The sequence below is a fragment of the Mytilus edulis genome, chromosome 12, assembly GCF_963676685.1.
Source record: "Mytilus edulis chromosome 12, xbMytEdul2.2, whole genome shotgun sequence".
In the NCBI taxonomy this organism is placed as follows: Eukaryota; Metazoa; Mollusca; class Bivalvia; order Mytilida; family Mytilidae; genus Mytilus; species Mytilus edulis.
This window is the reverse complement of record NC_092355.1, coordinates 25,452,157-25,506,206: the sequence shown is the minus strand read 5'-3', so window position 1 is coordinate 25,506,206 and position 54,050 is coordinate 25,452,157. Positions and strand designations below refer to the sequence as shown.

General features: G+C 33.2%; 4 protein-coding genes across 5 annotated transcripts; 2 read left to right on the top strand and 2 right to left on the bottom strand.

The window, feature by feature from the left end:
- Positions 1-21,194: 21,194 nt before the first annotated feature.
- LOC139498113 (uncharacterized) lies at positions 21,195-24,137 on the top strand. The gene is made up of 2 exons (XM_071286450.1): positions 21,195-21,231; positions 22,609-24,137. Exon 2 carries the CDS (start codon positions 22,613-22,615, stop codon positions 23,966-23,968), a length of 1,356 nt encoding a protein of 451 aa, XP_071142551.1. The 5' UTR covers positions 21,195-21,231; positions 22,609-22,612; the 3' UTR covers positions 23,969-24,137.
- Positions 24,138-29,317: 5,180 nt separating this feature from the next.
- Positions 29,318-32,220, top strand: LOC139499408 (uncharacterized). The gene is made up of 2 exons (XM_071288086.1): positions 29,318-29,382; positions 30,719-32,220. Exon 2 carries the CDS (start codon positions 30,723-30,725, stop codon positions 31,782-31,784), a length of 1,062 nt encoding a protein of 353 aa, XP_071144187.1. The 5' UTR covers positions 29,318-29,382; positions 30,719-30,722; the 3' UTR covers positions 31,785-32,220.
- Positions 32,221-34,547: 2,327 nt separating this feature from the next.
- Positions 34,548-38,186, bottom strand: LOC139498112 (uncharacterized). 2 transcript variants are annotated; one of them, XM_071286447.1, is made up of 3 exons: positions 38,041-38,186; positions 36,639-37,030; positions 34,548-35,227 (listed from the first exon to the last, which is right to left on the bottom strand). In XM_071286447.1, exons 1-3 carry the CDS (start codon positions 38,169-38,171, stop codon positions 35,034-35,036), a joined length of 717 nt encoding a protein of 238 aa, XP_071142548.1. In that variant the 5' UTR covers positions 38,172-38,186; the 3' UTR covers positions 34,548-35,033. The 2 variants fall into 2 exon arrangements, with proteins under 2 accessions (XP_071142548.1, XP_071142549.1); XM_071286448.1 differs by having other exon boundaries at positions 36,756-37,030.
- Positions 38,187-43,570: 5,384 nt separating this feature from the next.
- LOC139497535 (uncharacterized) lies at positions 43,571-53,385 on the bottom strand. Its single transcript, XM_071285763.1, has 10 exons — positions 53,366-53,385; positions 52,304-52,341; positions 51,329-51,464; positions 48,338-48,505; positions 47,667-47,811; positions 46,969-47,085; positions 46,027-46,078; positions 45,407-45,556; positions 44,428-44,646; positions 43,571-43,590 (listed from the first exon to the last, which is right to left on the bottom strand). Exons 1-10 carry the CDS (start codon positions 53,383-53,385, stop codon positions 43,571-43,573), a joined length of 1,065 nt encoding a protein of 354 aa, XP_071141864.1.
- Positions 53,386-54,050: the final 665 nt, after the last annotated feature.

Below are 54,050 nucleotides of genomic sequence, written 5' to 3'. Positions count from 1 at the left end.
TGGATGGAGAGTGTCTCATTGGCACTCACACCACATCTTCCTATATCTATATATAATACTTAAATAAATCTCAGAAACAGTCCATGTAAACTTATTGCCATGATCCATTTCATATAAGTAAACTAATTCTTAAAGGTTCTCTAATATTATTTCAACATTCAAATCAATTGGTACAAAAATTAGTTGTGTTTAAATGAACTAAAATACATCTAAAAAGGAATGTTTCGGAGTTTGATGTGATCTGCATTTTCGCTGAACTAAAACTAAAACTACTGTAATTTGTTTAGGAGCCAGCTAAAAATGAAAGTCTTAATATTTTAGTCCAGTCAATTTCTCCATTTTTTCTCATGGTCTTCATTAGAAGACTATAGCTATATTTTCTTAGTAGAAATAATGTATCTATACAGTTCAAGACTACAAAGGCCTCAATATAATAGTTTACGTTGCCAGAGAATAGTTGTTAAATTAAATCTTGGGATAGAAAGCTTCCCCCTCCCCTAGAAAATTGGTATATAAGGTATCTTTTTATATTTTTTAAATTCTCTGAATTAAATCAAAATGTATTCTTTTACAAGCCATATGCAATTATTTCGATGATTTTGCAAATTTCCTAGTCAAAATCGGGAATTGTTTTAATTCTCTGATCAATACAATGATTATACATACAAATACAAAAATCCTGCAACTTCATATCTTCGCTAGCCAAGGTTTACGGTGGAGAGGAGGGGAGTGGATCGTAACCCTTGGCTAGCGAAGATTTTTCAAAATCCCTAATTTTACAAATTCTCTGTAGCATTGCTGCCTAGTAAATAATTTTATTTTCTTAATCAAATTGAGGTGCCATTTTATTTTAATTTGAATGATAGAAATATGACGTTTGATAAAATTCTATCGTAATTCTTTTTTAAGTAGTGGTTTAAAAGGAAGGGTGGAATCGACAGCAGATTATCTAATGAACTTATCATTTTTTTTTAGATAGTAATAAAATTAAGAATGCAAATGTGAAATGTGTAAAAGAGACAACCCGATCGAAGAGTAAAAAAAAAACCGACGGGTGCCCCATAAAGAATATTTTTGTGAAAAGACGATTACGGAAATATCCCTAAATTCGAACGTACACGGATAAATGTGATGTTAAATTGAACTATTATTTTTTTTTTAGATCTCAGCCAATCTCCGCCGTTGAATCATAAGTCTCTAAAATATGATTCGTGATTAAGGAAAATCTAAATTCGGCACTTTTTTTTCCCTCCCTTCTGACACTTCAGCGGAAACGAATTAACAGGGTCTAATGGTCATAAGTTACACATGAAGCTAAATTATTGATATGATACAATAATTGAGAATGTACATGTATTTTTAATTTTTGTTTAAAGAATCAATTCAAAAGTCGAAACAAAAATAAACTTTATATCTTTCTGAATCACAGCCATGAATAAGAGTTTATAATAAATTGTTACAGACTTACATTTAATTGTCCAGCTGCGCCATCGAATTATTACAACTACTTGTGACCTGGTCTCCTTGTGACTGGTACTGTGGCACAAAACGATTAAAATAACAAATGTCATTATAGTATTTGTCATAAAGTTAGTTGATAGGCTAAATATTGTGTTTTGTACAAATTTGTTTCAATTGTAATTATTTTTTGGGTCGTAATATTTAAAACAAAAAAGATGGAAAAAATACAAGAACGTGCCTTGAGGTTCATATATGAAGATTTTGATAGTGATTATGAAACTCTGTTGTTAAAATCTGGTTTACCTTCTTTAAAAATAAGACGCCTAAGAATGATGGCAATAGAAACTTTTAAAATATTACATAAAGAATCACCGGTGTATCTCCATGATATCATTAATCAGTGGCGGATGCAGGTATTTTCGAAAGGGGGGGTGCTAGCCCAGGGCAAAGGGGGGGTGCAGGGGGGGTGCAAACATATGTCCCGATTCAAATGCATTGATCGGCCAAAATAAAGGGGGGGTGCGGACCCCCGGAACCCCCCCTCTGGATCCGCCACTGTTAATTTTAAAAATGTATCTTATACTTTTAGAAAACAACAAACTGTTGAAATTCCACAGGTGAGAACCACACATTTTGGCCTTCATTCATTAAGATATGCTGGAGCTACACTATGGAATGAGTTGCCTGACACGATCCGTACACAGACAAACCTAAACCAGTTTAAAAGTATGATCAACAACTGGAATGGCAACTCATGCAGGTGTGGCTCCTGCAGAGCTTAATACCTTTATTTTATTTTGTGTTAAATGTTTGTTCCATGTAGCTTATAGAAATTAGTTTGCTTTATTTATTTCATTCTGCTTTGCATGTGCTTATGTTTCAGTTTTAGTGCTTTGCTTGCATGTGCTATGCTTTTTATTTATGAACTTTTTACTAGCAATATAGCTATCATAATTTGTATGTCTCATATGTGTGTTTTATGTATCTTAATATGTGTGTTGTTATTGTTATTAATGTCGGCAAAAAGCTCTACAGAGCTTATGTTTGTATTTAATATAACCCGACTTGAAATAAAATTTCTTATCTTATCTTATCTCTTATCTTATCTTAAAACAATGGTTGTTGTATTGTTGTCTCTTTGGCACATTCCCCATTTCCATTCTCAATTTTATTATGTAATACTGATTTCTCTTTTTTTTTTGTGAGGTTTTATCAATTTTTGAATTCTTAACTATTAGTTCTTTTCTTCATATTTTTTTTTTTGACATATCAACGATATAAGGATGAGGATTAGAAACGGGGAAATGCGAGGCTGTGCCGAGCATTTTCCCCGTTTCGGGCCGAAAGTCAAGTCAATGCACTATTATTGTCTTTATACTGCAATCTAAAAAAAAACATTTTCAATTGTTGTTTAGTGTGTTAATGTTATTTATTTGATTTAAATATTGGGAAAAATCCTCCTTTAAAAAGGCCTCATATCACACAGGCGGAGAAATATACAACACGATGAAATGTACATCATTACCTTTTGAAAACCGTTATCAGTGGTGAACAAATTCGTTTGTTTACAGACTAAAATATCAACAATAAACATAAAACATAATGATTTATAGGTTGCAAACAAAAAATATTAATAAGTGAAATATATTTTCCCAAAAATTGTAAAAGAAACACGTTTGAGACGTTAAACGCATCGTTGTTTACATTGGAAACAAGAACAGGTTGAAGAGGTCGAAAGAATAATTAAATATAATTTCGACAATTTCTATTTAAATATTCAGGAGGAAAAGTGATATCAGGTCAGTGACTGTATATGACATAGAAATATACAGTCAACGCATTTTGACTGCTCAAATAGAACGAGTGCAGTATAAATTAGTCTTACTAGGTGCATGATTTTCTTAGATGCTATTGGCTTTGAACTAGCTGTCAATAACTGCGAGTGATCTAAGATATGTTCTTAGTTCAAAATTAGATTTTGTGGTTGCCAATGAGAAAACTATCCACCAAAGTTAAAATGAAATGGATGTAACCTAAATTTAAATTAAAAGAAATAGAAAAAAAATGTAATGATAAAAGCAAGTCTCCTTTTTGTTGTCGGGATATATAAATACCCTGCTACGTGCGCGGTTTTTATTTTTACATTATATGTATTTATGCTTTGTAACGATCTGATGAGTTGCGCCCTTTTCAAACAATTTTTATAGTTTGTTTTTATATTATGCTAATACACCAGTGTCTCTGGTACGGTGAGGATTCCTGTCTCACAAACTAGTTAACCCAGCCACCACATTCTGTATGTGTATGTCTCAAGTCGGGAGCCTGTAATTCAGCGGCCACCTATTCTGTATGTGTATGTATGTCTCAAGTCAGGAGCCTGTAATTCAGCGGTAGTTGTTTGTTGATGTATATTACATTTGTTCTTCGTGCATAAATTGTACATAAGGCTGGCCAGGCCGTTAGTTTTCCCGTTTGAATTGTTTTACATTTGACACAGTCATTTCGGGACCTTATTGACGACAGTGCGGTTAGAGTTTTTGTCATTGTGGACGGCCGTATGGTGACATACAGTTGTTTTGATTATATGTCATTTTGGTCAGATGTGGAGATTTGTCTCATTGGCAATCTTGTCTCATCTTCTTATAATTTAATTTTGGATGTAACGCGTCTTCTGATTAGCTGACGTTATTTTGTTATGAGCCCATAGACATAATTTAGTCATGTGACCGTGACGTCATCAACGTTTTTTCATGGTTTAAAATGGTTTAAAATGGAGTTTAAAATTAAATTATAAGAAATGACTGTAATATGTTTTCTGTCTATTCGAAATAACATAAAAAATTATTCAGTGTGCACCAAATTTTTTATATATTTCCTCATTTTTTTAGTTTATGGAAAACAAAAGAGAAAAGACCTTTAGTACAATTATAAAATAGATCCAAATAGAGGAAAACAAACAATACAAGTACAAGAAGAATAAAAGACAACACGAAAAATTGTACTTCACAGACATGTATATTTTGATTGCACTTTTCATATTCCTTATGTTTGACAGCAATTCCTAAAATTTAAAATATGCTAAACGAATTTTAATTTTGAATATTTTTAATTAGTTTTTTTCTTTGATCAATCACAATTATAAACAATTTGATATGTGTTCGTAAATGCCACTTAAATGTCACATTGAAACATGTACTTCAACCAGGTGTACATACTCTAAACTAAACAAAGGTATTGGAGAAAAGATAATTGAATATAAAACACTTCAATATGATTGATTATTTTTAAATCAAAATAAAGTAATGATACCTTGTCGATTAGTTTATCATGCTTCCCTTGTATATTTGTTATTTTATAGGTCCTGTGATCTCTCTTACGTCTAAAAGTGCCATTCTTAATTTTATGATGACTTAGGATGTTGTTAACATAGCCCGGTAATTTAGATACGATCCGATCCTTTAAATAAACGATGTAATTTAAAAATATTTGAATATTGGTTTAAATGTTGATTTTGTTTTCAATAAATTAAAACTATACCAAAAAAGTATTATACCCATATGTAGTTTCAAGTTATTACAAGCTGTCGATACTTATATTTCGGCATTGCACACTGACAAGTTCATGTCTGTATCTGACTGTTTTAAATGACGTTTTTTACATTAAATCCGTTGGATGTTGGATGCGTATTGATTGATATTTTAGTCTTAGATTCATATGTTTTTAATAAGTTGTTATAGTGTTTGTATTAGCTGTCTACTTAGAAGAAGAGGGACGAAAGATACCATATTATGAGATAAAAAAATCCGGTAAATAGTCTAATTCGGTAGGTCACATTATGAAAAAGAAGGGGACTGTAGTTACGACGTAAGGAACATATCCGATATCATTTGTGAAACGGTTATTCCATAACGGTCAACCAACTCGTGATGTCGTCCGTAAAATTTACGAAGAGATGATTTTAACTTCACCATTTGGAACTCTTGATTTAATAGCTTCCTTGTGAGCAGCAACCCTCTATCAAGAAAATCATGATAGGAAATGCAAGCACGGGAATATCGTATCAGTTGGGAGATATATACACCGTATGCAGGTGCTGCTGGAATGTTGCTACTTAGAAATGGAAAGTTCACAATTGGAAAGCTGAAATCATCTCTTTTGTCGTAAAGTTTTGTTTTCAATTGACCCTCATTGTCAATTTCTAGATGTAAGTCAAGATATGAGGCCGACTTAACTGTATCTGTTGCACCCTTTATCTCTAGTTCAATCGGACAGATGCATTCGACATAGTCACCAAATTTTGAATTATTTAGTGAAAGAACATCATCTATATAGCGGAAAGTAGAGTTAAAGAATATTGCTATCTTCTTATCTTTCAAGGGGCACAATTTGTTCCCATTGGAATGCCAATAGTCTGTTGAAAAACACTTCCGAACGTAATACATATGTTGTCAATCAAGAAATCAAGCATCTTGATAATGTCAGTTTCAGAGAATTTTTTGTTTGAATCAGAGTGATCCTTTACAAAGTAGGATTTATCCCTTCTTAAGACAAGACTTGTATCTTCGTTGTCCATTCTTTTTTATGAAACAAAGCAATACCAACTCTTTCAATTTGTCTTTTAGTTTGGAATGTGAAATACTTGTATAAAGTGTAGAAAAGTCAAATGTTTTAATACTATTACAAGATGAAAGAGAGTTAGATTGTATGTACTCTAAAAGATCTTTGGAATTTTAAAGTATCCACATCTGATTCACGCCACCTCTAGAATAGGCAGTTTCACAATAACTATGAGGCCCGTCTTTGATTGCTGATAACATAGATGTTAATAATTTAAAAAGGGGTTTCGTGGAGCAATTGGAAGACCCAGCTATATACCGTTGTTGGTAAGGACACTTATGCAGTTTAGGTATCCAATACAGTGATGGAAGATCCAGTTCATCATCTATGGTTGCAAGTCCAAAGCAACATAGAACAGACCTATGATCATCCAGGATTTCCTCTTTGGTAAGTGTCGTGAGGGTATATGTTGGGTTTCCAAGTGAATTGTCAATACCTAATTCGTTTATCCAGCAGTTACTGTAATGAGTTTTACACACAAAAACGATGTTGTTTGGGGCTTTATCTGCGGGGACAACAACATATTTGTCATGGATGTAGGATAAGTGTTTTGCAACATTAAGGTCTTTAAAGATTGACGTAGCATGAGCATTGATAGACCCATTCAGCTTTTTAATTCTGATTTGTATCAACGACCTCACTGCCTTAATCCATTCGGAAAGAGTGTCTACGTCTTCCTTCTCACGCTTAGCCCATTTCCTGGCATAATCCTCGACTGAATCCATCAAAATTTTAAAGTTGTATTTCCAATTTATGGATTTCGGCTCACGATATTTTGGACCTTTTGATAACACATTTCGTAGGGAAGTGTTATTAATAATGTTGAGGTCACCGGTAATAACGTGGCCAGCCGGAATATATGTGAATTGGGAACTAGCACAAGTGCAATCAGGAGGTTTAGACTTGAAGTCCTTGAGATCCTGCAAAACGTGTTTGTAATTGAAAATTCTAGTTTCAATAGGTTTGGTATAGGTATAAGAAATGATTGGTACAGACTGGTCTTTGAAATAAAGAGGTATTTTCGATTGAACTAATGTATGATGAAGGATATTGCCTAAGTTGACGCCATCGAGACCTTTGTTGGCAAAGGAAAGATTAAGGAAAGATCTTTTCTCTTTTTCATCTTAGTAGACCTGTAACTTTTTTTTGTTGTTGTTAGGGACGAGGGATGGATAAATACACAGTCCCGTCCGGTCTGTGCTTTTGTTTGGTGTTTTTCTGCTTTGTATCAATCTATTGTGTTGAGCCTTTTAATCAAGTGATTTTTATAGATTGGTCTTATGTTGTACTGCTGTATCACAGTCCTAGGTTAGGGGAGGGTTGAGCGCTCACAAACATGTTTAACCCCGCCACATTCTATATATGTTCCCTCCTTAGTAAGGAGCATGCAGTTTAATGGTTGTCGTTGCTTCAATTTAATTTGTCATATTTGTTTTTTGTGAACTGTTTTGTTATAAGTTAATTAGTTCTCTCATTTGAATTGTTTAACATTTTTTCATGTCGGGGCCTTTTATGGCGGACTATGCGGTATGTGGATTTCTAATTATTGAATACTGTACGTTTGCCTATAATTGAATACATTCACTTCACTTGAACTTTGGTAGATAGTTGTCTCATTGACAATCAAACCGCATGTCCCTAATTTTTATATAAAAATTCCAAGTCAGGAGCCTGTAATTCAGTGGTTGTCGTTTGTTTATGTGTTACGTATTTGTTTTTTGTTCATTTTTTGTTTTGAATGGTTTTACATTGTCATTTTGTGGCCTTTTATAGCTGACTATGCGGTATGGGCTTTGCTCATTGTTGAATGCAGTACGGCGACCTATAATTGTTAATTTCTGTGTCATTTTGGTCTCATTGGCAATCATATCACATCTTCTTTTTTATAGTCTAAGAGGCTGCAGATAAAAAATTTCGTGCATCTTTCTGGACCGTTATTTTCGAAGATCTCTGATAACATGACAATAGCCCAAAATGCTTATGGCTCTTTTTGGAATTTAATATTCATAACACAATAAATTAATCATTGTACATATATTTGAATAAAATCCATTTAAAGTTGCAAACTGGTAGATTTTCGTTTTCTGCTTTTTGGTCAGGTTGTTGTCTCTTTGACACATTCCCCATTTCCATTCTAAAATTTATTTAAGTTAATATTCTCTTGAAATGACAAATGTAACCTCCGAAATTAAGTTCTTCTATGTAAGAAATCGTCTAGATTGTATCAACATTTTTTACATCTTTTATAGCTTTTGAAACTTTTTATTTCACTAAATATCTCACATCTCATTCTATTGACGCATGTATTTATTGTTTGAATTATCTCCCTTTAAACGTTTTAAATATACTTTTAAAAAACTATTAAACAAATTAATCACCGTTTTCGCACTTTAATGCTAAGATGTACTAGACAATCTCTTCTTTATACTTCGACATTTCACATATATCTCACAGCAAAGTATCGCATGTCTAAGCATGCAACTTTTATTTTATATAAAGAACACCATCTATAACTTTCTGGTATTATGTATACAAGTACGGTATATATATATTTTAGTGGCAGCATGTAAAATGCTTTAATAACTTAGCCATCGACGGATATTTTGAACGAGTCAATTATAGATAAAACAATGTGTGAGCATAAGAAAAAGAAGAAACAACAGACAATTTAGATAACCTGATCGACAAAACGTTAAAAAATAGTGGCACGGTTTTACATAAAACTCTGATCAATATAACTTTTTTATTTTGGCATTTAGGTCCTCTGTAACCCCTCTAATGGGCATTGCGGCACACATTGTTTATATCCATTCTGTTCAACTATCAAACAGATTTTAAATGGTGTATACAGTTTTCTGTAATTAAGGGCTTACGGGTCGTAGCAGTCCATTCTGTTATACAAAATAAGCTATTTTTTTATGTTCACGTGTATTTCGATATTTAGTTCCTTCGTTACTACTCTAATATGCATTGCGGAACATATTGACTATAAACCTTGTGTTCCTCTATTTATAAGCTTTCGAATGAGGTTAAAGGTATATCTGTTATTAGGGGCTGTAGGGTCTCAGGAGTCCATTTCATTTTTCAAAATATCTCCCTTCCATTATTCAAATTTGGCAATTTCTATTTTTCGAGGTTAATTTTGGCATATAATCCGTAACATCTCTAATGGTTATTGTGGCATTTATTGTTTATAACCATTTTGTTCCACTATCAATAGACTTTCAAATGGTGCAAACATCTCCCTTTACTCTCTGTTGGATAGTTGTCTTACTGGTTTTCGTAGGTTTATTTGTTACATATTTGTTTTTCGTTCATTTTTTGTACATAAATAAGGCCGTTATTTTTCACGTTTTTGTTGTTTTACATTTGTCGGGGCCTCTTATAGCTGACTATGCGGTATGGGCTTTGCTAATTGTGGAAGTCCGTACGGTGACCTATAGTTGTGAATGTCTGTGTCATTTTGGTCTCTTGTGGAGAGTTGTCTTATTGGCAATTATACCACATCTTCTTTTTATATATATATACCACGTCTACTTATTTTATGTAACTAGTTCTTCGTTTGAAGTTACATGCGATCTCGTTATTCAATTACTCACGTTTGTTACTTGTTTTTGAACCAAATTTATTTGACTTTTCTTACTCTATTCTATAATGTGCTATTGTCATACAAAACCCTTAAATAAGTCTTAGAGTCAATTCTTTTAAACGAAGAATAGAGTATTATAATGTGATTTTAAAAGAAAAATATGTAAATAAATATTCAAATAGTATCGAAAATATAACATCTTTATTTAAAACGAAACAAAGGACGTTTATCATCTTAATATATTAATATAACATAAAAATTCAATATTTGTGTCAAAATATTGACAAGAAAAATGTATTGGAAAAACAAAACTATTGTGGCTACGTAAAACAGCTTATTCTAAAAATAACCATTTAAACCGACCCTTAACCTTTTGATGACGACAATTGACTAGTACGTCAAAGCTATCCTTGGCCTCTAGTTCCATCGTTTTGATTCTATTTATACAATCTCTTAAAAGATCACAGAACATGATTTCAATTCAAGGAACAGTAAAAAGGCTAATGTCCCAGATTTTGGTAAAATTTGCATACATTTTTTTCTCGATCGTTGAGCTATTGTGATAATGACTAGAAATCGAAAATAATATTTCTGTTATATTTGTTATACCTTAAAACATTAGTATAGTTGATTTATTTGAAAATGGGTGAACATTTGTATAGAAAGCACATTAAATCGGCGAAAAACGTTTAACATTTGTTTTGAATCATATTCAAATTCAAAGATTTTTCTTAAAAACTTGTATTTTGATGATAAATAAAATTCCGTTTTTCTGATATGAAAAAGTCATATGGTCACTGATCTGGATTATAACACTTCATTGGTCACTGATCTGGATTATAACATTTCATTGGTCACTGATCTGGATTTCATGGAATAAAATTGTATAACATCTCACCTGTCAAGGGAACAAATTATAAAGAGAGCAATTTAAAATCGTTAGCCGAGGAACTACATATTATATACAATATCATTGGTTAAGGTGGATCATCGAAGTGTATTTCCTCAGATATGATTTTCTTACACTTTACCAAAATAAATTATCATGCTTTATTTTCAATTCTTTTTAAAGGTGAAGATCAGTGCGCTATTTTTTACACTTCAAGTTGTGCAAAATGGCCTAAATGTACATAGATTTAGTGTTCTTGAAAAAAAAGACTTACTTGAATTTATAAAGAAATCAATGTGATAGACTTTTGAAAAAAATATCAGAAGATATTAAGTTTTATAAAATGCTTTAAGAAAATTAAAAAAAAAAGTGTATAACCGAACTTATTATCTTGCTTCAAGTAATGAATGGAAATTTCACTATTAGGGAGCTACCATTTGATTTTTATGGGGGGGGCTAGGATGAAAAATTTTGTCCTGCATTTTTTTTAGTTGAAATCTCTGTCCTGCCTTTTTATTTTGCACTCTATTCGGTCCTGCCTTTTTTGTTTTTAGTTTATCCTGACTTTTTTTTAACTAAATTGTCATCCTGACTTTTTTTTTTGCAAGTGTCTCATCCTGCCTTATTTTTACTAAAAATTCCTGTCCTGCCTATTTTTTCAGATTTCATCCTAGCCCCCCCCCCCCCCCCCCCCTAAAAATCAAATGATAGCTCCCTTATTCTAGTATGAAATTTATTGTAGTTTTTATGAGCATTGTCTGCCTCTTTTTTAAGATCTTTAAATGACACAATATGAAAAATTAAAATGAAAACCGTTTTCTTTCGAGGTTAAGTTTGGACAGTGCAGTAATCAACATACATTGTAGAACAAAATTTCAAACAACACAGAAAAATTGGTGCAAAACAGCATGCATTTGAGGTTAATCTAAGGGTCATGTTGACATATTTTATAATCTAGAAATCCCAATTCACTATTGAATGGACATTTTACAATTATTCGGTGTACATGTACACTTGACAGCATTTGCGTTTCAGCTCAAATTGTGGTAGAAAGAGTACTGCTAGACACCCGACATATTACCCTCTACTTTTAGGGTGGTGCATCATGTTGCTCAGTTTTTAGTTTTCTGTGTACTGTATTGTTTGTCTATACGTCGTTTTACCTTGATGTTGTCTGTTTCTCTTCGCCGTGGGACTGCCATACAAATGAGAGGTTTGGCTAGCTATAAAACCAGGTTCAATCCACCGTTTTCTACACAAGGATATTCCTGTACGAAGTCTGAAATATGACAGTTGTTTTCCATTTTTATGCCCCACCTACGATAGTAGAGGGGCATTATGTTTTCTGGTCTGTGCGTCCGTTCGTCCTTCCGTTCGTCCGTCCGTCTGTTCGTTTGTCCGTCTGTCCCGCTTCAGGTTAAAGTTTTTGGTCAAGGTAGTTTTTGATGAAGTTGAAGTCCAATCAACTTGAAACTTAGTACACATGTTCCTTATGATATGATCGTTCTAATTTTAAAGCCAAATTAAACTTTTGAGCCCAATTTCACGGTCCACTGAACATAGAAAATGAAAGTTCATGTTTCAGGTTAAAGTTTTTGGTCAAGGTAGTTTTTGATGAAGTTGAAGTCCAATCAACTTGAAACTTAGTACACATGTTCCCTATGATATTATCTTTCTAATTTTAATGTCTAATTATATTTTTTATCCAATTTCGTGGTCCATTGAACATGGAAAATGATAGTGCGAGTGGGGCATCCGTGTACTTTGGACACATTCTTTTTTTTTTATGTATTTGATGTGTTTGAGGTTTAATTTGATTTTGCCACTTAATAATGGACATTCCGTTTTGAATTTTCCCTGGGAGTTTGGTTTTAATGATTTTTTTTTATGTTTTATCTGATTATTTACATCGTTCGTTTGTTGCTATTTCATTAACGATCTATATTCTGACTTTTTTGGTGTATATTTAAGCATAATTTATTTATCAGTATTATAGTTTAATATTTGACTTGTTATGTGAAATCTTTGTAATCGGGTCAAATTTTTAATTGTTTGCTAGACCCCCAGTATCAAATATTGACGCATTATTTCTTGTCATGTGATGATGGTTATGAAACTTATATTTTTTCTCCGGGAGAAAGCTCAAGATTGAGTCTACTTAATGAACTACTATTGTAAGTCCGAGATTAGTATACTCTGGCGTACAACGGCTGTAATCTCGGACTATGCTGTGTATAACTAAGAAATATAAAACGCTGATGCGTACAGCACGTGATTTAGAACAAATCCAAAATGTAAATATTTTATAACAATGTTGTCTAAAATAAATAGTGTTTTGAAAAGGCAATGTTCCGTACCCTGTTGGTTTAAAGCGTCGTTATATAAACATTGTATATCAACATTTCGTCTCTTAAGAAGATATAACGTATAAAGATATTCAGAAAATAATAATTACAAACTAACATAAAATTCTTAATATTATCCTAAAGTTAAACACCCTCCCCTTTAGAGGATTAAAGTCGAAGACTAGAAAATATTTTTCTATCGGTTTAATTAACGTTAAATACAATCAAGCTGGGATCTTTCTGAACCATTTTAGTAGTAGATGACAATCTGGAGCCTATTAAACTGAAACAGAGGCGGATTTGAGGGGACAGGGTGCCCGGGCCCTTTTTTGTGGGAACTATTTGGTTGATTATATATTAGGGAATCACTGAAGCATGAAGTGGGCCCCCTTTCAGGCAGTCAGTGATCCCACCCCTTTTTTCAATTTCTGGATTCGCCACTGAAAATCATTTTTTGAAATACGCTACTTTCTAAAGTCTATTTGAAAAAGGCGTCTTCCGGAAGTCTATGAGAGAAAGGCGACTTTCGAAGTGATCTCAGGTCTCCGGACGGGTAAGCAGATCCTGTTCCGTAAATCACACACTGGATCATCATGACTACTAACATTACATGCAAACTTAAACTTAATAAGGGAGCTACCATTTCCTTTTAATGTGGGTTCGGGGGGTGGGGTGGGGCTATGGGGAAATTTGAAAAAAGGAGGCAGGACAGGAGTTTTGAGTAAAAAAAGGCAGGATGAGGAACTTGGCAAAACAGGCAGGATGACAAGTTATGTAAATAAAAAGTCAGGATAAACTAATTGAAAAATGCAGGCCCTAATACAGTGGGAAAAAGATAAGGACAGACATTTTTTTTATTTTCTAAAATACCGAACTCTATAAAATAATACACCGCTGTCTATTAGTATACATTATACAATTTATTTGTCACTTAATTTGTCACCTGTATAATTTTTGTATATTTGATAAACAAACTAATTTATTTTAAAACTAAATATTTTAAATATCGTATTAAAAACTTTGAGTAAGTGAATAATTATCCTTTATGAAAATATATTGGTACTGAATTAACAATACGATATAATGACCCATGTCTACGTCACACCACATGCGACACTGATAGTTTGGATGACCACATGTAACATTGACCTTTTCTTCGATGACGAAATATTATATTTCAACCATACAGATTTGTTATCTTTTTTTAATAAAGCTTATGATAGTTAACTACAATGCTACAAGAAAGCATACACGGAATAAATCACTGAGTCTTTTAGTCAATAGCACATAAACATGTAGCAATGTCAAAAGCATTAGGGGACCAATTTGTCTTTTGTGGGGGGAATAGCACACTCTGAATTTCTGCAATTTTTATTAAAGTCCGTATGTACGTAACCAGTACTGACGAAATAAAATATGAGATTAGGATATATGGATGATTGATTTGCCAAGACAACTACATGTATATACTAGAGTTTAAATGAAGTGGATATGTACTGATTGTCAGGTTGTCTGCATGTTGATATTGTAAAATATCAGCTGCTAGTCACCATATGAAGCTTTTTGTCGATTGAGCGTATAGCGAACGGAATAAAAAAAAAACTTCAAATTGTTACGAGCCTCGTAACAATATGAAGGCTTTTTGAACTCGTTCGCTACGCTCACTCGACAAAAAACTTCATATTGTGACTTGTATCTAATATTTTATAATCTCAATATAATCGATTTATAGGCTGTATTTGCGTCTTTGAAGTGTTTTCTTTTTTTCACAAGCAAACCTGAAGATGACTTGATAAGTTCGACAAAGCCGTGATATGCAATTTTATTGAAAGCTGTGCAGAGTTATAAAGACAGTGGGACGGCCGATAACATCAGTTATATATCACCGTATACGGACATCAACAATGAGAAAAAAAAACAAAAGTTTTAAACCACCAATTCATAGCCGAAATTGCTTTCTACGTTATAATCTGCAGTTTCAAGCTTCAAATAAAGTGGAAGTTATTTCGTGTCAAAACTATACATTGACCTGACTTGTGCTGAAAGCACACCTTTAATTACATATTAGAGTGTACTGGTTTCCAAAAGTTTCATAATATAAAAACATGTACTTCAGATCTGAACATCAGGGTAAGTGTGCCCTGAATCTGGATAGCGATGTTACAGCACAACATGTAATTAATCTGTAAAAAATCCGTTACAATTTACCTGAATCAAATAATCCGTTACAATTTACCTGAATCAAATAATCCGTTACAATTTAACTGAATCAAACAATCCGTTACAATTTACCTGAATCAAATAATGCATAACAATTTTCCTGAATCAAATAAACCGTTACAATTTACCGGACTCAAATAATCCGTTACAATTTACCTGACTCAAATAATCGATATGATGCACAAAATCAACTCATTTGTCTCAACTCGGCCGATTCCGTACCCTCATCTAAAGAAGGAGAGTAGCGGATTCTACCGAGGATTGCCGAATGAAAATCAACTTAGATAAAAACAATAGACAGAGGCACTTAAATGATAGCTAGTCATTTCGTACCACAACCATTCCGTACTGAAAATTACCATTTCTTACCACAACTATTTCGTACCACAACCATTTCGTACTGAAAATTACCATTTCTTACCATAACCATTTCGTACTGAAAATTACCATTTCTTACCATATGTTTTTCTTTCTTTTTGTATCATGACTATGACCCATAAGGAACAAATTGGTACCATATGGAGAGAGAAAAAGACACAGGAGTACTCGCAGTTACTGAAATCTAGTTCAAAGCAACAACAAACAAATACTAATAAATAATTCATATTGTCTGTGACGAAAAATCTGAAGCTAGTTTTTTTTTTGCCCTATTGCAATTGATATTTTCAAGTGCCAGATCTTTATTTAGTTAAGTTGAAAATTAAAGTTCGTGCTAGCAAAAGACGAAAATATACGTGAATGCGATAATTACCATAACACTACTCAAATATATTGACAAACATACTAAAAGTATTGACACTCATACTAAAAGTATTGACAATCATACAGTATTGAAAAATACAAATGTATACTAAAAGTATTGACAATCATTCCGTATTGACAAGCATACCTAAAGTATTGAAAAGTAACTATACTAAACGTACTAAAAGAAGAAGGTCAAAGTACGATCTTCAACACGGAGCCTTGGTTTACGAACAGCAAGCTAGAAAAACCTGGTTTGTCATTCTCGTGCCTGATGCAGAAGGGGTTGATACATATTGTAAGTTGTAAGATAACACGACGGCAAGAGGTACCAAAGGACAATGCTTAATGCCATGACACAGTTTTCATAGTACCAAAACATTTAAATATAAAATATGGGAATAACTTTGATATATATCATATAAATTATATCAAATATAAGACCAAGGTCGTCAAACGTTCTCTATCAGCGGGGGAGTTTAAGTTATATAAATGTAGAATAATTCTTACTAAATTTGTTTACTTTTCATTTATCCTTTCAAGGTACAATGCTTTAACTAAAGTAACATCATACAATTTTTAGCATAAATATTGTGTTTAATGTTAAATAGTTATTAACTTGTATTAAACATAGTGCTAACAATATCAGTTCAACAACTCTCAAACAATATTTATACATTAGACCTCATCATGATAGATGTATTGACATTTCCAGTTTATGCCGGATTTGAATAGGTTAAGAATTGTGACTCGGACAAACAAACGTCTCATATAAATTATAATCTATACTATTAAACGAGAAGACCTAATTTTTGGTGTCGCTTCTCTTCTTTCCACAATAAATTAATCAACACGACTCTGTGTCCTATATGTAGAGTGCATAGTCGCATTTGTCATCCATTCATATGATTATTCAGATTGAGTTATTTTGGGAGAAAAACGAGAAAAAAGGCATCCGGATATTGTCCCGTCATTGGACGAAATTTTAAGTCAGATTATACTTCCGGTTTGCGTTTTTCTGTATACTTTGAACAAACAAATAGTACGAATAAAGTGTATTTGAATTCTGTTCAGAGTTTATTAAACGGAGAGGGTCTGTATACTATGCCATTTGATCACCATGGATCGATTACTAAACTAAGAATTGAAAGTAAATACACTTTATTTATATAGTAAATATATAGATAAGCGCTAAAATTATTCATGTGAACTTTTGATACCTTTTCTGAAATTCTCCATTCATTAAATATTTTACAAAATTCATTGATAACAAAAAAAAAGATGTGGTATGATTGCCATGTTGAGACAACTCTCCACAAGAGACCAAAATGACACAGAAATTTACGACTATAGGTCACCGTACGGCCTTCAACAACGAGCAAAGCCCATACCACATACTCAGCTTTAAAAGGCCCCGAAATGACGATGTAAAAAAATTCAAACGAGAAAACTAGCGGCCTTATTTATGTACAAAAAAAGGAACGAAAAACAAATATGTAACACACAAACAAACGACTAACACTGTCACTGAACTACAGGCTCCTTACTTAAATGTTCATAACATACTAAATGTATGTTCATATTGAAATTGATAGAAAACCAAAAATTGGGAATTTTGGAAATGAAGGAGGAGGTATAAAACTTCTAACAACACTTTACATACTTTTAACTCCGCTCTGAATGCCCGCGATTTCGCGGGTGTGTTCTAGTATATATTTGAAACTTACATATATACGATTTGTCTAGCAAACATATTTTTATGTGAAGTAGTTTGAGAAAAAAATTATGATTTTATATAACTAGACAGTATTATTCCTATGTGGTATGAAAATTCAGAAATTTTTGAGATGCAGTTTTCTTTTGATTTTGTAAAAAATGCGAAAGTCGACTGAGTCTGAATTCTTAATTCTGATTATGAGAAAGTATCTTTATCGATACCTAGTCTAAATGTTAGCCGTATGTTATTGACAATGATAGACCAGAAAAGATTTCACAGTCATTAATTATTTCCACCCTTTTTGTGTTTAGGGAGCTACCATTTGATTTTGTGGGGGGGGGGCTAGGATGAAAAATTTTGTCCTGCTTTTTTTTTTAGTTGTAATCTTTGTCCTGCCTTTTTATTTTTTACTCTATTCGGTCCTGCCTTTTTTTTTTACTAGACGTTTATTCTGACTTTTTTTACACAAATTGTCATCCTGCCTTTTTTTTTTACTCAAAACTCCTGTCCTGCCTATTTTTTTCAAATTTCATCCCCCCCCCCCCCCCCCCCCCCCCCCCCCCCATAATGTTTATTGTGTAAATGTATGTATTTGTCGGTTATAAAAAATTGTGACATGCCAAATTTTAAAGCTTTGAATTTGAAATTGAATTTATACTCTTTTGAGTCCCCCTTACATATATATAGTTTGTTTCCATAGTTACACCAGAGTCATATACATGTATGTGTATATATCTCTCTGGTTACATGTATTTATATTTTCACATGTTACTAGTGTTTTGTTGCTATTATAGTATATTTAAAATATTATGATTTTAAAGTACATTTTGTACATTATTGATATAAAATCTATACTCTATAAAGAGATTGTGATTTAAGCATATACGCAAGGGTATATATTTGATTAACTTTAGGGATAGCAAAACGATTTTCTACATATCTATTTTATGCCTGCTTTTAACTATGACGACCCTTTTTATGTTATCGAACATTCATGAATTGTTTATTACTTTTAACTACAACACTTTGAATATCGAACCGGATACTACATGTAAATGTAGCAATCGAATGTACATGTATACCGAATATCGAAAATCGAATTAACTCCTAGCGACAGAATGAATTCTGAATATCGACAATCAACCCGGGCGGTCAAGTGGCGTAGATTGCATGTATGCTCAGATGCTCAAGCATTACGACTTTTCGTAAAAATTCTACTTCGTAGCGCGTCGTCGGCTACGGCAAGCGCAGATGATAATCATGATGAAACGCAGACAAGTTTGGTCTGAAATTGAGCCAAGCGGAACTACCATGTATGACATAACAATGCTACTAGTTTTAAAAAAATCTGAAACATCATATCCTGATATCGTTTCTTGTGGCACGATAGACGACGTGATAAAAAAATCTATTTGTAATGGAGTGTTATCATTCTTTGGGTTTTAAATACCCTTTTCCATCTAGGTGCAAATATTAATTTTATTTTCAATAAAAATGGGAGTTCCAATGTCCCCCGCATTGGACATATTTTATCTATCCAAGATACAAGGGCAAAACCTAAACTAAGTTTTTATTTATATCTCGAGAGAAATAAAAGCTTCAGAACAAATACAATGGGATTTACATTATAATATATGTTTCCAAGGGGCATAATTGGTTAAAAATATTTGATCAGGATTTTTACTCGCATGTGTGAAAGACATTGCTGCATGATGATATAAGTTTCACAAAAATCTGGCAAGAATTATACACATGACAGCGCTAACAAGACCGGACGGATGGACGCCATGTATATACATATCCCCTCGCGGCAATGAGTTAGGACAAGTAATCAAAAACCCCATTGGGAGGCTCAAATTCCGGGAAAGGGGGGATTTTTACGAGATAGGTCATGCTGAGCTAACTGCAGACGAAAAAATGTCGCCGAATTATCGTCTGGGAAGCTTGCAATTAAACAAAGTTTGTTTTTTTTCAGAAAAAAGTTTATCTACATGGCTGTGTAAGTTTTAAAATAAAAACTAGTCATTTAGTTATATAAAAAAAGAATATTGCATCAATTTTGTTTAATTTGAAGTTTCATTTAACAGTAAATTGTTTATTAATAGTCTAAATTGTTTAAACTCGATTAGATACTTTCAAAGTAAATATTTTATAAAAAAAAATACAGTTAATCAAAATAGCTGAAAAAATAAACTAATGAAATTGTTAACATCTGAAGTTTAATACAGCTAATAATCAGATAAATAAAACATTAAGCGCAAATTAATTCATCTTTTGCGAATGAATATAAGTTTTCATATATCAGTAATTGTACATGTATGTTTCATATCAATACTAGTATTATGAAATTGCAGCAGAAAAAAAAATTCGATGGGGAAAAGGATTTTTGGATAAAAAAAACACAAATACCCCCCCAAAAATTAACACAGATATGAATAATTAAACAAATGATCCAGTTCATAATGATATGTAGGTTACGTTTTAGTTTTCTCTGCTCTTTCAATCTATTTCCCAGGCTTTCACAAGTGTTTGATTTTATGAAGTAAGTTGATAGTCCTCGTTTATTGGTAATATGAGTTCTACATGTTCACCTTGTGTTTGAACGACTACATAGATTTAATTGTTGGTGGATTTTGGTTTGAAAATAGTGAAAATGACCCATTTTAATGTTTGAATTACGAATGTCAACAATAAAATCTGTTCATCAAACACCATTTTCTATGTATACATGTACTTGTATAAAGCTTTTCAAGGTCATCAAAAGTGCAATTGTATTTACCGACAAAATTGGTGATTTACGTATTTTAATAGAGGGGGTAGGGAGAGCTAGGATGATATTTGGAAAAAGGAAGGACGGGAGTCTTGAGTAAATATAAAGGCAGGAAGAGCAAATTTGCCAAAAAAAAAAGGCAGGATGAGCAACTTTGCCAAAAAAAAAAGCAAGATGACATTTTATGCACAAAAAATGGATAAACTAATACAAAAAGCAGGACCGAATAGAGTGGGAGAGGCAGGACAGAGATTACAAATAAAACAGTGCAGGACAATATTTCTTCCAAGCGCCCCCACTCCCCCTCCCCTGCCATACATAATCAAATGGTAGTTCCTTCGAAAAAATACTGTCTATATATAAATCTAGGGACCGAACATTAATCTTAAGAGCTTTTTTTCTCACGAGACAAACGAGATAACTTCTTTTTCAAAATCGAACTGTCGTATTACCTTTTTTCCATAATTTTCAATTGAAGCAAACTATTTAATTTTTCACTGCCCTTCTTAATTATTTTTTTTATTGAAAATAAAGAAAATTATTAGAAAATAAAGATAACTCTTCATAAAAAGATAAATGAATTAGTCGGTGCCTAAGTCGCGATGACGACATCAATTGTAATTTAAATTGTAGTACGTACTTTCCAACACTTATTCAATTGTTAACATTTATTTTTGACTTTTATTTGCATTTCAGCTTTTTTTCTTATTTGATCGTACGATTGTAAAACGAGCCTGTTTCTATTGGTCCACAGTTTTCGGAATTGTCTTATTGTGTAAACAAAACGTGACTGGCGTATTAGGGTAGCGTGTATATAAGTAAAACTTGTTCAGAAACAGTCATCATTCCACAAGTAACGAACACTAGCAGAACACTAAAAAGGTAAGTTATATATATATGGAGTGACTTAGTTATTAAATATTTTACTTAGCTGCTTTGCCTGTACCAAGTCAGGAATATGACAGTTGTTATCAATTCGTTTGATGTTTTTGAGTTTACATTTTTTTTTTCTATTTGATTATTGCCTTTTCGTTTTGAATTTTCTCGAAGTTCGGTACTTTTGTGATTTTACTTTTTGAATTTCAAGTACTTCATAATTTTTTTCTCGTGTTTAAAAAAAATGTTTATGAAAAAAGAGTAACGTATGAATTTATTAAGAATGTCTTTTATTAACTCAAAACTTGATTTTTAACAGAAATGCTAATTTTGCTATACGAGCACTGGTAAAGCATGTTCCAATATTATGGTTGAAATTGGTAATGATTTTTAATTTTGATTTGGCCTATATGATTTCATATGTCGAGAATTAATGAAGATGTTTAAATTTTATAATGATTTTTTCGTTTTATTGTGTTCACAATTGCAAAAAAAAATTGTTTTTAAATTATAGTAGGGCAAATAAACACTGTACATAGGTAAATATAAATGTTTTTTTTTATGTTTTTAAGAAAGACACACAGTTTGTAACGAATTCCCGCAGAAAAAATATTCTTGATTTAATTTTAAAAATGAAAAGAATATATAGGAAATGCCCAAAAAATCAAGTGCAATTTAAAAAAAAAATCATCTTATTGCATTTTCAGTTGATCATAGGTCCGCCTATTTCATAGAATTTATTGTTGAATTTGTTACAATACTTTTTTCACAGTCAATAGCGTTATTGATATTATAGAACTTTTGTGGTTTTTTTCCGGCACAAATCATTTAATAATTTTAAGTTTATTCTCCAAGCACTAATTTTTTATTGGTTATATATAGGACGTTAAATTTCGCGATATATATGAGCCATGTTTAAGTAGTAGTAATTCGCTTACATGTCATTTTCATATTTTCAACAATTTCAATGTGTACAAATGAAGCTGTGATCCTTTGGATTTCAGTTCGATTGACCTCATCTTAAACAAATGATGGTAAAACAAAATCCATAGAAACTTGTCTTTTCTTATGCTTCCGGAAATGGCATTCACCTTATTGAGTTCATATTCTTAAAACAAACCGATAGAAGATACAAACAGGATCAAAACAAAAAATAACCAACAACATAATCATTGCAAAAAATGAGAAACGACGGACGACAAACAAAAATTGTATTTCATGAAAACATAAATAAATGAAATGTTTTTAATAGCAACTAAACCCGAGACGGTTTTATTTAAATTAAAAAAATAACAGTTGAGAAACCCAAACAGATTTTTAAGCTTATTTATGAAAACAACATATAGATATTAATTCAAACTTTATATTCCTTTCTATTTGTAGCATAATGAAGTTGCTACTGTTAGCCGTTGCCATATTTGGCATTATCAACGCCAGAACTCTTAAACAGAGATATCTTTCAAAGGACGACGAATGGTTTGAGCCACTCAAAGAATTAGCCACCGAAGTCATTGTCGATACATTCGATATTGAAGGAGTTAAAGATAAAGTTGAATCAACCGTCGACACCTGCATGCAAACAGCTGATGTTACAGATTGTCTGGAAGGAGAGGTTGATGCTGTGTCCGATGCTCTTGGGGGAGATGTATCGAAAGAGGACAGAGATGACGCCAGAGTCAAGGTCGCTGCTCTCGCTGACTTCTTAAAGGCTGTTTATGACACATGCAAAGATGTTGAGGATGAGGAAATCGGAAAATGTGCTTTTGAAGAAGGAAAGCGATTCTGTGCTGCATCTGATTTCGATAAGAAGAAATGTATGGGCGGTGTAATGTTTGTACTTAAAAAAGCTGGGGAAATTGCTAACCGAAAAGAAGACAAAAGAGGCGTATCAAAGGATGATGATTGGTTCGGGCCCCTAAGTGCTCTCGGAACCGAGGTAATTGTCGACACCTTCGATTTGGGAGGAGTGAAAGACATAGTTAAACAAACCGTTGAAGATTGCATGCAGAAAGATGACGTAACAGCCTGTTTAGAAGGAGAGGTCGATGCTGTTTCTGATGCTCTTGGTAAGGATGTACCACAAGAGGCTAGAGATGACGCAAAGATCAAGGTCGCTGCTCTCTCAGACTTTCTAGGAGCTGTTTATACGACGTGCAAAGATGTCCCAGTAGAAGATCTCGGAAAATGCGCCTTTGAAGAAGGAGAGCGATTTTGTGACGCTTCCGACTTTGATAAAAAGGAATGCATGGGAGGCGTTATGTTTGTTCTTGGAAAGGCAAAGAAAATGGCCGAGGAACAAAAGAATAGCGACAAGAGAGGACTTTCAAAAGACGATGAATGGTTTGAGCCACTCAAAGCATTAGCCACTGAAGTCATTGTCGAAACATTCGATATTGAAGGAGTTAAAGATAAAGTGGAATCAACCGTCGACGAATGCATGCAAAAAGATGATGTCACAGATTGTCTGGAAGGAGAGGTTGATGCTGTTTCTGATGCTCTTGGTAAGGCTGTCCCAAAAGAAGCTAGAGATGACGCCAGAATTAAGGTCGCTGCTCTCGCCGACTTCTTAAAGGCTGTTTATGACACATGCAAGGATGTTGAAGGGGATGAGGAAATAGGAAAATGTGCTTTTGAAGAAGGAAAGCGATTCTGTGCTGCTTCTGATTTCGATAAGAAAGATTGTATGCACGGTGTAATGTTTGTACTTAAAAAGGCTGGGGAAATTGCTGCCAGAAAAGACTAAAGACAGAAGGAAAAGATAAACAAAAGAGCCGAAAAGGGACACAATGAAAAAACGTTAATTGAATTAACATTCTGAACTTAGCTATATATGTTTACAATGTGAAATTATGATACTCGTTATTTAAAATATAGTATTTTTTATTGTATTACATTACACTTATTTTTTACCATTTTAGCATTTTTTTAATCAGGGATAACTAAGTAAAAATCAAAAAGGGGTGGTGCATTATCAGTCTAGAAAAAGAAAGGCGAAACATACCAAACGAGATATCCAAAGTCGAAAACAAACTGACAATGCCATGGTTAAAAAAGAAAAAAAACAAATAGACAAACACCGGTACCAGTACACAAAACAAAATAAAAACCCAAAGACTGAGCATCATGAACCCCATATAAAGTCGGAAGGGATCACAGATGTTCCGGTAGGGTACGCGGATCCTGTTCCACGTATGAGAACCGTCGTGTTGATGCAAGTACAAACCCTGTAAGCAATTCTACAATTGGGGATAATTAAATATTTAAACAAAAAAGGGGTGCAAAATTATTAGTTTTGAGTTAAACAGAGGCGAATGATATTTAAGTCGAAAACAAACTGTCAATGCATGCAATGGCAAAAAACGAAAAAACACTTCACAAAACACAGCAAATAAAACTAAAAACTAAACAACGAGAACACCATTAAAATCCGGGGGTTATATCAGGTGATCTGGAAGAATAAGTAGCTGTGTTTACAGAAATACTGAACTCCGAGGAAAATTCAAACAGAAATCTCTAATCAAATGTCAAAATCAAAAACTCAAACACAGCAAACGAATGGATAGCAACTATCATGTTCCTGACTTGGTACAGACATTTTCTCATGAAGCAAATGGTGGATTACACCTGGTTTTATAGCTAGCTAATCTTCTGACTTGTTTGAGAAAGATTTGAAATATACAGTGTTGAAAGAAGAGAGACAAAGATACTAAATTAACAGCACAGTTATAAAATAATTCGCCACCATGGTCTATCAAAGTGTAAACAAAGGGAAATAATCTAACGGACCAATCACCCAAGTATTTGTGCAATTTAAATCTAATAGTTATCAAAGGTACCAGGATTATAATCTAATACGCCAGACGCGCGTTTCGTCAACATAATACTCATCAGTGACGCTCAGATCAAAATAGGTATAAAGTCAAATAAGTACAAAGTTGAAGAGCAATGAGGTCCCGAAATTCCAAAACAGTTGTGCCAAATATGGGTAAGGTAATCTATACCTGGGATAAGAAAATCCTTAGTTTTTCCAAAAAATCAAAGTTTTGTAACAGGAAATTTATAAAAATGACCATATAATTGATATTCATGTCAACACAGAAGTGCTGACTACTGGGCTGGTGATACCCTCGGGGACGAAATATCTCGGAGATGTTAAAACAGAATTCGCATGTATTAGGTTCATTGTACTCTCAACAAACAGGATCTTCGATTAGTATCTTCTGTTTTAAAATAATTGTTGCTTAGCCGTGGTGTCAAACATAGACAAACAGATGCCCTGTGACTACTACTTTTTCTGCAGGAGGGTAAACACAGACAAACAGATGCCCTGTGACTACTACTTTTTCTGCAGGAGGGTTTAGAGGGGGTTTACAGAACTATTTTAGAAAATGGGAAAAATGCATGTTCTTTTTATCTCTTGCAGCATAACTTGTTTAGTGTTAAATACAAACATTTTACCACACAGATCGAATATGTTTGGTTTTCATGCTAGCAATCATTTTTTCTAAATACTTTCTTTATAATATGGTCCCTTATATAGTGTAAATTGTATACTTTATTTCTATGAGATAACGTGGTTACTTTACCAGACGACATCTTACTCAATAACTAATTGCTAAAACATGTTCTACCTTTTCAGACCTAAAAGCTAAATTGTGGGAAGCAGTCCCGATAACCAGTAGACCCCAAATAAGAATACAACACTAATAAAAATAATTTGTTTGTTGATTGATTTGGAATGCGATAGTTTTGAAATTATTGGTTGATTTTGCATTGATTGGGAATAGGTTGGTATTTTAATAGTTCGATATCGTTCAAAAACAAACATCTATAAAAAGTAAAATATAAATACAATTATAAACATAAATCAGGCATATACATATATTCATATATAAATTACCAATATCTATTGAAGTCAACATAACAAAAGACGAAATACATGTTCAAGTGTTGCATTACACTAAGTATATAGCACCTTCTGGTAATAAATGTAAAATATTATTTAATAATTGTTAAAACCAGTTTCTCCGCCATAGTTTCTCCGATCTTTTCAACATTTATTTTCTCATTTTTTCTATCCGTTTTTGATTTTTCTTGTTTTCCTTTTTGATCTTTTTTAATACTTTTCGTTCTTCCTTTGACATCAATGTCTTGTTTTGCTTTACATATTGAAACTTGGATGGTGCTCCAAGCAATGGGTTGTTACCTGAAATCATATTATATATAAAGGCGTAACTTGTACTGTTTACAATGAATGTTTAAATATGTAGATCACAGGTAAATAAACTCATCATAGATACCAGGACTAAATTTTGCATATACGACAGACGCGCGTTTCGTCTTCAAAAGACTCATCAGTTACGCTCGAATCCAAAAAAGTTAAAAAGGCCAAATAAAGTACGAAGTTGAAGAGCATTGAGGTCCAAAATTCCTAAAAGTTTTGCCAAATCCAGCTAAAGTAATCTATGCCTGAGGTAGAAAAGCCTTAGTATTTCAAAAAGTCTAAATTTTGTAAACAGTTAATTTATAAATATAACCATATCAATGATGATTCATGTCAGCACAAAAAGTGCTGACTACTGGGCTGGTGATATAATGGGATATTTAAACAAAAGGCGACGAATATATAAAATAAACTGTAAATTTTACAGCCAATTACCAAATTGGCTTAGCTTTTTTTTCATATTGATAAAGACAAATTATAAGCTTATACGTTTTTTGTCATTTAACAATATAATTGGTAATTTCTGTGTCATTTTGGTCTTTTGTGGAGAATTTTCTTATTGGCAATCATACCACATCTTCTTTTTTATAAGACAATCATAATACACAACTCATTGTTGCAAAGCAAGTAACATCACTTATGTCTGTGGACTACAAGTACCAAACTCCCACATGGTGTCAAGGGATAATAGACTCAACTGTTTAAACTCAATTAGATACTTTAAAAATAAATATTTCATAAAAAAATACAGTTAATCAAAATAGATGAAAAAGAAACTGTTGAAATAGTCTGATACAGCTAATAACCAGGTAAATAAAACAACAAGAGCAAAATGTTTTCATCTATTGCTAATGCATATACGTTTCATGTATCAGTAATTGTCCATGTATGTTTCATATCAATAATAGTATTATGAAATTGCAGCAGACGTTTTTTCGATAAGGGAAAGGTTTTTTGGGTAAAAAACAAAATTGACAACCTAAATGTGATTTTCACACAGATACATGTATGTATAATATACCAATTATGCACACGGATATGTAGGTTTTATTCTAGTTTTATCTGCTCTTTCAATCTATTACAATGACTTTAACTAGTGTTAAGCTTAATAAATTAGGGGGACTTTATTCCGCGGTACTTGTCATCTTTGCAAAGATTTAAGCGGCGTTTTGCATTTGCGCCGATCTGCATTTCATTTGCGCACATTTTTCTTTCATTTGTGCCGATTTTTGTTTTCATTTGTGCCGATTTTTTACAGGTAAATTACAGGTTAATTACAGGTGAATAGACATAAGAAGATGTGGTATGAGTGCAAATGAGACAACTCTCCATCCAAGTCATGTTATTTTTCATTTACATTATAGAACTCTTCCGTTAGCCAGTTGTACACTATATTCACATACTTTAAAATCTTAAATTGTCAATAACGAAGTCCATCTTTTCTTTGTCTGGCTTACGTACTTATGTGTATGTCCGTCGATGGTTTAAGAATTGACTCCTCGGCTCGTTTTAGTGTGCAATATGTCAATCGTGTTACGGAAAAGTTCAAGAACAATATGAATGAATCAAAATTACCTTAAACCTAAATATGTTTATAACCAAATTTTACCAATTAATCCATATACCTTCACGGTATAGTACATGTACAAGTATTAACTTACCTGCCAATTAGGGGCAAATATAAAATCGGCGAAAATGAAAAAAATGAAATCGGCGCAAATGAAAGAATGAAAATTTTAAAAATCGTCGCCAATGTCATACGCCCGATTTAAGTCCTCGTTTATTAGTGATATTTATTTTATAGTTCTATATTGTAGCATAATGTTGTGTTTGAATGACAAACTACAAAGATTTAAAATTTGATGGATTGTGGTTGAAAATTGTGAAAATGACCTATTTTAATGTTTGAATTACGAATGTCAACATTAAAATCTGTTGATCAAACATCATTGTCTATGAATACATGTACATGGATAAAACATTTCAAGGTCACCGTAAGTGCAATTGTATTTACCGACAAAATTGGTGATTTAGGTATTTTTATAGAGGGGAAGAGCTAGGACGAAATTTGGGAAAAGAGGCAGGACAGGAGTTTTGAGTAAATATACAGGCAGGAAGAGCAACTTTGCAAAAACAAAAAAAAGGACGAGCAACTTTGCAAAAAAAAACAAAACAGGACGAGCAACTTTGCAAAAAAAAAAGCAGGATGACATTTTATGCACAAAAAAATGGATAAACTAAAACAAAAGGCAGGACCGAATAGAGTTGTGGAGGCAGGACAGAGATTACAACTAAAACAGTGCAGGACAAGATTTCTTCCCAGCCCCCCCCCCCCCCCCCCTTCCCTTTTCTCCCCTGCCATACATAATCAAATGGTAGTTCCTTCGAAAAAATACTGTCTATATAATCTAGGGACCGGCCATTCATCTTTAGAGCTTATTTTCTCACGAGACAAACGGGATAACTTCTTTTCAAAATCGAACTGTCGTATAACCTTTTTCCCATAATTTTCAATTGAAGCTAACTATTTAATTTTTCACTTCCCTTCTTAAAACTTTTTTTTATCACGGTATTAAAAATAAAGAAAATTATTAGAAAAAAATGATAATTCTTCATAAAAAGATAAATGAATTAGTCGGTGCCTAAGTCGCGATGACGACATCAATTGTAATTTAAATTGTAGTACGTACTTTCAAACACCTATTCAATTGTTAACATTTATTTTTGACTTTTATTTGCATTTCGGCTTTTTTTCTTATTTGATCGTACGATTGTAAAACGAGCCTGTTTCTATTGGTCCACAGTTTTCGGAATTTTCTTATTGTGTAAACAAACCGTGACTGGCGTATTAGGGAAGCGTGTATATAAGTAAACCTTGTTCAGAAACAGTCATCATTCCATAAGTAACGAACACTAGCAGAACACTAAAAAAGGTAAGTTATATATATATGGAGTGACTTGGTTATTAACTATTTAACTTGGCTGCTTTGCCTGTACTAAGTCAGGAATATGACAGTTGTTGTCAATTCGTTGGATGTTTTTGAGTTTACGTTTCGGTACTTTTGTGATTTTACTTTTTGCATTTCAAGTATTTCATAATTTTTTCTCGTGTTTAAAAAAATTGTTTATGAAAAAAGAGTAACGTATTAATTTATTAAGAACGTCTTTTATTAACTCATACCTTGATTTTTAACAGAAATGCTAATTTTACTATACGAGCACTGATAAAGCATGTTCCAATATTATGGTTGAAATTGGTAAAAAGTTTAATTTTGATTTGGCCTATATGATTTCATATGTCGAGAATTCATGAAGATGTTTAATTTCATAATGATTTTTTCGTTTTATTGTGTTCACAATTGCAAAAAAAAATGTTTTTAAATTATAGTAGGGCAAATAAACACTGTACATTGGTAAATAAATATAAATGCTTTTTTTTAAAATATTTTTAAGAAAGACACACAGTTTGTAACGAATTCCCGCAGAAAAAAATATGCTTGATTTAGTTTTAGAAATTAAAAAGAATATATAGGAAATGTCCATGAAATCCAGTGCAATTTAAAAGAAAAAATAACCATCTTATTGCATTTTCAGTTGTTAATACGCCCTCCTATTTCATAGAATTTATTGTTGAATATGTTATAATAATTTTTTCACAGTCAATAGCGTTATTGATATTATAGAACTTTTGTGCTTTGTTCCGTCACAAATCATTTGATAATTTTAAGTTTATTCTCCAAGCACTAATTTTTTATTGGTCATATATAGGACGTTAAATTTTGCGATATATATTAGCCATGTTTAAGTAGTAGTAATTCGCTTACATGTCAGTTTCATATTTTCAACAATTTCAATGTGTACAAATGAAGCTGTGATCCTTTGGATTTCAGTTCGATTGACCTCATCTTAAACAAATGATGGTTAAACAAAATCCATAGAAACTTGTCTTTTCTTATGCTTCCGGAAACGTCCTTCACCTTATTGAGTTCACATTTTTAAAACAAACCTATAGAAGATACAAACAGGATCAAAGCAAAGAATAACCAACAACATAATCATTGCAAAAAATGAGAAACGACGGACGACAAACAAAAATTGTATTTCATAAAAACATAAATAAATGAAATGTTTTTAATAGCAACTACACTTAAGACGGTTTTATTTAAATTAAAAAAATAACGGTTAAGAAACCCAAATACATATTTAAGCTTATTTATGAAAACAACATATAGATATTAATTCAAACTTTATATTCCTTTCTATTTGTAGCATAATGAAGTTGCTACTGTTAGCCGTTGCCATATTTGGCATTATCAACGCCAGAACTCTTAAACAGAGATATCTTTCAAAGGACGACGAATGGTTTGAGCCACTCAAAGCATTAGCCACCGAAGTCATTGTCGATACATTCGATATTGAAGGAGTTAAAGATAAAGTTGAATCAACCGTCGATACCTGTATGCAAACAGCTGATGTTACAGATTGTCTGGAAGGAGAGGTTGATGCTGTATCCGATGCTCTTGGAGGAGATGTTTCAAAAGAGGACAGAGATAACGCCAGAGTTAAGGTCGCTGCTCTCGCCGACTTCTTAAAGGCTGTTTATGACACATGCAAAGATGTTGAGGATGAGGAAATCGGAAAATGTGCTTTTGAAGAAGGAAAGCGATTCTGTGCTGCATCTGATTTCGATAAGAAGAAATGTATGGGCGGTGTAATGTTTGTACTAAAAAAAGCTGGCGAAATTGCTAACCGAAAAGAAGACAAAAGAGGCGTGTCAAAGGATGATGATTGGTTCGGGCCCCTGAGTGCTCTCGGAACCGAGGTTATTGTCGACACCTTCGATTTGGGAGCAGTGAAAGACAAAGTTAAACAAACCGTTGAAGATTGTATGCAGAAAGATGACGTAACAGCCTGTTTAGAAGGAGAGGTTGATGCTGTTTCTGATGCTCTTGGAAAAGATGTCACAAAAGAAGCTAGAGATGACGCCAAGGTCAAGGTCGCTGCTCTCTCAGACTTTCTAGGAGCTGTTTATACGACATGCAAAGATGTCCCAGAAGAAGATCTCGGAAAATGCGCCTTTGAAGAAGGAGAGCGATTTTGTGACGCTTCTGACTTTGATAAAAAGGAATGCATGGGAGGCGTTATGTTTGTTCTTGGAAAGGCAAAGAAAATGGCCGAGGAACAAAAGAATAGCGACAAGAGAGGACTTTCAAAAGACGATGAATGGTTTGAGCCACTTAAAGCATTAGCCACTGAAGTCATTGTCGAAACATTCGATATTGAAGGAGTTAAAGATAGTGGAATCAACCGTCGACGAATGCATGCAAAAAGATGATGTCACAGATTGTCTGGAAGGAGAGGTTGATGCTGTTTCTGATGCTCTTGGTAAGGATGTCCCAAAAGAAGCTAGAGATGACGCCAGAATTAAGGTCGCTGCCCTAGCCGACTTCTTAAAGGCTGTTTATGACACATGCAAGGATGTTGAAGGGGATGAGGAAATCGGAAAATGTGCTTTTGAAGAAGGAAAGCGATTCTGTGCTGCTTCTGATTTCGATAAGAAAGATTGTATGCACGGTGTAATGTTTGTACTTAAAAAGGCTGGGGAAATTGCTGCCAGAAAAGACTAAAGACAAAAAGAAAGGACAAGAAAGGAGCAGAAAAGGGAGACAATGAAAAAAACGTTAATTGAATTAATATTCTAAATTTATCAATATGTTTTTACAATGTGAAGTTATGATACTCGTTATTTTAAATATAGTATTTTTATTGTATTACTTTGCACTTTTTTCTACCGTTTCAGCAATTTTTTATTCAGGGATAGCTAAGTAAAATTAAAAAAAGGGATGTTGCATTATCGGTCTAAATAAAAGAAAGGAGAAAAATACCATAGGGATATTCAAAGTCGAAAACAAACTGACAATGTCATGGCTAAAAAAAAGACAAATGAAAAGAGACAAAAAACAGTAAACAAAATAACTTAAACACTCAAACAAGAACTCAGTCAAAAACTGAGGTGATCCTATTGATCCGCTAGGGTCAGCGAGACTTCTCAACATGTGGCAGCCATAATGCAAGTACAAACCCGGTTAGCAATTTTATAATCGGGGATATACTCATAAACTCGAAAAGGGATGCTTCATTATTATTTTTAAGTGAGGCGAACGCTGCAAAGGCAAACTCCGAAACAGTGGTGACGTTGCTTCGCTAAACTAGTCAATGTAGCGTAGTAAAGAGGACGTAACCGCTGTTTCGGAGTTTGCTAGAAAGGAATATTCAAACTCATATGTCGAAAATAAACTGTCAATTTCATGGCAAAAAATGAAAAAGAAAGAAAAGACCAACAACATTGAACGAAACATAAGAAAGAAATATAAAAACTGAACAACAAGAACACCATTAAAATGCGAGGGTAAACTTGGATGCTCTGGAAAAATAAGTACCTGTGTTTACGTGTAAATGTTATATAAGAGTAAGTACATCTTTCTAGAGGCTAATGATGTGTAAACTTGGGTAATCTCTTTCAAGCGATTACATGTTGCATTAGTGAGTCACTGACCATGTTTACTCATCATTTACACCTGGATAAACGGTATGTCAGTCCCCATAGTTTTCAACTCGAAACATATGTTATTGTTTCCATTCTTGGAGCCTGATGATTTCATTGCATCGCGCATTTATATATCACAGTGAAAGCTACATAGTGTTTAAATACGTGAGACGTGAGGCAAGGATACAAAATGAACATTCATTACATCGGTAACAAAATAATTCGGCAACATGATTAATCAAAGTTTAAACCAAATGAAAAATTCTATAGGACCAATCACACATTCAAGTATTTGTAGATATGTAAATAATGACGAATTATTGACATTTGTTTGTTTTGAGCGAGGCAATTATTATCTTCAAATTTGGGATGAGAAATCAATCAATCCAGAAACTTAATATAGAAGTATTATCACGATTAAAATATAGGGGTTGTAAAAAGAGGCATGGCATGTAAAAGTTTCATGATACTCTAAAAAAAAAAAAGGATCTTCGATTTGAATGTTCCGTTTTAAATCAAGGCAACAATAGTATACCGCTGTTCAAAAGTCATAAATCAATAGAGAGAAAACAAATCCGTGTTACATACTAAAACCGATGGAAACACATCAACTATAAGAGGAACAACGAAACAACAGAAACACTAAAGTGCAACAAAAATCCAAACGATAATGTCACACAAACAGTAACGAACTATAAGATAACAACTGCCATTTTCCTGAATTAGTACAGGCCTTTTTAAGAACAAATGGTTGGTTAAACCTGGTTCTGTGACTAGTCAAACCTCGCGCTTTTATGGCAATGTTTAATACAACACTAAAAGAACAACATTACATGACAGGACTACATACAGTACAAATAAATGCAAGAGCGTTCAGGACATACGACTAAAATAGATGTCGCTAATCATTTGTTATTCAGCACAGCCAGACAGGTGCCCTCCATTAGCGTTACTTATTTTGTAGGAGGGTCTGGAAGGGGTTAACAGAATTAGTATAGAAAATTGGGAAAATACTTGTTCTTTTTATCTCTTGCAGTAGAACTTGTCTAATGGTAAAATGCAAAAATTTTAAAACACAGTATAAAAGTTCCGGCACAGATCAATATGTTTTGGTTTTCATGCTAGCAAGCATTTCTTCTAAAAACTTTTTTTTATTGTCCTTTATATAGTGTATATTGGATACTATATATCGAATGAGATGTTGCGGTTTATTTATCACCTCTTTAAAGTTTGTATTAGACTTTGATGTATAAATATAATGGGTTCGAATATCACTGAAGACCAAACTAATATCGTGTAGGTTTGCTATGGTAAGAACCAAGAAACGACGAATACACTGCAGTTCATACATTACTTCATTTAAATTTAGTAAGCGTAATGCTACAGACAGCTAACTCAATAACTAATTGCTAAAACATGTTCTGCGTTTTCAGATCTAAAAGCTTATTTGTGTGAGGCTGTTCTTTAAACCAGAAGACCTAAAATAAGAATCTAACACTTATGTATATAAATAACATTTATTTGAAATGCAATGCTTTTGACATTCTTTGTAGGTTTTGCATTGATTGGGGAATAGGTTGATATTTATTGGTTCGATATCATTCAAAAACAAACACATATAAAAGGTAAAAAATTGAATACGATTATAAGCATAAATCTGACATACACATATACAAGTATTCCCCATTTCCTTTCTTAATTTTATTCACATAAAGTACCATGATCTATAAAGTTAACATAACAAAATACTGTGGATTATTTAATTTCGTGGGGTACCTATTTTAGTGGATTTAGGAAATCGTACATGTTCTTGGATATTTGATTTCGTGGTTTTGCAAAAGTCGGCATACATGTCTATAAAAAAAATTCATTCGTTGAACATTTTATTACATGGTTCACCTTTACCCACGAAGTCCACGAAAATTGGAATCCAACGAATAATAATGAATCCACAATACATGTAGAAAGGTTGTATTACAATAGGTATATACATGTATCACCTTATGGTTACAAATATCAAATATCATTTAACAATTCTTAAAACCAGTTTCTTCGCCATAGTTTCTCAGATCTTTTCAACATTTTTTTTCTCATTTTTTCTATCCGTTTTTGATTTTTCTTGTTTTTCTTTCCGATCTTTTTTAATGCTTTTCGTTCTTCCTTTGACATCCATTTCTTGTTTTGCTTTACATATTGAAACTTGGATGGTGCTCCAAGCAATGGGTTGTTACCTGAAATCATATTATATATGTTATATATATAAAGGCGTAACTTGTAATATTTTGCAATGCATGTTTAAATATGTAGATCACAGGTAAATGGGTATATTTAAACAAAAGGTGACGAATATATTTAATAAACTGTAAATTTTACAGCCAATTACTAAATTGGCTTAGCTTTTTTACATATTGATAAAGACAAATTATAAGCTTGAACGATTTTGTCATTTAACAATAAACAAGACAATCATAATATAAAACTCATTGTTACAAAGCAAGTAACCTCTGTCATGTCTGTGGACTACAAGTATATAAGTGTGGTTGGCAACAATAAAAACAAACTTATGATTCCGACAGTCTCTTTGGTATCTTCTTACTTGCTCATACAATGAAACCTGATTAAACCGAATTCTGTATAAACCGAAAACCTGTATAAACTAAACATGTTTGTAAGCACCGTAATATCAAATAATGTGCGTTTTGAGCCTGATAAAATTGAACATCAGCCAAAACCGTCTCAAAGAGGTTCGGGTTAAACAGGTTTCACTGTACAACAATCGTTAACCGTTGTCTCATGCATGTATCTGATTGTCCTGATGTAATAGTTTTCGTTTCTTAGGCTCTTATTTAATGTTCGAACTGCACAAGAAAATTAACTATGCTCGTTTCCACCATTTTCTACATAAGAGAATGCCTGTACCAAGTTGGGAATATGACATGTGTTATTCATTCGTTTGATGTGTTTGAGCTTTTGATTTAGGTATGATATTAATGATTGCTTGAGCTGTACAAGAAGATTAACTATGCTCTTGATGAATGTTTGAGTTGCACAAGCAGATAAGCTATTAGTATGCTCTTTTTGAATGTATGAGCTGCACAAGAAGATTAACTTTACTCTCGTTGAATGTTTCAGCTGCACAAGACGATTAGCTATGCCTTTGTGGAATGTTTGAGCTGAACAAGTTAATTAGCTATGTTCTTGTTGAATGTTTCAGCTGCACAAGTGTATAAGTATGCTCTTGTTAAATATTTGAGCTGCAAAGTTAATTAGCTATGCTCTTGTTTAATTTTTGAGCTGCACAAAAGAATAAACAAACATATCTATCGTACGCCTACGTCCAAATGTCTTTTTAGTATTCCTCTTTTATAACATTGTTACTCTTCAAAGAGTATGCATACATATTTACCTAATAATAGGAATTAAAAAAAGCAATTAACTTTATCATTTATTTGCTTTTAAATTGAATATGTTCTACACCGTATGAAATCTAAAGAAAAAAGGATCTTACCCTACATATTTGAGGGTCGTATTTACCGACATTGAGAACAAAGAACGTTATTATAATAAAACAATAGGCCTTAGAAATGTAAACGAGGGACGTGTCTTTGAACTAATGGAATTAATTTTAAGAAAACTTCATACCATATCTATATTTCCTCTTAGAAAAACGTCGCATGTATTTCTTAAATCTTTTTACTGAATGTCTTCTCCATTTAGAAGATGAATGCATCCAATATCTAGAACGAAACGGTTTCTTACGTTTAACTGTCCTCCACGGACGTCTCCACCACCCTGAGTGCCAACTTAATCCTGTACAGAACATCCAACAATGAGCGTTACTAGTAGTAGTCTGTGTCGAGGTGCTGAAGGTTGGTGGTGATGTCAGAGCATTGGTTGTTGAAGTCATTGTTGTTGTACTGTATACCAATGAGGTCAAGATGGTTGGAGTAGAATAGATAGTTGTTACTATGGTAGTGTCTTGATTTTTGGTCGTCGTTTTTGGAAAAATGGAAGTTGAGCTCATTGGAGTAGCTCTGAAATTAATAAATTTTCTCTTATGCATATACATAACAGGAAATTCGGACCAACAAAAGTGCAATTGAACTTCTAATATGCCCTTTACTGAGACACTTATCCATACACAGGCTATAGCTTTACACAAGTAGAACAAATAAACCTAAGATATATCATTTTAAAATAAAATTTTGAAAACGTTCAGTTCCGAAATATTCTATTGAAGTCAAAATATGTATAATTTGCGTACAATCTTGCCAATTATTAATTTGGCATTTACATGTGATACGATTTACTTATAAAGTGTGTTTTTCTGTTAAACAGACTATCAAGGGACCCATTGAAGCAAAGGGCCTAAATGGTCAACTGGAATCTTTTCTTTGAACCGAACATGATTTGGTTGACCTTCATAGAAATATGTGTCACAAATGACCACAGATATGTTCAACTTGTCATAGACACTATCATATCTTGTTTCCCGCGATTTAACATCACTGAATGTGCTGTATTTGCCGCAAGCAAACATAACTAGTGACTTTATGGAAGTTGGTACTGTTTTTCTTTATGTAAATATGTGTTCACCACGAGTTTTGTGTTAAAGGGGATCGTGTTTCCTTTGCATTTAATAGTTTTCAGTGTTGCATTTTGAGACGTTATAATTTTTTTGTTTGTTTCTACCGATAACAGAAAGTCGTATATTTTTTTCGTTCGCCATTATTCATCCGAGCTATTTCAATCTTTATCATTCGATCAAGAAGTAGTGTTTGGGGATTTATATACGATGCAGCGGTATCCTGTGATATGTCTGGGTCTTTTCGTAATTTGTAGGGGCATGATGTTGTGCTTTTTCCCCCGTAATTTTAGATTATTGTTTGCTACCGTGGTATCGATCTTCCACTCCATCAGAAGAAGGAAAAAACCGCGAAATAGTGTTGTGCCAATCTCTGAAATGATCAATGATTAACTGGCCGAAATTCACAGATATAATAAACCCTTTTTTGTTCTTCTTTCTATCATAGCTTATAAAAACCTGGATGTGTCTTTTCTGAGGTCAGTACTTGATGTGATCATGATTTTGGTGAAGGCGTTCGTGGGAGATGACACCACATCACTTGCTGACAAATCCATAGTACCAGTTGAATATTTCTGTGTGCTCGTCATAGTTGACGGATGTTCAGTACCAGTTGAATATTTTTGTATACTTGACATTGTTGAATCTAGCTCAGTACCAGTTGTATACCTCTGTGAGCTTGATCTTTGTGAAACCAGTTCAGTGCCAGTCGAATACTCCTGTATGCTAGACATTGGTGTTTCCGAAAATGATTGGATATCTGTGGATACAAATGGTGACATGACTGATCTGGATGTTTGACCGGAAGTTTCTAAATTAAATGTTGTCCTTATATTGTCTGTAGTAGTACTATCGGAGATCCTTTTAATTTCTACAATACAAAGATTCAGAAATATTCGCAAAGGTTTAATGTTAGCTAATTTCGCGGGAAAAACCACATAGAGAAAACTTTCCCTGGAAGAAGTTTGATCCTTACTATAGATCTGAATTAAGAAAAAAGGAAACATAAAAGTAAAACCTCACAAACAGGTTTGGTTCTAGGTATCGCAAAATAAACTTGTTTAATTCTGTCGGATTTATAGTTATTAAAATCTTTGACTTTTCAGGAAGGACTGTAATACGATTCATCAGATAGAGTTAAACATGAAACAAAGATGCTATAGCTTTCAAAAACACAAGTACACATCCGTGATATCGCGGGTCCGTGACTGAATTAAAGTATATAACTATGCCTAAGCCTTATTTTAGTAATTGGTATTGTCATCTGATAAAGTCATGTCGATTATAAGATACACAGTTTTCTCTGCTTTCAAATCTTTCTGTTTGAACCCGTCGACCTGGAACAATTATTGGAAATATTAATTATTTGGAAAACAAAAGGTCCAGGCTATCCAGGAATAGGGTATTTTTTAATCAACAGCATTGTCCTATATTAGTTATCTTAGAAAGTCTTGCTGATTGCTGAATAAAGCTACAATAGGGAACAATTTGACAATGATTGAATTTAGTAGTGTCAGCCCTTTGATTATGACCCGAGTATATAGCAAAATCCTAAATACACTGTTTGGTGGTGCGCCTGTCAAATGCGGAACGTACAGATAAGGTAATAGCTAACAGGTGAATATACTATTGGTATCTGTATCGGATTAGACCCGGAACTTGTTAATTATTGGCAATATTAATTATGTGGAAAACAAAAGGGTCTGGAGTGGTGTAATTTTTAATCTACACCATTGTCCTATATTAGTTATATATAGAGTTGAATTCTTTGATTTGTCGTTTTTACCCGATGACGGCTGACAAATTGGACCTCGTAATTTTAGTATTATAGATGTAATAAACTGTAACAAAAGTTAAACCAAAAAAAATTGTCATGCATTTAAAACCCAATATACAGTGTCTGTTAAGAATCATAAAACAAATATGATGACCACGACGAAGAAAACCAATTTTTGGGCATTATGTTTCTGGTATGTGCGTCCGTTCGTTCGTTTGTTCGTTCGTCCCACTTCAGGCTGAAGTGTTTGGTCGATGTAGTTTTTGATGAGGTTGAAGTCCAATCAACTTGAACCTTAGTAAACATGTTCTCTATGATATGATCTTTCTAATTTAAATGCCAAATTAGAAATTTTGTCCCATTTTCACGGTCCACTGATCATAGAAAATAAAAGTGCGCGGACGGGGCATCTGTGTACTTGGGACACATTCCTGTTTAAATTAGCAAAGGCAAATAAATGATGTTTTGTGAGGATACCGACGCTTGAGAAAGTAAATACGTTTGCTTTCCTATACAATATCCGGGTCTTTTTAAGTCATAAAGTGGTCAATTATGTCGCATGTTGTAATATTGAATATATATGCGTGAGAACTATATATATACATATTATATACATATTATATATATATATATATATGTGTAAACCAATACAAAACACATTAATTTTACCTGTACTCAGTAACATGCCAGTTATTTCCCGTTTGTTGGTTAAGTCTTGCGTTAAATTTTGTCAGTTTTATAGAATTCAATCATTTTGAATTTACCTTGGAATTCTGTAGTTTTGCTATTGTTTTTTGAAAACAATGGAATTGACATCACTAAAAATAGTATATAATGCATAGAAAAAGTAACTAGAGGCTCTAAAGAGCCTGTGTCGCTCACCTTGGTCTTGTGCATATCAAACAATGGACACGGATAAATTCATGACATAATTGTGTTTTGGTGATAATGATGTGTTTGTAGATCTTACTTTACTGAACATTCTTGTTGCTACAATTATCTCTATCTATAATGAACTTGGCCCAGTAATTACAGTGGAAAATATTTTCTAAAAATTTACAAAAATTTATGAAAAATGTTAAAAATTAACTATAAAGGGCAATAACTCCTTAAGGGGTCAATTGACTATTTTGGTCATGTAAACTTATTTGTAGATCTTATTTTGCTGAACGTTATTGCTGTATACAGTTTATCCCTATCTATAATAATATTCAAGATAATAACAAAAAACGGCAAAATTTCCTTAAAATTACCAATTCAGGACAGTAACCTAACAACGGGTTGTCCGATCCATGTGAAAACATCAGGGCAGATAGATCTTGACCTGATAAACAATTAAACCCTGTCAGATTTTCTCTTAATGCTTCGGTTTTTGAGTTATAAGCCAAAAACTGCATTTTACCCCTATGTTCTATTATTAGCCGTGGCAGCCATTTTGGTTGATTGGCCAGGTCACGCCACACATTTTTTAAACTAGATATCCCAAAGATGATTGTGGCCAAGTTTGGATTAATTTGGCCCAGTAGTTTCAGAGAAGAAGATTTTTGTAAAAGATTACTAAGATTTACGAAAAATGGTTAAAAATTGACTATAAAGGTCAATAACTCCTAAAGGGGTCAACTGACCATTTTGGTCATGTTGACTTATTTGTAAATCTTACTTTGCTGAACATTATTGCCGTTTACAGTTTATCTCTATCTATAATAATATTCAAGATAATACCCAAAAACAGCAAAAATTCCCTAAAATTACCAATTCAGGGGCAGCAACCCAATAACGGGTTGTCGGATTCATCTGAAAATTTGAGGGCGGATAGATCTTGACCTGATAAACAATTTCATACCCCATGTCAGATTTGCTCTAAATGCTTTGGTTTTTGAGTTAAAAAAATACTGAACTCCGAGGAAAATTCAACCAGAAAGTCCCTAATCACATGGCAAAATAAAATGACAAAACACATCAAACGAATGGACAACAACCGTCATATTCCTGACTTGGTACAGGCATTTACAAATGTAGAAAATGGTGGATTAAACTTGGTTTTATAGCGCTAAACCTCTCACTTTTACAACAGTCTCATCAAATTCAGTTATATTTACAACAATGCGTGAACAAAACAGACATAATAAATGAAATAGTCAAAATATGGGTACAGCAGCCATCACTGTATTACAATCTTAATAAAACAAACAATTTTACAAAAAAGCACAGAAGCATCTATCAAATTGAAAATACATTCATTGCTTCAAAGTACATGAAGTCTCGAACTAATGACCATCGACTTGTCTGTTACATGACGTTTCCAAATTGTTGTAGTCGTCGAAGCATTGTTGCATTAAGTATTTGTAATTCGAGTAGTTCAAACTAATTAAACGAGTTTCTTTTTTTTCTTTGAAATTCATTCATGATCATTCATGGTTACTAATTATGAATCACTAGAACACACCCGCGAAATCGCGGGCATATACAGCTTGTGAACTGTTGTAGGATGATTTTTTGTAAAAGATATTATGTATGGAGAATTACACAAAAGGTATCAAAAGCCCTCTTCCTTTTTCCAAAGTCCGATATTTGTTTCCTTTCTGTTAAATTCTATTATATTCGTGTTTCTGGCCTACAGCCACAATTATTCTTCTCCTTTGCTACAATGCTTCTTTTGGTAAAAGTCAAATCAAATTACAAATTTGCACCGTTTCAAACATGAAGTAAATGTAACTGCTTATATATAAACCATTATTAGTCTAAAAAATATGCTTCTATGACAAGTCATCAGTGCTTTTTTTTCTTTGAGAGCCTTATTAACATGCCAATGGTAGGATTTGAATCATGTATAAATGAATAATACCGACTAAAGCTAATTTGAATGGTTGTCGGAGGGGTCCTGATCCCGAAATCCCGGGCTTAAAACCATGGAATCCCGAGATGCAGAATTTAAAGAAATGCATATCTATCCCGAAATCGAAAAATATATTCCTGGATCCCGTAAGGATCAATCCCCAAGTCCCGAGATTAAAAACCCCCGATCCCGACTCCCCGAAAAAGGTCCAGCTTCTCTCTAATCTCTACCTTTCTTTCATCTTTGCCAAATCACTATTTTCCCTTTTAACAATAAATTGTTATGCCCCAATTATGGGCATTATGTTTTCTAGTCTGTACATCTGTGCGTTCGTTTGTTCGGTCGTCCGTCCGTCTCGTCCGTCTGTCCCACTTCAGGTAAAGTTTTTGGTCGAGGTAGTTTTAAATAAATTGAGCATGTTTTACTTATTTTAATATATATGCAAGTGGTATGACCCCTTAAATAGTAAACATTTCAAAGAAAACAGTAAACAAAATCAGGGACTTTTCATAATAACATAGAAATTCCCTTACAGAATACAGAGAGTCTCTATATATTAAAGTAGTATAATCGTAGTTTACATGTAGATAAACGCGAAAAATATTTGTCCTCTCTAAGGAGGTATAATAGTTGTGATTCTTGCGATCTAAACACCATGATATGGAGGACGCTCTACGATTGGTTGTACTTGTGTCACATGTTTTACTTTTAATATATATATGCAACTGGTATGACCCCTTAAATAGTAAACATTTAAAAAAAAACAGTAGACAGAATACAGAGAGTCTCTATAAATTAAAGTAGTATAATCGTAGTTTACATGTAGATAAACGCGAAAAATAATTTTCCTTTTTAATGAGGTATAATAGTTGTGGTTCTTGCGATCTTAACACCATAATATTGAGAACGCTCTGATTGGCTTATCTATTTTTCATTTTTGTTATCTATCATACGATTGGTTGTATTTGTGCATGTTTCAAACCGGAAGTCTTATCTATGACTAAAAGACAGTCTGATGACGGAATCATATCCGGACTTCTTTTTTGTCGTTTTTCTCCCAAAATAACTCAATCTGAATAATCATAAAAATGGATGACAAATGCAACTATGCATGTTACCTATAGGACACAGAGGCATGATGATTGATTTATTGTGGAAGGAAGAGAAGCGACACACAAAATGGGGTCTTCTCGTTTAATAGTATAGATATGACGGTATGCTTGCCCACAAAACTAGAATATCTGTTGTAAAACTTTCAAAAGATGTGTTGTGGTATTTGGTCATGTAATTGGGAGATTTTGAATACAAGTTTGCAGACACATAACATTGAAAGAAAGACATAGTATAACGAGTTTTTAAAACCCCGATCCTTTTACTCACTTCATCTGAGGGGTTTCTGTGTTGAAATTAATCAATTTTATTCATTTGTCTTCTAATATGCGCTCGAAAAATAAAAGTATGTTAATGAATATTATCCAAAATTGTGTTTTACGCGTACAGCACAAACAAAGTTAAGGGTTTTGCCAAAAAGAAGATTACATTACGGAAAGCAAAATGCCTTGGTCTTAGAAAAACAGACAACACAAAGTCAGTGGTCTACTTCCTAGATCAAAAATTATTGAATAGGTAGCACGAACTGCATCAAAGCTCAAAGTGGACTCAGTGCTAAGAAGCTCAAAGTGGATTCAAGTGTTAAGAAGCTCAAAGTGAACTCAAGTGTTAAGAAGCTCAAAGTGGACTCAAGTGTTAAGAAGCTCAAAGTGGACTCAAGTGTTAAGAAGCTCAAAGTGGACTCAAGCGTTAAGAAGCTCAAAGTGGACTCAAGTGTTAAGAAGCTCAAAGTGGACTCAAGTGTTAAGAAAGTGGTTAGCAAGTCATGCTTCATTAGCATGATTAGTGACAAAAAAATGTTTTGTCATTTTAACTGAACTAGTTAAACATGCTGTTAAAAGTCTAACCTTCAATTTCACCTCCACGTTTCAAAGTTATCAGTGTAATTCAAAGCATTAACAGTAAGCAAAAAGTGAAATTACAAAATTACTGAACTCCGAGGAAAATTCCTAATCAAATGGAAAAATCAAACGATCAAACACATCAAAGGAATGGATAACAACTGTCATATTTCTGACTTGGTACAGGGATTTTTTTATGTAGAAAATGGTGAATTGAACCTGGTTTTATACGACAAGATTCAATCCAATAATTGAATTATACCATTTTTTTAAGATCATACCTGTTGTGGTTCGTTCTGTTAACATTTCGGATTCTGGTGTTCCGAAAGTCACTGAAGTCATTTCTGTTGTAGGTTCCGTTGCAGTTGATGTTATAATAGAAGATTTCGAATATGGTTTTATACTGCATTTACGACAACAGCGTACATCTCGTGTATAGTTATCGTACGTAGCACACAGGCTCGCATTACACAATGACCATCTATCACCATATTCGCATCCTGTTAAAATTATGAAAAAGTAAAATCACAAAAATACTGAACTCTGGGAAATTCAATTGGAAAATTCCTAATCAAATGACAAAAATCAATAGCTCATACACAAAAACTGTCATATTCCTGACATTGTACGGGCATTTTCGGAAGAAGAAAATTATGGATTTAACCTGGTTTTATAGCTAGCTAAACCTCTCACTTGTGTGACAGTCGCATAAAATTTCACGATGTTTGAACAAAACAAAAAGACATAATAAAAATGTCAAAAATAGGGGTACAGAAGTCAACATTGTGTCTTAATCAATACATTTAGTAAATTTGTATGTCATTTTTAATATCAGCATGTTACCTGAAATGAATACTGTAAATTCAGAAATTATTGCGAGGTTTTCATTATTGCGAAACATGTGACAGTTGTAAACGCAATAATTTTAAACTCGAATTTTGAAATATTTTATATGAATTAAACAGGTTTTTTCCCAAATCGTACAAATTAAAATCGCATTAAAGACTAAAATGACAAAATTGAAATTATAAATGTACGCCATAATTTCTGAGTTTACAGTAACTAGTTGACAAAATCAATAACTAAAGGCACAGATAACATCTTCCTTACATATTCTTATAAATGTACTAATTAATACTTCAAATTAAGATACAAGATCACAGGAAATGATTTTTGATAATTGCATGCTTAAAGTCCAGTAGCAAATATTTCATTTCTTTCAGTACAAGGGGAACGAACAATCAAATAGTGCAACTTTACCTCCAATACCAGTGTACTGATCAGCACAGGATTGACAGCAAGTGGTTCTGATCTGTGGCTGATAACATTCAAACCCACGAATGGATATCCTATCCTTACATATATCATTATTGGGTGGTATAAATGGCTGATCTCCAAAAGGACAATCCTCTGTGAATATAAACAGTAAAAAGTAAAATCACAAAAATACTGAACTCCGAGGAAAATTCTAAAAGGAAAGTCCCTATTCAAATGGTAAAATCAAATCTCAAACATATCAAACAAATGAATAACAAGTGTCATATTCCTAACTTTGTACAGGCATTTTATTATGTAGACAATAGTGAATTAAACCTGGTTTTATAGAATGTCAGGTTTCTTTGGAAACAACAAGGTATTTTTGAAATTTCGTGTAAGGACGGTTCTTTTTTTTCTCGTTTGTTTCTAATAGAATCACTTTCCAACATTTCAAAGCTGTGGTTTGCAATTAAATGTTTTGGGACAATTTTCAATAACATAAAAATTAAAAATTCTTGCGACAAATACAGATATACTTAAATATGGCTCCATCAATATTTATAAAACCAAATTTTACACAATCATTATACAAAACAATATAAAATAAACAATGAATTACCTACCAAGTGTTTCATTGGCTCTTTCAGCAAAAATGCATCTCGCTTCAAAGCATAGCTGAATAATAATTTTTTTTTGACAATTACAAAAGTTGCTCATACTTTATATATAGTCAATATACAAGTAGATACATTTAGATTTTATTTATATTTTTTTCATAACTTCAGTATGTCATAAACATAAATTCTATTGGTTTTCTTTCTTTACAAATTTAAACGTATTACGTATAATTATAATCCTAAGAACTCAATCATCAGATAAGTTTTATTGTGACATTTGTTTTCTTTTTCTCTCTTTAATGTGTACGGTTATCGCTGTGTCAATGAAACTAACGTATGTGTTACAGCAAAGATTTCCATTTGCAGCTATGTTTTTTTTCCTTCTTCTACGTGTCAATGAAACTTTTTTACTACAAAAAGTATCATATCCAAGTACCATTTGCATGTGACTGTCATACTAGTGAGAGGTTAAGCTACCCATCACACCAGGTTAAATCCACTATTTTCTACTTAAGAAAATGCCTGTACCAAGTCAGGAGTATGACAGTTGTTGTCTATTCGTTTGATGTGTTTGAGATTTTTGTTTTGACATTTGATAAAGAACTTTCCTTTTAGAATTTTCTTCGGAGTTCAGTACTCTTTGGATTTTACTTTTTTCGTTTTCTACTTCCTACGTAAATAAAATCTACCAACTTGATGCTACAAAGTGTATCACGTCCAGGCTAAAGTTCTTTTTCTCTAAAAAGTATCATTTATAAATTAACAGATGTTTTACTAAATAAAGGCAACAGTAGTATACCGCTGTTCAAACTCATAAATCCATGAACAAAAAACCAAATCGGGGTAACAAACTAAAACTGAGAGAAACGCATAAATATTAGTAGACAGAGCACCATCTCTAAAAAGTACAGAATTCTCTTTTCTCCTTCTTATCTGAATGATACTTACAGATTTGTTACTACACAGAGTTCCATCTCCCGGAAGTATCAAGCTACATATCTGGGACTGTGGTACATAACAGTATGCCCCGTAACATATTGAACCAAGATCAGACCCTTGTAAAGCCTTTTAAGAGTATAAATAAGGTATACATGTACATATGCAATAATAGATAATTATTATAACTGATGGTACGGATAGGACCCTTCAATTCTGTATTCTCTAATTGTTTATGTCATTTTTCCTATTCTTTATAATCTAGCACCCCATTATTCTCTTTTCTTTACCTTTGTTGTCCATTATTCTTTTTAAATCTGTACTATCATAACTGTCTTGAAATTTAAATCACGATCAGGTATATTTTGAAACTTTAAATTTTCTAATGTGATTGCAGTTAATATCTTAAACAATTTTTGCTTTCATTGTAACGTTGTACACATTTTAGTGTACAAACAATGAAATTACCCATTGTCCTTTAAATTGTGAAATGGAGAATTGGTTAATTTATCTAGTAAAACTTAGTTTGTTCGTATTTTAAAAGTTTCATCAAGTTTTGATCAGTCTTTTTTATGATGTGTTTATGTTCTGTTGTTTGACTGTTTTATTTTGAGCCATGTCATTATCAGTTTATTTCGACTTGTGAGTTTGAATGTCCATAGTTGGTAGCTTTTACCTCTACCTTTCATTAGCTGCATTGTTAAACGTACCCTGCATAAGAAAGATTCTGGACCATAAATAGTTCTACATTGGTCATCTATGTTTACTATGTCAGCTGACCTCTGACGTAAGAATTCTGGTACATTACCAATGTACTCCGATGGCTCTGCTGTCCACAAACAGTTTTCAGTCGTTCTTGAAGAAAAATACACAAAATAGTTTTAAAAAATCGTCCCTTACGGTATTTTTCTAGTATGCATGCTATGAAAAATTAAAGATAGAAAAAGGCAGAAAGTTGCAAAGAAATCATTTGACAAAAGTATCAAAGCTTTCATACTCAATTCTTGAAGCATTTGATATAAATTACGTCACCCCTCCTACCTTTACTAATTCATTTTTTATCTTAATTATAGGTTTACTAATTATTAAATAGAATCATAGTGTGTAATAGTTAACTTAATTATATATAACTTACCTTAGTTTAGTATTCTTGAAACTTACTTTTGAAATATTCTACGCCACCTTCTTCAATCCTCACACACATGTGTGTATCATGTTTTTCTTAATTATTGTTTTGGTGTTTTTTTATTTATGGAATTTGATTTGCAGTATTAAAGTTAACATTATAGTACAAAGTACACGTACACATTTTAGTATTATTTATAGTATAAGTACATGACACAGTATACTTTTTCGTATTATAATACTACATAATACATACATATTTATAAGATCTGTGATGTACTTCTCAAAGTACTCAATAGAACATGATGAAAATTTCCATAAATTTGGAGCTTTACTTTTACTCGGAAAAGTAAATTTTGAAGTCATAATGTTCAGATTGAATGGAAAACAGTTGTTACCATCGAAATCTTTTCTTGCACCAAGACTGAAAGAATAAAATATAGCAATATGAATTAAAAAAATATAGATTGACATGATTGAGGCAACAGCAGTATACAAAACACAATATAGAAAAACAAAAGAATGAGTAACACGAACCCTACATACAACCTGGCTCTGATATCAGGTTCTGTAAGGGTAGTAAGATCTTGCTCATAATGTTTTCACCCGTCGTGTTGCTCATCTAAGTAAAAATGCGGTGATCAATCACGAGGCTCCCGCAGGGTAAAAAAAGCGACCTGCGACCTCTGGGCTTTTTAGAGGCGACGTCCGACCTGAGGGCCTTTTAAAAACGAACTGCGACCTGTAAAGTTTGGGAAAAAAACGACCTCCGACTGACTTCCGTTTTCTGTGTTGGGAAAAACGACCTGCGACCTGTACAGTTCCCTTACAAACGACCTCTCGACGAATTTAAAAGCGACCTTGCGACCTGAGGGGGTACCCTGTGGGAGCCTCAATCATTATCAATGATGTCACAATCAAGGAAAATTGAACAGGTTTGTGGTTACGAAAAATAAATTCATCATAGATACAAGGATAGATATTTTGTATTTGCGCCAGACACGCGTTTTGTCTACAAAAGACGCATCAGTGACCCTCGAATAAAAACATTTTAATGGCCAAATAAAGTGCGAAGTTGAAGTGGATAGTATCCGTCGTCAGCAGTGAAAAGGATATTCCATACAGGTAAAGTAACTCGTGATGGTATTCGTTACAGTGTAAAACAGATAACTTCAACTTGAAGGTTGGATAAATAGCTTCCAGAAAGAAACAAAATCTTTTTTTCGTAAAAATTATGATAGAAAACATTAGCCCTGGAATGTATCCTCCATTTTGATATGTGGGTTGCCTGTTGCTACATATAAATGGAAGGATAACAATTGGAGGGCTAAAATCTTCTCTTTTCTCGTAAACTTTTGTTTGCAATCGAACCTCGCTGTAAAATACGAGATATAGGTGAAGATGCGAGGCAAACACACCTGCATATGTTTTATCTCTTTTTCTAAGTTCGATAGGATAATTACAATTTTGATTAGACAGTAGACATATTTAATTGTGAAGTTAAACAATTATACTGCTAGCTTTCTTTCCAGACGTAATAACAAGCTCCTGTATGAAGTCTGCCTAGTATAAATAACGAAACAAGACGGCAAGAAAAAGGGCACAGTTGGTTCCAATGGGAATGTCGATATCTTTCTGAAAGACACGTCCTTCAAATGTACAAATATGTTGTCAATTAAGAAATCCAGCATCTTGATAATGTCAGTTTTTGAAAATTATTTATTTGAGTTGGAGTAAGAAATGACAAAAAAGCTGTCACTCCCTTGGCAGGAACTGTTGATCCTTCGAGCGCACCTTCTTTATTTCAATATTTGTGTAAGTTGATTTTTAATTGTCATTAAGGTGCTATGTTAATTGCTGTTTAGATGTTCGTCTTGTTTTATAAATAGTCTTGAAACGGAGAAACTTATATAACCTTCCAGTTTTTTTCAATGTCCTGGACTAAGTCAGAAATATGGCAAATGTTATGAAAAAGTCTGTTTCTATGTATGGCGTTTGTTTTTGTTTCAATTCAGTGATTATGTTGTTTCGTTGTTTTCCTCTTACAGTTAATGTGGTTCCTTCTGCTTGAATTTGGAACCCGGATTTGTTTTCTCTCTATCGATTAGTGACTTTTGAACAGCAATATACCACTGTTGCATTTATTTAGCATAAACTAGCTTAATTGAACCGGATTGTGATTTTTTTGTTTCCTACTTCCATTTTCCCTCCGTCATTTCTCAAAGATGATTTCCTTTGCACGATATTTTTCTCTTTGGTGCTGACTAATCCCAAGAGCAATTCGACGGATGCCATATGTGGAGTAGGATTTGTCTACACTTCCGGAGCACCTGAAATCACCCAGGTGTTGGTAGGGTTTGTGTTGCTCTGTCTTTAGTTTCTACATTGTTTTTGTGTAATGTTGTTTTCTTTGTCTTTTTCTATTTTTTTGCTATGGTGTTGTCAGTTTATTTTTGACTTATGAGTTTAAATGTTCCTTTTGTATCTTGCGCCGCATTTCAATTACACCTTTTAAAGTGCAACCAACTTATTTCGAAATGAAAGGATACTCTGTGAAAATTTAAGCATGGCTACATTTTATATCGTATTTGTATTTTTATAATTTAGGTATTTCTTTATTGAATTAAGAAATAAATACTGCATGCGTGGACATTGGCAATGCACAAAACATGAAAAAATATCGGAAAGGAGTAGGTCCGGTAAGGTCACTTTTCGGCCCCAAAATATAGCAGTTTACAAAAAACTTTTAGTTATTTATTGGACAGTAGAATGCTTCTGCTACATAAATATGGGCTGTTTTTGACAATACAGTGCACATATATCGGGTACTAGCACCATTAAGTCATGCTAAATCACACTGAAATCTTCACAATTCTACATTTTAGTTAAATTTAGTTAAATTTTAGACGGTTTTCGTGTATAACAAATTACATTTTAATATTAAGGATGAACACGAATGCGGCCACTTTCATTTTTGACAAAAAAAAACATCTGAAAAGGGACATTTTTCGGCATATTTTGTAGATTTTTCATATTTGAGCTTGAATCAGATCGTTTTTAATGTCAAAATCAGTTAAAATCTTTCACATAAACTAATAGAATCAAATAAAATAGACACTTAAGTGTTTAAAAAGTGGTAAAAATCTTTCGTCAGATGAACCTGAAATTTGAGGCCAAAATCGGTCCTTACCGAACCTACTCCTTTGTTGTACAAAAGACATTCAATCTATGTGAAAAGACTTAGTACCTTCTTCCAAGTTCTTGTGCTGCAATGCCAATTGATCGTATATCAGAAAACGATTCCTCCACTACAGCGACTGGTCCTCCCATAGTTGTGGCCATCAGTGAGATATTTTGGCAAACTGATGAAGGATAAGACAATCCTATAATAAACCAATATACATTATTGATATTTCCAAAAAAATACGTTTTTACATTTTTCTGTTAGGTATTCATTTTGGTCCTGTGAACAATAAACTGCAAAGTGGATTGGTTTATTTTCTTGGAGTTTATATTTCGCGTATTACTTAGTCCAACCTTATAATTGAAGCTCTTTTCTGGACTTTTATTTTGGTCATACGCCAAGGGACATTTTTACGATTTTATCTGCATCGCGAACTTAGCAAAAGTTATACACTTTATGGTACAAGAACGCGATGCAACGTGTATTGCACATCTTCAAGTTTTATAATGTACAATCACGGACTTTCTATGTAAATAGTGTTTCAAATTATTAACGTATATAACCATGCAATGACAAAGATTTCCCGAACCTTATACCGTTAAAATCATTTGGGAGCAATGGACCTAGAAGTCAAGCTGCGGGTGTTTGAAAGAGTTAAAAGCTGACAAGTAATAGCTTTTCTAAAAAGCTAATTATGTTGATAATTGATTTTATTTGTAGTACCATCCTTTCAAAATATCATTCTGCTGCAAATCGTATTGGGGTAAGAAAAAGTTGAACATTGGAAAGGCCAATATGGTATTTAAAAAGGGTTACAATTTTTGTGTATGCAAGTTGTGCTAACGATTAATTGTTTTTGAAGTTTAATGAACACACACGATGCAATTTTCGTGTTGCTAATTCTTTCATGTTCTTTGTAATGGTTTGTGGACTTTTTTCTATAACAATGGTGTTGCATTTCTTCAAATTGATTCAGGTAAACGTATCTGCACAGTGAGCATCTAAAAATTAATATATTTCGACACATTGTTCATTTACCTGTATTTGAAGCTGATCCTCCATAAGTCAGATTGTATCTGGAATAAAAAAAAGAGAAAAGGGAATTTAAATGAAAGCTGACGACGAAGTGTTTGGTTTTTTTTTTTATGAAAAAAACTAAACCAATGATTTAAACTTGTTTAACTGCTATGACAGACAATCGAAATTCAATGTAAAACATTCTTATGTAACTGTCCCCAGTCAGGAAGCTTATCAGAGGAGAGCCGTGGTGTAGTGGTTAGTGCTTGGATTGATTCCCGGTCCGGGATGAAAATTTCAGGAACTGAATTTTCGGCTCTCTCTTGACACCATTTGCGAGTATGGTCTTGAGGAAACGATGATAGTCCGTCGAAAGGGGACGATAAATGGCTGACCCGTGTTAAGAGAGAGACATATCTCTTGCACGTAAAGACAACCTTGTAGATTTCGAAAAAGAGCAGGCTAATGCCGCTACAAGGCAGCACTAGCACCCGCGATGTGAAAAGAGATTAATATAAGTTGCAAAACTTGTTTCCCAATCCACTATAAATAAATATGTTTAAACTAGTGGTTGTGTTAAGTATTAGGTGTCCCTGTATTTCACGGTTATAGTTAGGTTAGTGTGTGTTATACGTGGGTGTTGGGTTTAGTAACGGCTTAAATGTAACTGTCCCCAGTCAGTAAGCTCATCACTGAGCACCGAAATCCTTACTCAGGCGCTTCCAGTTGTCCTACTGCCAGTGGTTGTGTTTAGTATTAGGTGTCCCTGTATTTTGCGGTTATAATTTGGTTAGGGTTTGTTATAAGTGAGTGTTGGGTTTAGTAACGGTAAGGTACGTCAAGATAGGTCAAATTGAATGTTTGTTCGTTCATAAGATGTTGAGAAATCTGTACTATCCTTTTTTAAAGGTTAAGAGATACGATTAGTTTAATGTAGCTCTATATTGGGGCCCTAAAGGTAAAATAATGTCTAGTGTTCAGGCGTTAAAGATTGTAAGGTAGCTGGTTTCGACACTAATGTTATTTTTGGAGACCTCACACTAACCTTTACATGTATAATTTGGTTTTAATGATAGAACATACACCAAACAAATACAATTCATTTTGAAATGTAACCTATACTGCGGTCTCTGGTGGTGTATGCAAGTGAGGGGCGGATCCAGCCATTTTAAAAAGGGGATTTCCCAACCCAAAGTAAAGGGGTTCCAACTATATGCTCCCATTCAAATGCATTGATCGTCCAAAAAAGGGGGGTTCCAACCCCCATGACCCCCCCCCCACCCCTGGATCCGACAATGAAAGTGTTAATGTTGGCATTTGTCTACAAACCCAGAAAACAAAATGGCGTAGTCGAAGTTTGGTAAATCAGGTGTGGACACTATCCAGTTCAGGAATAGATCCAGAGCTGATGCTGTGTCGACCATTTCTCTGGGGGATCCAACTTCTGGCGCCTGTTTTATTTGTGTGGTCCATACAGAGGTTTCTGGTTTCTACAACATTTAAATAAATATCTTTGTTAACCATGTGTCTTGTACCATAACCGACGTCCGTAGTATTGTTTGTGGTTTTTATTCATGACAAATTTTTTTAAACTTGTTGTCTTCATATTTTTTCTTTTTAACTAGCTGTTTATTATCGCCTTAAAAAACTACCAAAAATAAATAGAAATATGAAAAAGAAACATGTATCTTCTCCATAAAGTTTTGTCCGTGCTTTATCAGCTATTGCATTTTTAATTTTTCTTTAAATATACAAATTTCAGGTCTCT

What these genes read in the sequence shown, in the direction of transcription:
- LOC139498113 (XM_071286450.1), top strand. Translation starts at nt 22,613, where the DNA reads ATGAAGTTGCTACTGTTAGCCGTTGCCATATTTGGCATTATCAACGCC.
- LOC139499408 (XM_071288086.1), top strand. Translation starts at nt 30,723, where the DNA reads ATGAAGTTGCTACTGTTAGCCGTTGCCATATTTGGCATTATCAACGCC.
- LOC139498112 (XM_071286447.1), bottom strand. Translation starts at nt 38,171, where the DNA reads ATGACGAGCACACAGAAATATTCAACTGGTACTATGGATTTGTCAGCA. An exon ending in CTCAGAAAAGACACATCCAG is followed by an intron (nt 37,031 to 38,040) that starts GTTTTTATAAGC and finishes TATTAATTTCAG; the next exon opens with AGCTACTCCAATGAGCTCAA. An exon ending in TAAGAGGAAATATAGATATG is followed by an intron (nt 35,228 to 36,638) that starts GTATGAAGTTTT and finishes ATATGATTTCAG; the next exon opens with GTAACAACCCATTGCTTGGA.
- LOC139497535 (XM_071285763.1), bottom strand. Translation starts at nt 53,385, where the DNA reads ATGAATTGTATTTGTTTGGT. An exon ending in AGGATCAGCTTCAAATACAG is followed by an intron (nt 51,465 to 52,303) that starts GTAAATGAACAA and finishes GGTTTATTATAG; the next exon opens with GATTGTCTTATCCTTCATCA. An exon ending in AACAGAACGAACCACAACAG is followed by an intron (nt 43,591 to 44,427) that starts GTATGATCTTAA and finishes ATTTCAACACAG; the next exon opens with AAACCCCTCAGATGAAGTGA.